This window comes from Artemia franciscana, chromosome 16 (assembly GCF_032884065.1).
Source record: "Artemia franciscana chromosome 16, ASM3288406v1, whole genome shotgun sequence".
Taxonomy (NCBI): Eukaryota; Metazoa; Arthropoda; class Branchiopoda; order Anostraca; family Artemiidae; genus Artemia; species Artemia franciscana.
This window is the reverse complement of record NC_088878.1, coordinates 33,789,039-33,861,127: the sequence shown is the minus strand read 5'-3', so window position 1 is coordinate 33,861,127 and position 72,089 is coordinate 33,789,039. Positions and strand designations below refer to the sequence as shown.

General features: G+C 34.6%; 1 protein-coding gene and 3 non-coding genes across 4 annotated transcripts; all 4 read left to right on the top strand.

Moving 5' to 3' along the window:
- Positions 1-5,311: 5,311 nt before the first annotated feature.
- Positions 5,312-5,505, top strand: LOC136037453 (U2 spliceosomal RNA). Its single transcript, XR_010619953.1, has one exon. It is a non-coding gene; the product is annotated as a U2 spliceosomal RNA (small nuclear RNA).
- Positions 5,506-6,090: 585 nt separating this feature from the next.
- On the top strand, positions 6,091-6,254 carry LOC136037438 (U1 spliceosomal RNA). Its single transcript, XR_010619941.1, has one exon. It is a non-coding gene; the product is annotated as a U1 spliceosomal RNA (small nuclear RNA).
- Positions 6,255-13,208: 6,954 nt separating this feature from the next.
- LOC136037436 (U1 spliceosomal RNA) lies at positions 13,209-13,372 on the top strand. The gene has a single exon (XR_010619939.1). It is a non-coding gene; the product is annotated as a U1 spliceosomal RNA (small nuclear RNA).
- Positions 13,373-43,507: 30,135 nt separating this feature from the next.
- Positions 43,508-60,301, top strand: LOC136036870 (uncharacterized). Its single transcript, XM_065719202.1, has 3 exons — positions 43,508-43,979; positions 53,364-53,570; positions 60,163-60,301. The coding sequence occupies exons 1-3, from the start codon at positions 43,806-43,808 to the stop codon at positions 60,292-60,294; spliced, it is 513 nt and encodes a 170-aa protein (XP_065575274.1). The 5' UTR covers positions 43,508-43,805; the 3' UTR covers positions 60,295-60,301.
- The last annotated feature ends 11,788 nt before the right edge of the window (positions 60,302-72,089 follow it).

Below are 72,089 nucleotides of genomic sequence, written 5' to 3'. Positions count from 1 at the left end.
TATATATATATACATATATATATACAAACATATATATATATATATATACTAGCTGTTGGGGTGGCGCTTCGCGCCACCCCAACACCTAGTTGGTGGGGGCGCTTCGCGCCCCCCCCAAGCCCCCCCGCGCGCGTAAGTCGTTACGCGCCATATTAGTTACGCGCCATTGTAGTTGTCTCCCTATGTCCAACCTGTGTATATATATATATATATATATATATATATATATATATATATATATATATACTAGCTGTTGGGGTGGCGCTTCGCGCCACCCCAACACCTAGTTGGTGGGGGCGCTTCGCGCCCCCCCCAAGCCCCCCCGCGCGCGTAAGTCGTTACGCGCCATAATAGTTACGCGCCATTGTAGTTGTGTCCCTATGTCCCACCTGTGAATATAGATATATATATATATATATGGTTTTAACTACGTAAAACTTGCGAATATACAACATTCTTTGCTGTCCCATTGTCTTTGCATATAAATAGATTGTCAGGTTATCCCCCTGTTTCCCCCGGTGTCCCCGTTGTAGTTGTGTCCCTGTGTCCCGGTCGTCATTTATATTCCCTGTGTCCCGGGTCCCGGTCATCATTTGTATCCCGGTGTCCCGGTCTGTATATACATTCGTTTTTTAGTTTTGTTTTTCTCCTTTATTTTTTTCCTTTTTTTTTCTTTTTTAGCTTATTTAGATTTTTAGATTTTTTAGTTTTTTTTATTAGTTTTTAGTTTTTATTTCTTTTTAGTTTTTTTGTCCCGGTCGTCATTTATATCCCCCTGTTTCCCCCGGTGTCCCCGTTGTAGTTGTGTCCCTGTGTCCCGGTCGTTATTTATATTCCCTGTGTCCCGGTCGTCATTTGTATCCCGGTGTACCGGTCTGTATATACATTCGTTTTTTAGTTTTGTTTTTCTCCTTTATTTTTTTCCTTTTTTTTTCTTTTTTAGTTTATTTAGATTTTTAGATTTTTTAGTTTTTTTATTAGTTTTTAGTTTTTTTTTTCTTTTTAGTTTTTTTGTAGTTTTTACCTTCTTTTTAGTTTTGTTAATTTTTTTTTTTACTTGTGTCCTGGTCGTCATTTATACTCCCTGTGTCCCGGTGCTTTGTTGATTGCTAATCGAACATTCCTTTTGTCCTGGTCGCTTTCTCTTTGAGTGTCGTCATTTATTTTTTTCTTTTTTAGTTCTTTTAGTTTTTACCTTTTTTAGTTTTTTTTTAGTTTTTAGTTTTTTTAGTTTTTTACCTTTTTTTAGTTTTTTTAGTTTTTTAGCTTTTTTATTTTTTTTATTAGTTTTTAGTTTTTTTGTAGTTTTTGCCTTTTTTTTTAGTTTTTTGTCCTGGTCGCTTTCTCTTTGAGTGTCGTCATTTATTAGTTTTTTCCTTTTTTTTTTTAGTTTTTTATTGGTTTTTACCTTTATTTTAGCTTATTTTTCAGTTTTTTCCTTTTTTTTAGTTTTTTTTTATTTTTTATTTTTTTTAGTTTTTTACCTTTTTTTAGTTTTTTTAGTTTTTTTAGTTTTTTAGCTTTTTTACTTTTTTTATTAGTTTTTAGTTTTTTTTTGTAGTTTTTGCCTTTTTTTAGTTTTTTCAGTTTTTTTTTTAGTTTTTTATTGGTTTTTACCTTTATAGTTTTTTTAGTTTTTTAGCTTTTTTATTTTTTTTATTAGTTTTTAGTTTTTTTTGTAGTTTTTGCCTTTTTTTAGTTTTTTCAGTTTTGACGTCACCTAATCCAGTTTTTTCAGGTGACGTCACCTGACACATCCATCCACACATCCCCCTGTGCCCCCCGGCGTCCCCGTTGTATTTGTGTCCCTGTGTCCCCGGTGTCCCGGTCATCATTTGTGTCCCGGTGTCCCGGTCTGTATATACATTCGTTTTTGAATTGGTCTTTTTTGTAGGTTTTAGTTTTTTACCTTTTTTTAGTTTTTTTAGTTATACCTCATGATTCTAATGATTGCCTTTGAGCTTTGTTGATGGTGATTGCTAATCGAACATTCCCTGTGTCCCCGTCGTCATTTATATATCCCCCTGTTCCCCCCGGCGTCCCCGTTGTAGTTGTGTCCCTGTGTCCCGGTCGTCATTTATATTCCCTGTGTCCCGTTCGTCATTTGTATCCCGGTGTCCCGGTTTGTATAGGCTATACATTCGTTTTTGAAATGGTATATGATGAAATAAATTTTTGTATTTTTCCCCTTTTTTTCTTTTTATTTTTTTTTTGGTTTTTACTTTTTTTTAGTTTTTTTAGTTTTTTTTCTTTTTTCTTTTTATTTTTTTTATTTTTATTTTTTTTAGTTTTGTTTTTCTCCTTTATTTTTCATTTTTTTTCCTTTTTTTCTTTTTTTTTCTTTTTTAGTTTTTTTAATTTTTTTATTAGTTTTTAGTTTGTTTTTCTTTTTAGTTTTTTTGTAGTTTTTACCTTTTTTTAGTTTTTTTTTAGCTTTTTTTTACTTATGTCCTGGTCGTCATTTATACTCCCTGTGTCCCGGTCGTCATTTGTGTCCCGGTTCTTTGTTGATGGTGATTGCTAATCGAACATTCCTTGTGTCCCGGTCGCTTTCTCTTTGAGTGTCCCGGTCGTCATTTATATTCCCTATGTGCCGGTGTCCTGGTCGTCATTTGTGTCCCAATGTAATTTCGTAATTTCGTCAGTCGAGAACATGACGTCAGCCGACACAGAAACATGACGTCACCTGATCCACAGATCCACAGACAGACAACTTATTTTTATATATATAGATATATATATATATATCTATATATATATATATATATATATATATATATATATATATATATATATATATATATATATATATATATATATATATATATATACATATATATATATATATATATATATATATTATATATTCTACATATATATATACATATATATATTATATATATATATATTATATATATATATATATATATATATATATATATATATATATATATATATATATATATATATATATATATATATATATATATATATATATATATATATATATCTGCAACATATTTTGGTACTAGGAATGGGTATGGTCAGGACTGACCCTTGTTTCTTTAGTAGGCCTTCCTGCAGAACCGTCCTAAATTTTACAGAAATCTATTTTGTCTCCAGAGGAAGAAGACTTTGTGATGGGCCAATGGGCCGGCACGAAATTGGATGGAAACAATTCTTGTATTTATTTCTTAAGCCCTTAGATGGTGTAAAAGAGAGCCAAGTCCAAGGTACATTTAGTTCTCTTTTGTTTCGTCTTAGAAAGTAACAGTTTCTTGATTTATTATCCGTACAGCATACCCACGTTATTTATTTAGGCTAAAAAGTAAAAGGCAAAGCATTGCACAAGAAATCTGAAAAAAACTAACTCAAATCCATAAACACTATAACTGCATAAGGCGATTGATCTTCTGCCCGTGAAAAATCAAAAGATACCACCATCTTGGAATGCAACTCTCCTCCTTGTACTTTATTTCTACTAAGTCCTTCTAGCTCGAGTCCTTCTTATAGGACTTTTTTTTCATTTTCTTTTGCTTTTCTACAGCGGCGTAATTTCGTCAAAATCCAAACTTGAAGGAGATGCAAGGGCAAAGTTGGAATCCTTTTTCCAAAAACAAGTGAAAAGGCAGTAAAAACTAAAAAGAAGCCATTTGGTACCACAGAGGTACTATTTAGTACTCTAAAAGGACTATAAAGTTACTTCAAAAAAAAGAAGATGTGTTTCTGTAGATGCTTGAATTTATAGGTTTATATTAGTTTAGACAAGATTTTGGAAGAAACTAAATTTCAAAAAGGGGGGGATAAGGTTTGGGGAAGGGGAAAAACAACGTTAGGGAGGGGCAGTTGCCCCTTCCAGCTCCATAACAAATTACGCTCCTAATTTTCTATGGTTCGAACTTTAGAGTTGTTTAATAAGCTTTGATCAAATTCTTCTATAAAACTGGAATTCTACTTCAAGGCAATCTATTTTTCAAGACAGTCTTCTATAGAATTATAGAATTACTCAAGTAAATGACAAATGAAAAGGACAAATACTTATAAAATAAAGCAAGCAATCATTTATCTGATTAAGTCTCAATATTTCGTGTCTGTGTATCTTTCTTAGGTGATTTAAAATTCAGCTTTTGTTTCCATATTTGAAGCAAATTTAATAATGTCTTAATAAAGCTTGCATTGTTACCATGTAGCATATATGGAAAACCAGTGCATATATATGGAAAACCTTTAATTCAGGGAAGGAAATTTTCTCTACAAGATGTTTCTTCTGCATTCCTCCTCTTAGATTCAAAAAAAATCTATAAGTGTTAAATATATGCGACAGTTACCCTGCCCCACAGCCAATATATCTTCTTTGAGTGATAAATAGAAAAATTTAGAGAAGCAAAAAAGCGGCACTCTCCCAAGGGTCCGAAAGTGCTGCCATCTATTGTTTCTACCCATTTCTGTTCGTGATTTCAGCTGAGTTTATCATTCGGTTTTTCGCACTTGGGATTGCGGTAGAGAAATGGTATCAGATGTGCCTCTTAAACTTTAAAAATTCTCTCATTGCTAAAGAAATGAGAGTTTATCCTTTGCTCCTTTCTAAGTGATGACGTTAGAAAGTTGGCCTACGGCAAAAAAGTCAACTTTTGAACTAAGACAGATAGATTTTTTTTTTGACGGCAGTCGATAGCTTTTGATAAGCTGATCAAAGTATATGTCATCCATTTTTTTGTACAAAAATTCCTTCATGAGATATACCAGTTTGAAAGTTTAAAGGGGTTGACAACTTCAGTAGTAAGGTACACACTGAAACCAAAACTAGGCCGATACCAATTGTGAGACATATAGGGGAGTTGCAAGCAACAGTCGGCTGTTAGCTCATAATCATCCTCGGCAATGAGGGGTTCGCAACTCTTACTAGTTAGTGTACCTATTTTTTGTTTCCGTTGTATTTGATGGTAAGACCAATTTGGTTCCAGTGGTAAGACATGTAGGGGACTTGTAAGTAATAATCGGCTGTAAGGCTACAATCATCTTTAGCAATGAGGAGTTTGCAACTTTTGCGAGTTGGTGTACCTAGTATGTATTTTAGCATCCTTACAGATTAACAACTTCAGCGTTTAGTCGCAGCGAGGAAACAAAACCAAAGTGTTGCTCTCGCAACACTTTACTCGGCGAAGCCGAGCAAAGGTTGCCGCAACACCTCACGTTGCCCATGCAGCATAGATCTAGTTGAATGTTATTTGGGTATTGCAACCGAAATGAATTGTGTGACAAACTTTGTTACTCGTATTCTTATAATAACTTTGACAATCCTTGTTGAATTATCGCCTCTCGGCCTTTTGGCTAAGATCAAAGTGTAGTATCTGTTCTTATCAGCTTACTATCTGATACGGCCCCTACATGGGGCCCAGAATATGAAATTGATTTTTAGAATCCGCAGGGATGTTGGGGTTGCTCCTCCACTCCCTTCTCGCGTTAGCCCTGTATCGACGTACACCCAGGATTTGCGCACACCTTTCGAGGGGAAACCAAAGGTCATGAACCTTAATCAATCATATGTATAATACATTATTCAAGGTGAAGAATTATCCTGCCGTTAGTTACTTAGTCCTTGAATATATTGTCAATCATTTTTTTCCTTATGCAAAAAAAGAAGAAACACTGTATAAAATTTACAAACATTAATGGTGAAAAAGCCAATGAGTAGACGCCATAATTAATTTAAAGTGCCCAAGCTGGATCCAAGTCCCCATGCATCTTTATCGAAAATAGTTCGTAATTATAAACTGCTGAAATCTAAATTGAACCAATATTCGATAAAATTGCTGAAGGGATTGTTTTTGGCCTCAGGTGGCTTGGTTCTGCGGTGAGTTGTTGATAGTAGTAATGACTAAAGCCCCCCTATGATTGTTAGAGAGAAAATAATTGGCAAATTCAGTAGAACGGTCACTGGGTTCTCAGTTATTAAAGTTTCGACTTCAGTCAAATTGATAAGAGAGTGATAAACCCCTGATTTTCTTTTCTCAAAAAGGTAAACCTGCATTTAAACGGTCAAGACGCTTGCATATGAAAATGAAATGGCGCATAGATTTTGAACAATTTATACTTACCTGCCTGGAAAAATGCCTTGATCATGAAGGAGGCGCTCCCAGGGTGAGGCCTTTCCATTGCACTTCGGATTGGCTGACCCATGTGATTACTCCAAACGGGGTTAACTCGACGGCGTAAACTTTGGTTGTGGGGGATTAAGTTCGCGCGGACTCCTATCCACAAATTGAAAAGGTTTTTCCTTTGAGCCCGCACTCTGTTGTAATTTTGTTATTTGAAAGAAATAAGTATACAAATTAATAGTGTTAAAACCAAATAAATTTGATCATTGGGCCCTATTGAAGAAATTAATTTCCTGACTAGCTGACATGTTTGAGATAATACGGAGAGAGTTGAGCGTATACTTTATAGAAAATGGTTCTGGAATTTTCTCCAGAACATGTCTTAAATAATCACATTTTGTTTTTCTTAGTCTTGTATTAAAGCTAATGATGGGGTATCAATGACCAGTCGCAATAACTAAATTAAATTGCCTAAACTGATTGAATTCCTGATACATTTTGTTTTTGAAAATACTCCGTAATTATCAAATACTGATTTTTAAATTGAACTAGGAATCGAATCAAATTGCTGAAATTTAAATTAAGTCACAAAGGCTAGTCTTAAAAAGTGAAAAGCCCTTGGTCACCACACATTTTATCAAGTCAATTGCATTGGTAACATATCAAACTAGAAATTCCTACCGCTACCTACCACTATTCCTACCGCTACCGCTAACGCTAAGCTTCTTGGAATATTTTAATAGGGGGGCCTTTGGCTACATTAATTGATCGACCATTCGCTACATTACTATTATTTTTCGGCCTGATTACTGAATATTTATGTTTTTTTCTGCGGATGTAGTTCTAGTAGTATGTCATTAAAGTTGCCCATGAATTGCTGTTCATTGAATATGCTTCCGCATCATCTGATTTTTGGCCCGTATTTACTTGATTTAACATTGAATTTCTTATTGCTTTCGAACCTTATTAAAAAGAATGAAAAGTAAGGAGCGACATTAAAACTTAAAACGAACACAAATTACTCCGTATGTGAAAGGGGCTTTTCCTCCTCAACAAACCGCTCTTTACGCTAGAGTTTTACTGTTTTAAAAAGTAGAGTCAAGAGATAGAGTCAAACTGTAGCGTAAAAAAGTGGGGCGTTGAAGAGGAAAAGTCCCTTTCATATACGGAGTAATTTCTGTTCGGTTTAAGTTTTAATGTCGCTCCTTACTTTCAATTAAAAAAACTTGTTTTTTTTATTTAATGATACCTGAGGTGGTAGATTCAACAAGGTCGAAGTCCCTTCGTAAACTGGCAAGTTTCTTACCTGTACATCTTTTGTATGAGCAAGATTTTTAAAGTTGTGATGTATTAACTATTAAAGTCACATTATTTTATTTTTATTTTACACCACTTTTTCATGTTGTATGGGCATCAATAAATTTGTTAATTAATTATACAATCAAATTTCTTTTTTGAATAAGATTTCTAATAAATTCAAATAATAAGATTTTAAATCCTTGGACTTGTTCAATTGTTAATATTTTATATTATTGAATAGCATGAATTTGAATATGAATTTGAGACGTTTTGTAGAAATTCAGACAATACTTAGCTTTTTACTTTGTTATTCAAATTTGAATATTTACTAATTATCTTATTATTTGCTTTTTAGACGAATATTTACCCTTATTATTATTGAATACACTGAGATCTTATCTTCAAACCTCAAAATTTGTCAGGTGTGAATCATGGATTTTGCTAAATTTCGTTTCACAGCTTTGTGCACAGAACGTTGCATTGATAAATTGAACATATTTTCAATATTTGAATATAGTTTGCAACAATTCTTCTATTGATTTAAGTCAAATAGATTTTAATAAAAACTTGAAAACTGCAGCTAGCAAGCGAAAACTTTCCGCGTTCCAGTACAGAAGTATACTTTGTTGCTGAAATATCGAATTTCACCTTCTAACTAACCCAAATAATGCTTAATAATAAAGAAAAATCTAATCTTTAATTTTTAAGGATATAATGCATATAATGGATATAATGCATATAATGATATATGCATTATCAATATATCAATGGATCAATGGATATATTTTGAATTTTGAATTAATGGATATATTTTGATATATCCATTATATTTAATGGATATATCAATATATCAATGGATATATTTTAAGGATATAATGCATATAATGGATATAATGCATTTTTAAGGAACACTAGGCTTATCTCCTATTCTCCTCCAAGTTATACCTATGGATGCATTTCCAGCCTAAAAAAAATTGTAAAATAGTTAGGCCAACATAATTTTGAAGACTCTCGTTGCTACCCCATCTATTTCTTTGTTGTGTTGACTCATGAAATAAATCAGTCTTTGTAAAAAAAAAAAGTCTTTTTGTATATTTAAAGAAAGCGTTTTCTTTTTACCAAAATAATTAGTTTCCCGATTTCACAAATTACCATTTTAGAAAATTTATATTGGTTGGAGGGGGAAGTGCAACCTGAAGAAACTTTGAATATTCGACAAGAAAAATCCGCTTTTACCCATAGGGGTCCCTACTTTTCACCATTTGGTGTACATCTCCAAACACCACATATGCCGAATTGATCTACCATGTTTAGTATAGTTTCCACCACGCTTGGCATAGCTTCCGTCTTGCTTTACAAACTTTCACCACGCTTGGCACGTGACACCCGGCGTCCATGATTCCTGAAGATGGGTGCTTTTAACTGTTATCCCTTTTTCTCCATAAAACGTTGGCTACCTATTGAAGACCACTATCTTAATCTTGTGTTTGGTTTGGGATTGAACTTTTTCATAACGGAATGATTTCTTTTGACCTACAGATTAAGTTAATAATTTTTTTTTGTTTTGCTTTTTTCAAAGATTGAAAATACATCCTACGCGTGTAATAAAGATACAACCTCACTGAAGGGTATTTTTAAATGTATTTTTAAGTTTTTGTCACTATAGGCCGTAAAGGTAAAATTACGTAGCGGAAAAAACAATTCCACAAACAAGTGGTGTTTGAACTTATTATTCGCTTCGAACGTATTTCCAAGTACAAGCGTGAAAAATATTGACTGCCAACTAAGCCAACGAGCGACATTAAAACAAAACGAACAGAAATTACTCCGTGTTTGAAACAGACTGTTCCCTCCTCAACACCCTGCTCCTTACGCTAAAGCTGTTTACCGTTTTATAAAATAGAATTGAGAAAGAGAATCAAACTTTATAATAAAGAGCGGGGCGTTGAGGGGGGAACAGCCCCTTTCATACAGGGAGTAATTTCTATTCGTTTTAAGTTTTAATGTCGCTCCCTGCTTTCAGTTAATTTGTTTTTTTTTTATTTGATTTATTATAGACCCTAGGAAAGTTTTCACCACTTAGAACTACTATTCTTGTTCCCGGCTCACCTTGCGCTTGCGTAATTAATTCCAGAATATATTAATTACCCTGACTAATTAATTGGTAATGGGCTTCTAAAATTACACAAATAATGTCATTTTATTATTCATTTATTTCGTAAATGTATTAAACATCTTAGAGTATATAGTTTATAAGATACAGGTAAGTTTTCATAAGTAAGAACAAGTATATATATAAAACCCAAGGCTATATCCAGGGAGGGCTAGGAGGCTCGAAACCCTCTACTCCCCAAAATGTTTGGCTGACTCGTATAGAGGAAACAAAAATGGATATAAACAAGCTATTGAGTTTATTTTACGTGTACCCTCCTCGAAAAATCCTTGTATAAGACACCCCTCCCCCCAAAAACAAAAGAATCCTGGATACGGCCCTAATATAACCTAAAAAATCACAATGGAATGAAAATGGGCTTAAGATCTTAAGCAAGGATAGGATTGCAATGGAGACACTATATCTTAATTTGAGATTTACAATGCTAGAAAACTAGAAGAACTCATAAGATAAAAGACGTAACAGACACAATTTCAAGACAGCCCTTATATTACAACTGAATAGCAGCAAGGAAGAGGCTAAATAACAATAATAAACCAACGACTAGGCCCAGCATTGAGACTAGCCTCAGCCACGAGATATTGAGCAGAGGGTTTGATATAGTTAGACATAAAAATGAACAAGACAATGCTTATAATATATCTCTCGTCCACTTTCTTTCAAAATCATAAACTAAGAACCCTCGCTTTGGCTATTATTTAACCCATTAGTTGTTTAAATAAATTTTCTAATCAAACTAAATTTTCACTTGATTTCAAATTTAATTAAACTAAGTTTATTTGAATTAAATTAAGTTTCATTAAGTTAAACTTTTAATTATTTTGTTTACCAAATTTGACGTCTAAAGACTGTTAATTTATTATATAAATTGTTTGCTACTGATAAACAGTTTAAAATGTGCATTAATTAATAATAGACTTTGAGGTTAAGACTATTTTTTCTTTTAGTATTTTTCTCAAGCCAATATAATTTCATACTATATAAAAGGCAAATAACTACCACAACTCAGCAGTTTAAAAAAGCATTTTCATACATTTGAAAAAACCTCTGTAAGGGCCATAACCCCCCCCCCCCGGCCCTCCATAGGTGTCGTGTAAGTTCTAGTCAAATTGTTAATAATCGAATTTTGACGGTCCCTAATTCAAAATTTGAAAAAATATTTGTCGCGTTAATTCGCATCGGCCGAATTACTTAACCTAAGGCCTGCTCCCAATCAAATCCATCTAATGTAGAGATTTAGCCAATCAACATTTTTTTTTTACCTCCCTAACCATAATGATTTCCTTTGTACCAAGCAATTCAATTAAACCAGTTCCAAATACGAAAAAAATTCCAACTCAAGTTACGTCCAATTTATGTCTTTTATAACTTACATTAGACTATATCTCACTATAAAACAATAATATATTTTGTGAGATTTTTTTTTCTTGTTATTTCACGTCAGCAGAAATATTTAATTTAAGGCCCGTTAATAAACAAGATTTATTCAAAGCCCAATTATCCAATGTTAAGGGCGAGATTTGGTTACGCTAATTTAAGAGCTTGTTTATAAATCTTTCGTTATGTAGAAAAGATACTGCATAGGAAAATAAACTTGAAAATTTTATATCGTAAAAATTCTCCATCCTAACTAGTTAAAATTAGCAAATTTTTCAATCGCATTATGAATGTATTCTTTGGCCGAATTATAGATTCCAAGTGCTGGTAAAATTGTATTGAAAACCCTGTAATGGTTCAGAGATCCCTTAAACAGAATTGTTGAGCTTTGTCTTGCTGTCTTACTTTTTTCGGGTCTAAATAATCGTTGAGAATTGTCCCATAAAAAGTGATTCTGCCCATACAGAGAAGCCGTATCCGAATTGCTCAAATCCGCGTTATTATGAGTCTTATACTATTCTAAACTCTTTTACCTGAAAAACATATGAACATGTTGTTCATAATCGAAAAGAATGTATCGCTATTATCAAAAGCTTGACTGGCGCAAAAATCGTTCCATACTTATTTACTTTTGGTCGAAGGTGACAAAACTGCTCACTTGTTAAACATTAAGTGGAAAAGATGAAGCTTCTTAAATTCTGGCGTGAAGTGCCACGATAAGATCTCAACTTCAATGAGTATAGCCTTTGGCACAGACGTAGAGCTAGTTGGGGAGGCTTTTTCCTCCCCCTGCTGAGTATTTTATCAAATGGTAAAGCTGTCACTGTTACCAGATAAAATTTTTACAATCTAACACTGTGGGACTAGATTTCAAAACTGACTTGAGGTTCCAGAGTTCGGCTGTGATGGCCCTACAAGAAGCCAGCGAGGCGTATCTAGTTGGACTTTTTGAAGATACCAACTTGTGTGCCATTCACGCCAAGAGGGTGACCATCATGCCAAAAGATATTCAACTTGCCAGTCGTATCCGTGGCGAGAGAGCTTAAGTACCCTAATTTCTATGCAATTGCATCTTAACCAACGGCCCTTTTAAGGGCCACTAGATGGTTTAAACAAACACGCAAAATAGCGTTAAACAGCCTAGTGTTCCGTGACAAAAAAGGTATGAGTCAAGGGCCTGTTGATCCGAAAGATCTAATGAAAAGGAAACACGTCAAAATGCCAATTTAGGCCAGCCTAATAAATCCAAAAATACCCAAAAAATGAATAGCTCCCAATGGGACCCAACAAGCCTATGAAAATGCTTTTGATGGAATGTCATGAAAAAGACGGAGGCCCCGTTTTCTAATTCTCTTTGACTATTACGTCGATAATATATTACTTTGTATACAACAAGCAAATTGAGCGTTGCCTTTGAAACATGGGACTTTTTTTTTTTTTTTTTTTTCGTATTAGGGTTTAGTATGGGTTCTTGTTTACCTGAAATTTTGCAAATCAAAGCCAGGAACAGTAAAAGCAATTTGAGAGCAGAGCATTTAGAATAAGGTGGTAGCCCTTGAAAGGGCTGTTTGGGAGGGCCCGGCTGATTGGGCGCTAATAGACAGGGAAAACACCTCTTATTTGGAGCTTGTGTATTTTGTTACAGCTTTAGTGCCTTCACTAACAGCATGCTTGGCAAGTTCTCCGGGTAGGAGCAGCCTCACAGCAGTTTGAACCTCTCTGCTAGTGATGGTGGACCTCTTGTTGTAGTGAGCTAGACGAGAGGCTTCCGCAGCAATCCTTTCAAAGATATCGTTGACAAAGCTATTCATGATGCTCATTGCCTTGCTAGAAACACCAGTGTCGGGATGCACTTGCTTGAGAACTTTGTAAATGTAAATGGCGTGGCTTTCCTTCCTCTTTCGTTTCCTTTTCTTATCAGTTTTACTAATGTTTTTCTGCGCCTTACCAACTTTCTTTGCTGCTTTTCCTGAAGTTTTTGGAGCCATTGTTAATAGATTCTTTAACAGAATCCAATAATCAAATGAATAGCGTTTCCAAAACTCGACCCATTTATATACCAACTACAGTTCGCGCGCAATTCCTTTCTCAGAGGAACTCAGTTCGCTGGCTGGAGTATAAATTGTTTGCGCATTCAAAAACGGACATCAATTTCAATTTGTTCGTGTTTAAAGAATCTCAAGGAATTTCGTAACCTAGAAACCATGTCAGGAAGAGGAAAGGGTGGAAAAGTGAAGGGAAAGGCAGATTTCTACCAATTCATACTTACCTGGCTGGGGAGCTGCCTTGATCATGAAGGAGGCGCTCCCAGGGTGAGGCCTTTCCATTGCACTTCGGATTGAATGACCCTTGTGATTACCCCAAATGGGGGTAACTCAACAACGTAACTTTTGGTAGTGGGGGACTGCGTTCGCGCGGACCCCTGTCCACATATTGCAAAGTTTTGTTTTTCCTTTGAGCCCATCGTTTAGGTCACATAGTTGTGAGTTGAAAAAAGAAAGTATACAAGTTGATGTTGTTAAGATTTGAGTAAAATTGATCATTTGGCCCTATTGAAAAAATTAATTTTCTGATAAACTTACATATTTGGAATATTACGGAGAGGGTTGAGTTGAGCGTATACTCTATAGAAGATGGTTCTGGAATTTTCTCCAGAACATGTCTGAAATAAATATATTTTGTTTTTCTTAGTCTTGTGTTAAAGCAAAGGATGGTATCAATGACCAGTCGCCATAATTAAATTAAATTGCCTAAACTCATTGAATTCCTGATGCATTTTGTTTTTAAAAATACTCTGTAATTATTAAATACTGATTTTTAAATTGAACCAGGAATCGAATCCAATTGCTGAAATTTAAATTAAGTCACAAAGGCTAGTCTTAAAAAGTGAAATGCCCTTGGTCACCACACATTTCATCAAGTCAATTGCATTGGCAACATATCAAACTAAAAGTTATCTATGTTTGATAAGTGCCTGATTACTGAATATTTATATTATTTTCTGCGGATGTAGTTTTGAAACCATGTCATTAAAGTTGCCCATGAATTGCTGCTCATTGAATATGTTTTCTCATCATATGATTTTTTGGCCCGTATTTAATTGGTTGAATATTGGATTTTTATTGCTTTCGAACCTTGTTAAAAAAAAAAACATGACACCATCAGATTCAGCGTATCAGAGAACCCTACTGTAGAAGTTTCAAGCTCCTATCTACAAAAATGTGGAATTTTGTATTTTTTGCCAGAAGACAAATCACGGGTGCGTGTTTATTTGTTTGTTTGTTTTTTGTTTTGTTTTTTTTCTTTTCCCCAGGGGTCATCGTATCGACCAAGTCGTCCTAGAATGTCGCTAGAGGGCTCATTCTAACGGAAATGAAAAGTTCTAGTGCCCTTTTTAAGGAGAGTGGGCTATGTTGGAGGATCTTTCCTTGGAGGAATCTGTCATGGGGGAAGAAAAATTCAATGATAAGGGCGCAGGATTCTCTAGCATTACTATAAGAAAACAATGAAAAATAAACATGAAAACGTTTTTTCAAATGAAAGGAAGAAGTAGCATTGAAACTTAAAACGAACAGAGATTATTACGCATATGAGGGGTTCTAAAAATACTTTAGCATAAAGAGCAAGGTATTTAGGAGGAGATAAATACCTTGCTCTTTATGCTAAAGTATTTTTAGTAATTTCAACTATTTATTCTACGGCATTTCTGATTCAGGGGTCATTCTTAAAGAATTGGGACAAAACTTAGGATTTAGTGTAAAGAGCGAGGTATTAACGAGGGTACAAACCCCCTCGTATACATAATAAAAATATAAGGTTATGAAAGTTTGTTACGTAAGTTAATTCTTAAGTTACGTATATTTTTTACTAATAAAAACGTTCGTTAAAAATTAAAAGTTCTAGTTGCCTTTTTAAGTAACCGAAAAATTGGAGGGCAACCAGGCCTCCTTCTCCACCCCTTATTTCTCAATATCGTCTGATCAAAACTAAGAGAAAGCCATTTAGCCAAAAAAAGAATTAATATACAAATTTCATTTTAATAATTTATGTGCGGAGAGCCAAAACCAAATATGCATTAATTCAAAAACGTTCAGAAATTAAATAAAAAAAAAATAATTTTTTTAGCTGAAAGTAAGGAGCGACATTAAAACTTAAAACGAACAGAAATTAATCCGTATATGAAATGAGTTGTCCCCTCCACAATCCCTCGCTCTTTACGCTAAAGTTTGACTCTTTGCCACAATTCTACTTTTTAAAACAATTAAAAGCTTTAGCGGAAAGAGCGAGGGATTGCGGAGGGGACAACTCATTTCATATACGGATTAATTTCTGTTTGTTTTAAGTTTTAATGTCGCTCCTTACTTTCAGCTAAAAAAATTATTTTTTTTTCTACTTTAAGGTGATCTTTTCATTTTGCTAACCAGCTCAAAGGAGTTACATAGGCTGGGACAACTTAGATTAGAGTTGGGGGGGGGCAATTTTTTCAGAGTTTGTAGAAGGGTTGAACCATGTTTGACTGAGGAGTTTTTGCTGGTGTTTTCAGCCCATAGTGCAGCAATGGTGGTCATTCTGCACCGCATTTAGCCTACTCACTGCAGGCTTTATCTGGTACGCATGCGTAAATTTCAAATTGGAAGGTGAGTGTGGAAAATCGAAAAATTCGTAAATTGTGTAAATATTAGAGGGAAATATTTAAAGCTGTAAAAACCTTGAATTTTTCTTGGAGAGGGGTACCCGAATGCCCTTCTGTGAACACATGCTTGGGCCATATCAGCTGCTTCTAAATGTATATCTCTGTTTTTTGCAATGCTCACCTAATTAGTGAGGTTAATTATAATTTAGTCATGCTTCACGATGTATCGGACTTAGCGGAATCCATAATAAGGCTTTATCGATATACGCAATGCTTTTTGCAAAAGTTATTAGGGAATCCTTTTATTGCGGAAGTAGATAGTTTACTTTCTAACTAAAAATGAATTTTTTTCAGAATGCGGATTGTAGAAACATAACAAGAAATTGTAATTATAATAGAAATAAATTGCTCTTCACTTGAAATTTTCTTGAGTGGTCGCTTTGTGGTCAATTCAGAAGTAGAATATTATCAATAATTCATTTCAGTAAAACAGTATTTGCGTCTGGATTTCGAATTAAAAGATGGTTTCGTTATATTCTGTTGTGATTATCCAAGTTGCGGCATGTTCACTGGCGCCAATTCATGAAAATATTGACAGGGCTCTATCCGTCGATGTACGTGACCCCATTGGTTTCTTCCAGGATTTCCTTGAAAACCATTTCATACAGTTTAATTATAGAATTTTCTGTTTCGAACCAAGTTGTCAGATTACATCGGACTAAATAGGCTAAGAAGTATTTTCGAGCCTTACTATGGCTTCTCAGAGCTATTGTGTTCAGTTTATACTATTCATTTGTTCATTTCCCCATTTATCCAGATATTACCTGTTTTCCGCGTACCACTATCCAAGAGAACGACGGAAACACCATTTGATCATGCCCTTTCGAAATGGTTTGAAAGCTTGAAAAACAGAACCTCTTTTTGGGTAAATTAGGTAGAAACTACTTTTTTTTCAAAGGCGGGTAAATAGTGTCAGATTTGCTCTCTGGTCTAATTTCTCTTTTGTGAATAAGGTTAGAGAGGAAAATACATTTAACAGGAAAATATGTCACAATAATCCCAAAAACTTGACAGTGCTGAATTATAAATTTCGTTTACCGAAATTGCAATCAAAAAAAAAAATATAATTTTCAGGGTCAACCAGTCACCGCTGTGCATGTTTGCCCAGAGCTATCACTGAGAATTTGAAGATATCCCAGGATTTACTTAACAAAGCTTCTAAGGCTTGAACAAAAGTCCCAGAATATTAAATAATTATGAAATGTGCCGAAGAGAAAGTTAGGTTAGGTATCTATATCCCCATATACCCCTAATGCGCAAATGTATAACCAAAATTACATCATTATATAAACTAAAATATTATGTTTTCATCATATTTTGGTATATTTCATTAGGATTAACCTAACTTCACTTCTCGAGCGTGTTCTGAATAATAAAGGAGTACCCCTCCCGCTTTACATCCTTCCGAGGAGTTCCCATTTCCCTTAAATCTTTTCCTGCAATGTCCTTCCTCCTCATTTGGGGACGAGCTACTTTTTGTTTGGCCCTAGACGGTTGTCCGACATGGACGATCTTTGGCAATAAGCCTTTTTCTTATTATAACCATATAAAGTGGGATTGGTCCACATTTTTTGCACATCTTATATATTTCAGCCCTGTATTAGCTGTTTTATGGTATTTAGGCCCATAAGAGCATACTATCTCAGTTGTTACTGACATTAACGGGGGCCTTCCAGCAAACTTGTCTCTCAAACTTCACATAGTAGAATAGTGAAAGGCTGTCCTTATCTCACTCCGGCAATCACTCCAAGGTGATGCTTATAATAAAGAACCGTAAGTTTCCAATGTAAAATTATTTTTCCCCTAGCTATTTCGGATTAAAGGTCTCATCCATAAAATAACCCCCCAAAAAGGGCCATTTTTTCTGATTAGCTTCAAACATATTCTTAAGTCGTTTGGCCAGGTTACCGCAATACATAAGAAAAAACGAGATGAAAAATCACTTTCTGATTGTGGCCTGGGCCTCCATAATATTTGGCCCAAAAATTACCTTCACTGGGAATGTGCCTTATTTCGACCAATATTTTGTTTGTCACAGAAAAAGGTATTTTGTTGTGGCAGAATTTCTTTTGCAACTTGAAAAAGCACTAGAATTTCAAAATACGTTTTAAATGAGCCCTACCATGTAATCTAAGACCTTCAATTTAACGCAGTCAGCCCTGTGAAAAAGGAAGATTTTGCTTATATTAAAATGCGATTTTAAATATGGTGTGTTTGTGATAAAACTCTATTTTCGGCTTGTTGACTATACAAAATTGATTCAATTCCTCAGGTTTTACAATCTCAAGCTTTTAACTTCTATTTTGGCTAATAATGATGTCTAGGGTACAAAATATCACTTTTTTGTTTCCCAATTTGAATATTGGTTGAAAATTTCACTAGGAATTTTCATTTCCGCTCATGTGGGCCCTTCTTCAATATTCTGCGACCATCAGTTTAAAGCGATTTTTCCTGGTAAAAATAAAGATACATCACAAACCTGAAAAACATTTTTATTAGACTTTTCAAAAATTTTATTCCTAATACACACCTGCAAATTATTATTTTGGTAAATCTGAATTGCAGTCCTTATTTCAGAATGAGCTTGTGTTGGGAAACGCTTCTCACAGTTCAGTTTCTTAGAATAAGCGTGAACGAATATTCGGTTACTATGTCCGTGGTTCGCTCTTTACTAGGTTGCAGCTGTTGCTACAGCCTTGATTATTTTTGTAACTTATATTTTGCATCTTGTAACTAGTAACCAGTGGCAAAATTAAGTTTAGTTGCTGGTAGTAACTGAGTCCTTAGCCTAATAGTAATGCGAAATGCAGACAAGGGTTTCAGTCTTTTTCTAAATAAATTCTTAGACCTGTCTTTACAATTAAATAAGACATAGTCTAAAAAGGGTTCTAAGTCACGGTATTCGCTGTTTATGCACAATAGAGAGGACTCGTCCATCTTAATGCCAATTTTGTTTTCGGAACCTGTTTCGGACCTGTTGTCCGAAAATCTGAAATATGGCAAGAATTAATAATCACAACAATAGGAAATTTGAATTTCTTGTATGTATATTTTCAAACGCAAGTGTCAGGAGATATATAAAAATTTACAAACCCCATGACTGTGGCGAGGGGGGGGTCTAGTTGCGGGGGCTTGAATATATGGATCAAGCGTTTTAATCCATAGCTGTGGTTTCTTTTGTTGCACACCTCGACTGCGCATATTCACACAGTCTGATGGTTTAATTAGGATTCGTCTTTTTTCAGTCAGAAGGTGGCGAGATATGAAGCTATTACCCCAGGGACTGTAGTTGGGACAGTACGTCTGTAAATTAGTGTTGTGACTGGTAAAAGTGGTAAAGTTTTTATTTACGGCAATTTTACAACGCTACTATAAATAGCATTTTATGATAAGTTCCTTAATATATTTTTATTTGAGACTGCTAGAGACGTGTAATCACGTCATAGGTGAGCTATCCCGGTCCCCCTTAAAAATTGTCTCTCGTAGCCTTAAATATTTGCAGTAGTGCTCTTTTCGCTACGCGCGCAATGTTTTGAGCTAAAGGGATAGGGGGCATTGACGCAATTTCGTCAGAATCCTGGGGGAGGGCAAAATCAGTGCCAGTTTTCCCAAATCAAGGGAAAATGACAGTAAAAACTGAAAAATTAGCCATATAATAAAAAAAGTTAAAGGTATAAAAAAGAAAACTGAACCGTTTCTATGGATGCTTGACTTTTGCAGACCAATATTAGCTTTGACAGGATTTTTGGAGAAACTTGTGACAAACTGGAATCTAGAGGGGGCACCAACCGCGGTTTAAGAGGGGCAGTTGCCCCCTGCCCCGTTGCAAATTACGCCCTGGATTTGGGGTTGTAGAAATACATGTCTTTCCTTGATATTGGACTAGCTAGCTTTAGGTTACAGTAGCTCTTCCTTATGCTTGATACATTGCTCATTTGGGAAAATTCTCACTAAGTCAGACCAATCAAAAACTCGTTCGTGTTATTCTGTTTCGCAAAATGTTCATTACGTTTACCAACTTGGTACATAAACACACCAATATAAGATTGCAGACCCTTTTGTAGCTATCGCTCAGGCTATTGCAAAACATAAGAAAGTAAGGTATCTGGACACGAATTGGGCCCACTCCTGGTGCATTGATTCATCTAAGTGTAATAATTATATATATATATATATATATATATATATATATATATATATATATATATATATATATCTATATATATAAAAATAAGTTGTCTGTGGATGGATGGATGGATGGATGTGTGGATGGATGTGTCAGGTGACGTCACCTGAAAAAACTGGATCAGGTGACGTCAAAACTGAAAAAACTAAAAAAGGCAAAAACTACAAAAAAAACTAAAAACTAATAAAAAAAATAAAAAAGCTAAAAAACTAAAAAAACTATAAAGGTAAAAACCAATAAAAAACTAAAAAGGCAAAAACTACAAAAAAAAACTAAAAACTAATAAAAAAAGTAAAAAAGCTAAAAAACTAAAAAAACTAAAAAAACTAAAAAAAGGTAAAAAACTAAAAAAAATAAAAAATAAAAAAAAACTAAAAAAAAGGAAAAAACTGAAAATAAGCTAAAATAAAGGTAAAAACCAATAAAAAACTAAAAAAAAAAAGGAAAAAACTAATAAATGACGACACTCAAAGAGAAAAAAAAGGCAAAAACTACAAAAAAAACTAAAAACTAATAAAAAAAATAAAAAAGCTAAAAAACTAAAAAAACTAAAAAAAGGCAAAAACTACAAAAAAAACTAAAAACTAATAAAAAAGCTAAAAAACTAAAAAAACTAAAAAAAAGGCAAAAACTACAAAAAAACTAAAAACTAATAAAAAAAATAAAAAAGCTAAAAAACTAAAAAAACTAAAAAAACTAAAAAAAGGTAAAAAACTAAAAAAACTAAAAACTAAAAAAAAACTAAAAAAGGTAAAAACTAAAAGAACTAAAAAAGAAAAAAATAAATGACGACACTCAAAGAGAAAGCGACCAGGACAAAAGGAATGTTCGATTAGCAATCAACAAAGCACCGGGACACAGGGAGTATAAATGACGACCAGGACAAAACTAAAAAATCTAAAAATCTAAATAAACTAAAAAAGAAAAAAAAGGAAAAAAATAAAGGAGAAAAACAAAACTAAAAAACGAATGTATATACAGACCGGTACACCGGGATACAAATGACGACCGGGACACAGGGAATATAAATGACGACCGGGACACAGGGACACAACTACAACGGGGACACCGGGGGAAACAGGGGGATGTAAATGACGACCGGGACACCGGGACAGGGAATGGTCGATTAGCAATCACCATCAACAAAGCTCAAGGGCAATCATTAGAATCATGAGGTATAGATCTGAATACAGATTGTTTTCCCATGGACCATTATATGTTGCATGTTCAAGAGTCGGTAAACCTGACAATCTATTTATATGCAAAGACAATGGGACAGCAAAGAATGTTGTATATTCGCAAGTTTTACGTAGTTAAAACCATATATATATATCTATCTATATTCACAGGTGGGACATAGGGACACAACTACAATGGCGCGTAACTATTATGGCGCGTAACGACTTACGCGCGCGGGGGGGCTTGGGGGGGGCGCGAAGCGCCCCCACCAACTAGGTGTTGGGGTGGCGCGAAGCGCCACCCCAACAGCTAGTATATATATATATATATATATATATATATATATATATATATAGGTAACTTTTCTGTTCTTTATTTTGTTTGCCTTTGCTCTCTTTGTTTTGTTTTATTTTCTTTTGTCTTCATTTGTTGTTTTGTCTTTTGTTGGTGTTGTGTCCTTTTGTGACAGATTTTCAATAAATAAATGAATAAATATCTAATTTAGCCCTGTTCTCTGCTGCTCGTGATTTAATGATTTAATCTATTTGGCTCATATACGAAGTATACAATGGCTTTAGAAGAGGGCATTAGTAGTTTTGAAGTGGCGGGGGCCTAGAATTTAGTAGACTAGCTTAAATGTAAATTTCAACTGAACAATCTTGCCCAAACCAAAGGAAATGATCAACCCAGCCTCTTCCTTTAAATTAGCCACTGCCCTGGAGGGCGACTGTCCTCTCCTGAATTCATTGAATAGTTTCATCTCCTCTAATCTCATTGAATGTTTTTTTTTAGTTAAATTGTAATTATCAAGTTATTGGGTTGAATCAAGAGGTGGCAACCACTATGTCATCTTGTGTACTTATCGGAGTGTCGCTTGTTCTGACATGCATGGCACGCTTTCGCTCCCCCTGGGCTCTGATCCCATCATTAAATATTTCTCATACGCATGGTGCGCCCAAACTGAGGGGGTGCTCACTTTTGGAAATCACGTATCACGGGGTGCGTGCCAAGCGTGGCGGAAACTGTGTCATTATGTGAGGGAAACTATGCCAAGCATGGTCAAACTGTATGGTACGTGTGGTGTTTAATGTGCATACCGGATGACGGGACTATTCCCTCTCCCCCTGACACAACCTTGTCTACGCGATTTCTGAAACTGGACCACCTCTCGCTTTTACAGACATTAACTTGTAGAAATTGTTCTTTACGAAAAAAATGACTTCTGTGATAGATTCCAAATATTAAAACTATCTAGAGTATTTGCTATTCGGAATTTGACGTTCCCAGGGGGGGGGGGAAGTCTTAGTATTTCCCCTTATCTTTTCTATTTATCTTTCCCCTTTATATACCATGATAATTCCCCTGTGCGAGGTATTCTTCGCACCACGAACGAGTTAATTAACGTAGTTCTGATCAAAACAGTGAAATGTGTTTGAATGCTCTGTTATTGCGCCTTCAATCAGCGATATATTTTAAAGGGCTTCAAGTGATTAAGTGGAATATTAGTGTTATACCACTCGCGAAGTGGCGTTTCGAAATTACATCAGGCAAAGTAGTGTCTGGGCTTGCTTAACTTGGGTGTCAGAAATATTGATCTCACTAAACCTCCCTTAAGCTCTAAATGGGTACCTGGAGAAATCTGGGGAAGGTAAACAGGAAGGGTGTGCGAAAGCACAGGATGGCTGGCCCCCAACCCCCTATTGCACTTCCTGGCTGAAGGGCCAAGAAACGGAGATCAGCACCGCCGGTAGGGACTGTAAAGTCTAATGCCGTATTCTTTACCTTTACCTTTAAACCTCCCTTAATCATTCTGTTTCACTATGGCAAGTATAAAAGGATGTGCAATTTTGTTGAAAATGGTAAGAATTCATTTGAAAAAAAAGGAAAAATGAAGAATTAAATTGTTTCTTTCAGTTTTCGCGCTAAGACTATCACGTTATTAGATAATGTTGGAGGCAGGGCTGTGGGGAGAGGTTATTTGCGATAAAACTATCATTTTGGCTTTTTGAATGTCAAATAACAGAAAAGTAGGTATATTATATTTGTGAAGTTTAAAAGAAAGGCTACAAACTGGTATATTCATGGGGGTAGCGGGGCTTTGGGTCCTTATCCCTGAAAAATCTGTTATGAGTATCCCATTGTGTTTCTCGTGGAAATAAAATTCAGAAGACATTCTGATTTCAAGACCTTCTCCCGTGCAAGGCCTTGGTTAGAGGCATGAGATTGTGTAGTGTCTGTCTCAATTTTACGCACGCAACGTTTCCACATTGCAACTCAGGAAATTCTAAAACGTCACTACAGGATACGGTAGGTTCTAGGAAGCTGGTATTTGGAATAGATAATGTAAAACAGTAAATCCACAGCATTAATACGAAATACCCCGACATTAATACGACGTACCCGACTTTTTGTCTCCGAGCCTGTCCCTGCAAGAATCTCTGCACCTCTGATCACACATTATGTGCTTCTTCTATGCACAGATTGAAGGGTTACTGAGTCCAAGTCTTTCCGATGTCCTAAAATTCTTGTGATTGCCTGCTTAATCATGTTATCATGTTGCGGAGCACCCCCCCCATTATTATTTTATTTTATTTTTTGCTTGTTTTTTATGATTATCTGCGATCTATAATTCGATAACAGCAAAAGATAAAAATTCGGTTTTTGTTCTTCTAAAGCGGGATCATGGAACAAATACGGTGAAGTTCCTCTGAAGTTGCAATTTCCCAGTAATTATCTAGAAAAGCGGAAAGCGAAATTTATTGAAAATATGAGAAATTAGTGATCTCAAGAAATTAATCATTAAGATCTCAAGCTTAGGGAATAAAGAAGACGTGGAGATAAGATAAGATAAGATATTTATTTCAAAAAAATCACTATCTCAAGCCCTCAAAGGGCCGAATTCGGACTTCGGAGTCGACTAATAAAACAAACAAAGCAAAAAACACAAAGCTAATAATAATAAATAATCAAATTATGAGTCAAAAAAATAAATAAAAAAATATATAAGTCAGAAAAAAAAGGAAAGGGGACAAAAAAGTATAATAACACAGAAATGAACAAGAAATAAACATATATATCTACAAATTAAAAGGGACACTAAAAAAAAGTCCAAAAACTCACAAAAAAAAGAACGAAGCATAAAACACATGAAAAACACATATGAATTAAAAGGGAAACTAAACCAAAACAGCGGGAGGCAAGCAAATTAGTGTAACGACCTAAAGCACCTCACAAAAAAAGAAGGGGGGGGGAGAAACTAGTTGGCTATTTTATTTATTTTTTCTGTGATGAAGGGGACAAAGGTTTTTTCATATCTGGAAGTACCGCAGCGAATGGGAGACAAAACTGGGATAGGCTCAGAAACAGCTCGAGGCTGTCGTAATCTGGATGGTGAGTGACGTTTGGGGAAAATACTTGCCGTCCGAGGGTTCGTTATTGCATTTTTTGAAAAACGGAGGCACAACGACGACCTCCTTCGCTCAAGGGTTTCCAAACTAGCTTTTTTTAGGACCAGAGAGTAAGGCACCTTGCCTTCTTTGAAAATTATTCGCAAGGCTCTTTTTTGGATTGACTCAATTTTGTCTGATTCTTCACGGGAGATGCCAGGGTGCCAAACTGGACAAGCATATTCAAGATGCGGACGGACAAAAGACGTGTACAACCTTAAGGAGTGAGAAGGGGGGACGCTATATTTATTTAGGAGCTTAAGGAGGGCGATAGACGCATTAGCTTTATGGATGATATCTTTAACGTGGATATCCCACTTTAAATTTGAAGAAATTGTGACTCCAAGTAATTTAACCGAGGATGTATAAATTTCAGGAGGGATAGGATTAAGAAAACAGGGCGAGGATTTGAGGAAACAAATCGGCATTATCATGGACTTAGAGGGGTTTACGGTCATATCTAGGTCCAAAGCCTCACTTCCAATTTCATTGAGAATACTCATAGGGTCACTTAGTAAATTTCTGAAGCAACTTTCAACAATCGTTAGGTCATCAACAAATTTCCAACGGTCTGGAACTTCCTTCGCAAGGCTGTTAACCATGACTGAAAAAAGGAGGGGGCCTAGGAGAGTTCCTTGGGGTATGCAATTGTAGATAGGGAGAGGATTTGAGTAATGGTTCTGGTATTTAACCACCTGTGATCTATTTGTTAAAAAGGAGGCAACCAATTTTACCAGTAAGGGTTCGATATTGAACTCGCTTTCTAGTTTCTCAATTAAAATATTGTGGTTAACAAGGTCAAAGGCTTTCTGAAGGTCAATAGAAATTAAGTTTAGCCAGGAATTAGGTTTTTCGAGGATTTTCCCGATGTGGTCAATAAGAGAAACGAGGTAGTGGGAAGTAGAAGTTGATTTTAGGTTTCCAAATTGTTTCAGGTCAGTAAGAGGTAGGATTTTTTCCTTTAGCAAATCTGCAAGGAATCCTTCATACAATTTTGAAAAAATAGGAGTAAGCGTAATAGGTCGAACACCATCAAAGCCAGGCTTTCCGTTTTTCTTTTTCAAAGGGGTAATAAAACCCTGTTTCCAAATTGTTGGAATTTGCCCAGACTTAGTAATTTCGTTAAACAGGACAGACAAGGGCTTAGACAGGAAATCACCGAAGGCTCTAATAAGAGGAAATGGGATATCCAAAGGACAAACACTTGTCTTTCTTAGTTTATCAATTCTTCTTTCAATCCCAGACGGGGAAACAGTCGGGAAAAGAGGGGATGGGGCTCCTGTTGATAATTGGATTGGCAATGCTGGAAGGCTCTGGACAATGGAAGCGAGAAATTTATTTAGACTATTTGCAGTAACATCAGGGGGCTCTGGTAAGTTGAAATTAAGCTGGTCAAGACTCCTGCCAAATAGCTTTTTAACCTCGGAATACCAGTTTTTTGGCTTATTAGTGAACAATTCTTCGATCTTATTTTTGTAGTATGATCGTGCCAATTTACGAATTTCTCTTTTAATTGATTTTCTTAATATATTGGCTTGATCGAGTTTACCATTCTTAAACAGCTTCAATTTGGTTCTAATTAGTGTTTTTATTGTTTGATTAATAAAGGGTTTGTCACTTGAGCACCTTTTAAACCTTTTTTCTGGGAAACAAATTTGATATTTATCAATTAGCTTTTTATGATACATGGCTGTTTTCTCATCAAGGTTTTTTAAGCTATAAATGTCGGACCAATCTTCAGTACTCAGCCACATACCAAAAGAAAGAAGACCAGAATTTTGAAGGGGGCGGTAAGTGCTATAAGTCTTTGAGAAAGTATGCTTAAAAGTTGAGGAGGGGGACAAAAGAATGGAAAGATGATAACTCCCACCTAATGGGGGCAAAGTTGAGGGAGGGGTGTAAAAATTATACATATTAGTTAAAATAACATAAAGAGAGGTATATCCCCGAGTCGTCGGTGTTTTAACAATTTGCTTTACTTTAAGTGAAGCACAAAAGGAATCCGTTTTAAGGTCGTTGGCATCGCCAACTAAAAAAAGGCCAGCATTGGGGTACTTAAAAATAACAAAATCAGCACTTGCCTGTAATTGCTGGATAAAATTACGTTTTGACTCGATATTTTGATTTGGGGAGTAATAGAAAACAGCTATTACAATAATACTAAATGGACGAGGGAGTACTTTTGGTCTAACACTTAGCCAGAGGATTTCATCATACTCGGATAAGTTAGGGACTAGAATAACCTTTGGGTAAAGGTGACTCTTAGTAAAAAACAGAACTCCGCCACCTTTTTTCCCGAGTGGGTGGTCTGAAGGACGGAGTTTAATAAACTCTGAATAATTTGTCAGGTGTAGGGACCCTGGGTAGCACGCTGTACGTGCCTGGAGTTGACTATGAAGTCGTGAACTCAAAGCGCTTTTTTTCCAATTACGGATGATCTCCATAGGGGATGCTAGCTGCCTAGACCCCCTACATGAAATCCTTATTTTTTTTTGATCCTTTGTAACAATCGCGTCCCCGTAGATGCAACAAAATAAAAAGACAATTTTTTTCAACTAAAAGTAGCCTAAATAGCAACACCTTAAACTGAGGACGAACTGGAACTATTATGTTAGGGGATTGCTCCCTCCTCTATAACTCACCCTTTACGCTAAAGTCTTTTCTACAACTTGTAAAAAAAGCTTATTGTTCTAATTAAACGAACCTTGTGGTTCAGGAGTCGTTCTTAAAGAATTGGAACACAAAGTCAAGCTTCAGCGTAAAAACTAGGTAATGAGGCGAGGGCAATCCCCTCATATACGTAATAATTTCTATTCGTTTTAAGTTTTAGTGTTGCTCCTTACTTTTAGTTGAAAAAACTTGTTTTTCGTAAAATTTCTTGCGGATGATTCTGATTGAAATTTTTTTTCATAGCGCTCTTTCATTTGAAAAAGACTTTAATTTCTTATCCCTCCTCCGTAGAATAGTTCTCCCACAAATACTTAATGAATCTTACTTATTTGGCATCAGCGTAAGCCAATTCTTTTGATAAATCTATTGATATCGAAATTCCGTTTTTAGAGTTCCGTTTACTATTGAGCCACGTCGCTCCTTACTTACAGTTCGTTCCCTCGAACTGATCCATCAGCGGAAAAAAAATCAAGAAAAAATTATTTTTATCACTTTGAACTTATCAGATGATGCTACTTGTTTTTGGCCAGACCATGAATAGTGCTACACTATTATTTAATATGAGTCACCCCCCTCTCCACAAACAGCGCTATTAACTACGCTTATATTCCTAATTCACATACTGTGTTACATATTTAAAAAAAATGTCTTAAAATGTTTACACGAAAAAAAAGAGAAAAAAAAGACTCTGTCATTGATCGAGATGAGTTCTGTGCAAACAACGGGTTGTTTGCTAATATATGGCCTATGCAAAATGTCTGTTCACACGCGTGTGTTTGCTTTGCAAACATCCTTTGACTTAAAAAACAAATAATGTCTAGTGGCTTTTAATGCCCTACTGCAAACAGTGGATCGAACGCTCTTGAGTTTCAAGTACTGTTTAGGTCTGATTATCGTCAATATAGAACTTGTTTATGTTACTCCTCAATTAGGCTGTATTTTGGAATTGTGTTTTTTTGCGTATATTGTTAGTTTTCAGGAATATTCTAGAATATAGAGAATGGCTATGCGCACAAGGTTTGAGAGGGTAGAGACCTAGTTCCCCAAATTTTTTTTTTTTCACTGGAGAAATTCACTGGCTTGTTTTGTTTTGAAAAAGTTTCGTCAAACTAAATTCCTGTTGCGATTTAGAATCATATTTGAAGCCTTATTCAAAGGTGCTTTGGTCCAAAACTTGGAGGAGGGGCAATGTGACAAGTGTGTCAATAATTGACCAAATTGACAAGTTTATTAAAAAAAGGAAAATGGAATGAAAAAAATATGGAGGGAAGTGTCCCCTGGATCCACCCCTGATCTATAATTGTGTTTCTGTGAATTATCATAGTGGCCTTTCTCCTAGTTGGACCCCTCCCCCTCGAAACACGCTAAATCAAGATTTTGGTGACCTTCTTTTCCTGCGTAAGAAAGTCCAGAATAAAAATACGCAAAATCTGTAATAACTTCACCGATAATTTTATTTTGAGAATAAGCATAGGCTTCTTATTTATTATAAGATAAACAATGATATTCATATATAAAGCTGAAATTTATAAATTATCTTATGATAAAAGAGGGAAATTTGCCAATTAATCCCTTCCCCAAAAAGACTCCTTTCTAATTGTAAAAAGCCTGTATTTATGCAAGAACTAATGAAGAAAACATTTTACATAAGAGAACTTTTCAAAGGGAGTAAAGAACTATAATAAAATTAAAGACGGGCAGAAATAAGGTCAAATAATAATTCAAACTGGAAATGATCAAAAATACTATCAACGGACAAAAAAAAATCCGAAAATGACAAGAATGAAAATGGATAATCAAAAATAACAGATACCACTACATGGTGAAATCAGACATATAGGGCGTGAGAATACCCCTTAAGGATTTACTGCTATTTTCAACTTGAATTTTTCTTTCAAGAATTTTTTAAGTTTTTAAAAAGACTGGCTTTTAAAGAGACAGAGGGAAAAGTTCTTCTATTTGTTTATGTGTTTTCAAAGTGTAGGGGAAATGGTGCAAAAAAATTATATCGTGTGTGGGGTAATTTGTGTTCGTTGTAAGGTCGACTTAAGCATTCGTTTTAGTTTCTGCTTGTTGTATGATTCATTTATTCGTCTATTGCTGCGTTCATTTGTGTGGGATTTTGACAAATTCAAAAATTTTGTTATTATTTTCAATTCGAAATACTTTCAAAATATTCTTTAGGATTGCTAGGAAAGCATGGAAGGGTAACTGAAATGAAAATTCGATACTGAATGACTTTTCAAACTTTCATTTTATATAAAGCTTTTTTAAAGGCTTACTAGCAAGACCATGTCCAGGGGGTGGTAAAAGTTTCCCCCCTGCTCCAAAATTTTCGTGTGACACGTAAAAAGGTAACAAAAAAGAATATAAACACGTTTTTAATGCGCTAAAAAAAAGTACCCCCGCTCTCTCCGGAAAATATTCTTCCGTAAAACACTTCCCGAAAAAAAAAATCCTGGATGCGGCCCTGTTTTTTGCTTTTTTCGAATTTAGTGTGGACTTTTATCTGTATTTTTTATTAGTTTATTTTGCGAGTGGAGATGGTCGATTGGTGGTCTCGACTGAAATATTTGTCTATTTTTCACTGGCTATTATTATCTTCATTTTCTCCTCTTTATTATTATTTTTTTTTTGGTTTGGCAAAATACACTATCTAAAGAGGCAATTTAAAAACCTACGAAGACGAAATATTTCATTAAAATCTAAAATTTGAAATTAAAAATTCTAATAAATGAAAATTTAATTAATTTAGATTAATTACAATTTTATAACAAAGTAAATTCGTATTCAGAGTTTTCTTTGTTCATGCTTATTACCGGATCCAGGAATGGTGAGCAACGCCCAGGGTGAAGCGTAGCACGTGTGGTATGAAAAGGCGAGGAGTGGTGTAAGTGTGTTTCGAGTGGTGGAGCAAATTTTGCTCCAAGATATGTGCCGCGTGTTGGAGAATCAGGAATTGTGATTTATATGCTTTTACTGTATAATGTATCTAATTGTGTCTTCCAAAATCAAGCAAAATGGAAAACAACTTAGAAAAGATATCATGTTCTCAGGGAGGAGGAAATGACCATTTGCTTTTGAAATTTCACTTTACTCTCTGAATTTCGTGGGAGAGGGAGGAAATTTGTGTTTGTATAGGGTAAAAAAAGAATAAGTAAATTAAACCGAAAAAATTAACGGTTGTAGGAACAGCCCTAAAAATTACAGGAGCGCGGCTCTTATGCCTCCCACCCCCAACGTACATGCTCAAATCGACTGCTATTCTAAGAAAGCAGGATTCAGATGAAACTGAAGTTTAAAAATTTTAATTACTCAGTTTTTTCTAAGGCAAGATTTGTATATACGTAGTAATTTGTTTCTTGGTTGGTCATGACCTGTTTGGAGGGAACGGGGACAACTTCGAATAAACGCAAAATTTGGTGATATACTTGGAAAGCATTAAAAAAAAGAAAGGAGCAATTTAAAAATGAAGACAGATGTTGAGGTTTCGGAAGAGGGAACAAAGATTCAAATTTTTCCCGGCTTGTGTGTCCTGGCTTAAGGGGCATAATGGTGAAAGTAAAATAGTATGAAAAAGAAGTGTTGCTGAATTGTATGTTTAAATTGGCCATATCGGTACAGCTGAGATTGCATGGTAGTATAATCAATTTTCACAAGAGATGTTTGCGTGTTTTCAAAGAATCAACACAATTAACTTTTTCCTATTTAGTATTCACAAGAAGTGATTTCCGATTTTGTCATTAAGATTGTTCCTAATTTTAATATTCTACACACGCAATGAGCACAAAGCAAGCTAGTGCTGTAATCACAGTTCATTCACATCTTAATACGACACCATTTGGTAAGCTAACAGAAATGCTTGGCATAGAAAAAAGTAAAGTGTCCTCTTTCGTAAAAAGTAAACTTTTTCAAAGATTTGATTGTAATTTTTATGATTTGTAACGTTTCTACTCTGTGTAAAGGTTATAAAAATCAAGGCGCTATGGCCACTGGCCATGATTAATGACAATCACGACGAACATTTTGGCTATATGAGACTAGGCGTCTTCAGCGTTAAGAAGAGAAAAAACCTGAAACATAGCAATTTAAAAAAAGGATAAAATCTAAACTAAAAAGAACAAAAATAAAAATACCAAATTCAACGTGTATACTGATTTTATTTCATGATGAACAAGGGTGTGTTCTTCCGAGGGGGGGGGGGGCGGGGAAACTTAAAAAATTTCATCAAAATTTATTTATATGAATCTTGTTGCGTCTGTACGAGTTGAACGAAATTTCAGGAGGGGTTCAAACCCCGTACCCCCTGGAAACAGCCTTGATGATAAAATCGAAACTGCCTTGATGAACACAGCGAGGACAATATACAATTAGCAAAATGCTTCTATGAACCAGTGGTGGATTCAGGGGATTGGGGACCTTCCCTCCAAGATTAAAATCGAGTACTATGAAGTGACAAAATAATGTCGGAAGACTATTCAACTTTAGCAAAGAAGATTGATGCTGTCCCATCCTTCTCAAACCTTCTAACGGGTTGTAATTTACATTGATTGAACACAGAATTTAATTCAGACGGCGATGTTCTGTTTGCTGAAACGAAACATATGAAAACATATAAAAAAACACGAAACACGAAAACATATGAAAACAAAATCACCATAACAACTAAGATTTCTTGTAGGAACTAATGAAGTCGAATTTTTTAATATATAAAGATGCTAATACTGGAAAGTCTTGGTAACAGTTTTTTTCGATGTTCTAGTTATAAAATAATTCTTTTTAAATAATCCTCCCTTATCTTTTCTTGCCCCTTGATCTTTCCAGGAAATCTGCTGAACGTAGACAGGTCCGTTGGTCTGAAATGTAGGCATACTATACTAAATGTTGACATACTAAATTTCTGTAATCTGTATATAAACAAAATTCTGTGTTCTGGTACACGTTTCTGACATCTTACGAATGGCTGAAGCCGAGCAAACCTCGCTGGTTGCAATCTTGTGTGTCTTTGGTCGTGTACAGGATTTTTTTCGGGGGGGGGAGGTTGCAAAAGGAATTTTTCGGGGTATGAGAGGGTTACAAAAAAAAACTTTAAAAAACGTGTCAAAATTATTTATGTTCTTTTTTTATTACGTTTTTACAATTTGGTTAAACATTTTTTTTGGGGGGGGGGGGGGTCAAACCTCTTAACCCCGCGGATACGGCCTTGTGTGTGTGTATGTGTGTGTGCTTAGTTTTTGCAAAACTTCTATATTGTTCTAAATGAACAACGAAACATCTGAGTCATAAAGAAGGAAACAGTAATTATAAGCTATTATTTGAAGACACAATTTGTCACCATCGAAAACAAAGCCTTATTTTAGATCAATTAGTTCTACTACGTGGTATTCAATTTATGGTGAAAGAAGCCTTAACTGTTAATGCCCTGTCTGTGGTTTTCTCGTTGTCACATATTCTATGAACACGATTTCTGCTTCCGTTCAATCTCGAATTTCATATTAGGGAATCCGGAACGAGAATTGGTAGCTCAGTGCAAGGCCGTACCAAGGATTTTTTTTCCGGTGGGGGGCAAAAGAATATTTTTTACTTGTTTACAATATGGTACACACCCGAAGTTAAATTAGGTTAGCCCCAATGAAATATACCAAAATATGATGAGAATACAATTCCTAGGTAACAAAATTCTGAAAAACTAAAACTAAGAATTAACGTGAGGGGGCCACGAAGAATGAATCTTACTACCTAAGATAACCTAACCAAACCAAAACTATGTCTATATATTGAATATTTAGTAAAAAATATACCTACAACGGAGATTTCAACTGAGCCTAAGCTAGTTTTCTTCAAATACTGACACGTATAGGCTAGACCGGTTATTGTCTGATCTGAAGATCCAAATTCTCGAGTGCGTACCATATGCAAAAGTAGCCTACCGGATTTTTTCCAACGGGGGTTTTCCAAAAAAAAAATTAACGCGTAAATTTTTTTTGTATTCATTTTGTTACGTTTTTACAAATCGTGCAGACATTCTGAGGAGGAGGGTTACAACTCCCTCCTTCCTGAACACGGCCTTAACTCTGTCATCATTCCTAACCAGGTTTCTGATGACAAGATCTGGATAGCCCCACAAGTGATTACTAGAGGCTCCAAAAGTATTACTACAGCTACTACCACTAGCCACTTTTTTCTGCACCAAACCACCCCATAATAAAATAGGTGCGCGTGCTTCTCCTCAGCCAACATCCGTTCAAAGCTTAACTCTTTATCTCCCAGCAATGCAATTCTGTTTTTCTTGAAAGAATCTCTTGTCACCTCTTTCCACTGTATTTAAAAAGTACGATTCTCGTATACGAAAATCGTGAAACATAAGTAATGCCATTCGCACAACTCGGCCTGGCCATTTTTAAATTTCTTTCGTACAGCTTATTATTTGATTTAAGGTTCTCACTAGGACCTAAAACAACCCTTAGACGATTCCTCTGTATCAAGGCTGTTTCCAGGGGGGAGGAGTCTAGAGAGTTCGAACCCTCTCCTCCAGAAATTTTGTCTGACTCGTACACAAATTATGCATGTATATTTTGAAGTTTGTTCTGTACACTCCCCCCACCCGAAAATAACCTACCAAACAAAATCCTTGATATGCCTTTGCTTTGGATCTAATTAATTGATCCAATTAATCCATCATTAATTGATCCATCGTGTATTAATTAAAAAACTCTGCTTACGAGAAGTTTTTCGAACGAAAGGAAAGAGCAATATTAAAACCTAAGGCAATCAGAAATGAGGTCGGTACTTGTGTGATATACCCCTACCGCTCAAGCTGTTCATGCATCAACGAATAGTAAACTAGTTTCTTTTGCTAGTTTCTTACGAATTAGCATGAGAAAAGACAAATAAAAGTGACAGAATAGATGGGAAATGTATAAATTGGGCTATATATTTGCACATTAAGGGGCTTTTGGTAAAGTATATGGATATTGTGAAGCCAGAAATAATTCTTACTTCACAATATCGAAATAATAGTAGCTAACTCATTTTGCGCGCAGACCCGCTATACTTTACAGCGACGAGTCTTTCTAACAGAAACTGGAATATCATCAGTCAAATAGATATTAGAAAATTTCATCACAATTTTTCTATATAATTTTTTAGCGTTTTTCAGCAATGCCAATCGAATCCCTGCATTATGTATCTCAACTTTATTTTTTCCTTTCCATTTGGCTTTTCCTAGCCAAAACCGAAATTTGCAACTTCAGACTTGACACTTCATCTTCTACGGCAGAAACTCGCGGCTTTAATTCAGATATTTCCTTATTTGAATCCATCACTGATTTTTCTACTTACGTTAATCAGGTTTCTACTGCTTTCATACTAACTGCTAGACCTTGTAAAGCAGTTGAGTAGCTCTTTACTGTTGCTAAAATCATAGCTATGCTGTCAGCTAACGATTTTATTGACAATTTTTCAACTGATTAAATAAAAAAAAGTTTTTTCAACTGAAAGTAAGGTGCGACATTAAAACTTAAAACGAACAGAAATTACTGTGTATGAAAAGGGCTGCTTCCTCTTCAACGCCCCACTCTTTACGCTAAAGTTTGACTCTTTCTCTCAACCCATCTTTTTAAAACAGTAAAAATTGTGGGGGTGTTTCCCCCTATTTTCTAAAATAACGCAAATTTTCTCAGGCTCGTAACTTTTGATGGGTAAGACTAAACTTGATTAAACTTATATATTTAAAATCAGCATTAAAATTCGATTCTTTTGATGTAGCTATTGGTATCAAAATTCCATTTTTTTAGAGTTTTGGTTACTATTGAGGCGGGTCGCTCCTTACTACAGTTCGTTGCCACGAACTGTTTGATGTGCCTGCCGAGACATTTGAAATGTTAGAACTGTCAATCTCTTGCTGCTTCTTTTGTTGTTTCGTCATTCCAAATGAACCTCTTCGATAAATTTAGAATAAATAATAAAAACAATACGCTCACTTAGAAAGCTCCTCTTTTACCCACATGGAGGGGAACATGCAATTTGCTTAATAGGGCTCTAATTGAGCTACTGCCAGCAACTAATACCCTGGAAGCCTCAACTTAGCACCTTTAGCCTTTCCAGGGATTTTGCAGATTCGCCCTTTGGATAAGCTAGATGCACATAGTGTCTTTCGGCTTACTTCAGTATCCCCCTGTACATTTTTCTGAAAAATTCCACTATATTACACCAGTCTCCCCCCTCCCCTTTCCATTTTAAAATATATGGGTACTTAGCATTATACGAGAAACACTCGAGAAGTGAAGCTTGGTTAATGCTAATGAAATATACCCAAGTAAGATAAAAAATAATAATTTAGAAACAAATTTGGGATATATATATATTCCAATTAGGAGGGGGAGAGAGGTAAAGCATAGCATATATTAAATACGTAACCTAAACAAACCTATTCTAAACTAACCTAACAAAACCAAAGTGCCGACTAAATATTTAATTAAAATATAGCTATCCATAGTCAGACACCATATTCTATCGCTATTCATTGCCAACTAACCGGGATGAAAACCGGGTAATGTCTTGAATATCTCTTGTATCAAACAGTTCTTGGTAACAAACTGTAGTAAGGAGCGACCCAGCTCAATAGTAACCGAAACTCTAAAAAATGGAATTTTGATACCAATAATTACATCAAAAGAATCTCATTTTAATGCTGATTTTAAATATATAAGTTTCATCAAGATCAGTTATGCCTAAAGTTACGAGCCTGAGAAAATTTGCCTCATTTAAGAAAATAGGGGGAAACACCCCCTAAAAGTCATACAGTCTTAACAAAAATCACACCATCAGAGTCAGTGTATCAGAGAACTTTATTGTAGAATTTTCAAGCTCCTATCTACAAAAATGTGGAACTTCGCCTTTTTTGCCAGAAGACAGATCACGGATGCGTGTTTTTTTTTTTTTTTTTTTTGTTTTTTTTTTTTTTTTTTTTTTCCCAGGGGTGATCTTATTGACTGAGTAGTCCTAGAATGTCGCGAAAGGAATAATTCTAACAGAAATTAAAAGTTCTAGTGGCCTTTTTAAGTGACCAAAGAAATTGGAGGGTACCTCGGCCCCCTCCCGAACTCATTTTTTCCCAATAGTCACTGGATCAAAATTCTGAGATAACCATTTTATTCACCATAGTCGAAAAACCTATTAACTATGTCTTTAGGGACGACTTACTCCCCTGCAGTCCCCATGGGAGGGGCTGCAAGTTACAAACTTTGACCTGCGTTTACATATAGTAATGATTACTGGGATGTGTACAGACTTCCTAATGATTACAGGGGATTTTTTTTGTTTGGGGGGGAGAGTTGAGGGGGGGGTTTATGTGGGAGGATATTTTCATGGAGAAACTTCTCATGGGGGAAGAGAATTTCAATGAAGGGGACGCAGGATTTTTTAGCATTATTCGAAAAAATAAGGAACAAAATATGAAAATTTTTTTCTACTGAAAGTAAGGAGCAACATTAAAACTTAAAACGAACAAAAATTATGACGCATATGAGGCGTTTACCTCCTCGTTGTACCTCACTCTTTACGCTAAAGTATTTTTAGTAATTTAAACTATTTATTCTACGACCTATGTGATTCAGAGGTCATTCTTAAGGAATTGGGACAATATTTCAGCTTTAATGTAAAGAGCGAGGTATCAGCGACGGTTGAACCCCATCATTAAGGCAATAAAAGCATACGAATATAGAAGTTCGTTACGTAAGTTAATTCGTAAGTTACGTATATTTTTTACCAATGAAAACGTTTGTAAAAAATTAAAAGTTCTAGCTGCTTTTTTAAGTAATCCTAAAATTGGAGGGCAACTAGGCCTCCTCCCTCGTTCCTATTTCTCAAATCTTCCGATTATTTGCAATTAATTAATATGCAAATTTCGTTTTAATTATTTATGTGCGGAGGGCCAAGATCAAAACATACATTAATTCTAAAACGTCCAGAAATTGAATAAAAAAAGTTTTTTTTAATGAAAGTAAGGAGCAACATTAAAACTTAAAACGATTAGAAATTACTCCGTATATGAAAGGGGCTTTTCCTCCTCAACACCCCGCTCTTTACGCTAAAGTTTCTTACTGTTTTAAAAATAGAGTTAAGAGAAAGAGTCAAACTTTAGCGTAAAGAGCGGGGCGTTGAGGAGGAAAAGCCCCTCTCATATACGGAGTAATTACTGTTTGTTTTAAGTTTTAATGTTGCTCCTTACTTTCATTTAAAAAACTAGTTTTTTTATTTAATAATACTTAAGTACCAATATATGCTAGAACAACTCCCGTTTCATATTATTTACGGCTCTTGTCTGACGGGCCTGGGGGCATCATGTCATCCCTGGGGGCATTGTATCGTTCCTTTTGACTATCTTGAACAAAATTGTCTGTATCAAAATGTTGATCACATGTCTTTAGAAATTACTCTGGGATTAGATAGGAGAAGGGGTGACGGAAGGTGTCTGGCAGCTCTCCAATCACTTTTAGCTTTAAAAAAAAACAATATAACCTTCTATTTCCAATTGACTGTACCCCCTTCGAAGTTTCTACGTTCACTCCTTGCATAAAAAGTTGCTCTGAGCAAAATAAAACTAATGATATCATGCATTGAACATTTATGGCTCTTTACTAGGCAATTCGAGAGCGTTGCCTCTAATATAATCCTTACCTCACCGTAGCTCATGCAATCAAAGCCACTTACCTGCAGAGAAAAGGGGAGAGGTTCGTCGCTACATTTTTTTAATGTTAAATACAGTATTTTCATCTTCCCCTCAAATTTTTGAGTTCCTCTCTCTTTTGCTCCAGTTTTTTTTATAGCTATTTGGATCTTCCATCTTTTCTAATGCAATATTGTTCGTTTCTAATATTTTGGGAATTAACTGTAAATTTTAATTTCAGTATTCTGATTTTTTTTTTCAAGTGACAAGTGACTTTTCAAGGGCCATGGGTATCAATATCCAATGTAATTTATAGCCTGTGTCCTAGGCCATGTCTAGGGAAAGATACGGGTTTCGAACCCTTACCTCTGGAAATGAGAGAATTATAGAAAAATTCAACTTTTGGTTCTATTTAAATTGCCGAAAACATATTTTCTATTGTCAGACCCCCCCCCCCCCCACCCCACTCTCGGAGTAGGTTACACTCTCTAAATCAAAATCCTGTATTTAAATCTTGTCCTTTTTTGAAGGTGTATATTCAAACACTGAATACAAAGGGAGTAACAGTTAAAATGTGCCACGGAATTCATTTCTTTTTTCATGAAGAAAATTGGCAATTTTAGCATAAATACTGATGTCAATCTTGTGAATTGAAAAACCTCAAATGTGACTCTGGTGAAATAAGAAGGGGCTAGGAGGGGCTCATTCTTCTATAATTTAAACTCTAAATAGGCTGCATAATAGTGGCTTCAATTCACTGATATGTAAGGGGGGGGGTATATTTTACTTTTTTAGTAAAGTTTTATTTTTTCAGTAAAAAAATGGCACTTTTCAATAAAAATGCCTCAAAAGGTATTTTTTTTCAATCTTGGGGAGGAAAAAAAAACTAGGTGGCAAATTTATCATCACCCCTTTCAACGGATGTCCCTTTTGCATAAGCTCTAAATATAAAGTTGTTGAAATCGTTAGCATTCCAAAGAGCTATTTCTGCTTCTTCTATATCTTGGTTAATAGGATTCACTGACCTTACTGAATCTTCTCGTGTCATGGCTTCGTCTAACTGCAAGTTTTGGATGCGGTAGAGGCTTCCGAAATAACGTTTTAGCTTATTTTTTTTAATACTCTGGAGTGAGGATAAGGAAGAAAAGAGTAACGTTAAATCTACCGTTTATATTTCAAGACTCTGAGCTTAAGCGTATTTTTTGTAATGTTTAGTGAACGTTTTAAAACTATATTTGTGCATGTATCGACGCCATGTTTAGTTAAAAAAAATTATATAGGGTAGGCTATAGTTGGTTTTCTTGAAATGATAAGATTTTTATATTTCAGTTTTTTAAGTGGCTAAAAATCAACAGCGTGTTGGACTTTGGACTCCCCTCAAAATACCGCTTTAGCTTTTCCTCTCTTTTTTTGGTAACCCCGAGTGATGACAGGGACGAAAAAAATAACGTCAAATCTCCCAATGTCTACATTATTAAGTCAGTAGTTGAAAACTAAGTGCATAGACAAGGGACATACTCAGCGGAGGGATCTTAGGGGCCTGCAGTCCCTCGAAATCTTAAATTTCCAAAATTTCCTGGCACTTTTCATTTAAATTATCAAATGAAATTATTTTCTCGTTTCCCCCATGAACAAAATAGTGTAGTAAATGTAAATAGGCCAAAGATGGCCTGTAGATTATCTTTTGTCATATATATTTTGTTTTAAATAATGATCTGCTGCTCTTATATTTAAACTACCTCTAGATTATTATTCTTTAATCGTTTGAATGTTTAGTGGGTTTCACTAAGTTGCCACTGGAAGTCTGTCAGATTTTATTCCATTCACTTTGACTAATCAAAAGGATTAAGGTTAAAAGCATAGGCCCTATCTTGTCATATTTAAGTATTCCACATTGTAATATTGGGATACCCCACATTATAAAGTTATATTTTTTAACATTACCAATGTTTTTTTTTAAGTTGCTTGATCTCATATTTTTCGATGTTAGTAGTGCCAACTAACCCTGTGATACCATATCCTGTGACCCTGTGATAGTGAATTCATACTCTGGTTGGCAATACGGGGCCCAGGGAAAGATCCCTGCTGCCGCAAGGCTGGCTGGCAGACTTGCTACGTTCCCCCGTAAAAAAGACTCAGCAATTGAAAACGTCGTATCTACACCCTATGCACCAGCTTTGTGTCTTGAGGATCTTTACCCTTCTTTTTACCTGGTACCCAGCACCCAGCTGAGACAAAAAGTAAAACTACTTATAAAGGAGACCCCAGAAGCAGAAATGGTACTACTGAGTATGCTAAGTTGCTATCAGTATTTAAAAAAAAAGAAGAAAATACAGCTTTGTGATTCTGCTAAGCAATGCTAGATGGCGTTGTTTTTTTTTTGCAGAAGACATGCTTTATCTTATCATGTTCATTATTTTCTTATTTATCTTTATAGGGTGTTGTTGTAATTTGCTTGATATTTATTCTTATTAGTCACCTTCTTGTTTGCCTTTGGCCCTCGGTTCTCGGACGTCCTAACGTTTCGACAATTTCAGTTTTAAGAAATTAGTGAAGGTTGGGTTAGCCGTGGCAACACTGTCCAACTAGCAGTTCTGTATCGTGTTTGTAGAAACCCTAGTTTCAGCCACTGTCGACTTCATGCTCCTGATGTACTAAACTTTTGTTTCTTTTGCCTGAAAGTTTAGTTTTCCAGAAGTGCAATATCTTTTCTGAGCTCATTCAGTATTCATTTAACTTAAGTTTCTTAATCAATTTTTATTATCTATATACTCAGTAATATGTTGTAATCTCCAACTTGTTTTTTATTCCTTTGTTGACACTGGTAATTTGTAAGAGATTAGAGGTGTCACCATAGGTTAACCTTGGGACACTGCATTATTTTGTCAGATTTTATATGGTTCTTCTTTAGATTCAGGTTCTTCTTCAGACTACTTTTATTAAGAACCCTAATGGTTTTACTCTTATATTTATGATTTTACTCTCATTATCTTATGATTTTACTCTTTATGGAAAAAAGTGGCAGCACCCTAGATAACCCTTCCTTGTTACTATAATTACTATATGACAATCATGAGAGCCATTTGCATACTGGTGTTGTTAATTTAGCAAAGGCTAATGGTGTCCATATATTAACATTGTCCCCATACTCCACTAATAAACTTCAACCATTAGATGTGGCACTTTATAAACTTCTCCAGACAATTCATGCTGCCGTAGTGGATTCAGAGATGAGTCTGAACCCTGGTAAAACTTTCAATATTTATAATATTGCTGCTTGTATTGGATCTGCATATGCTTGAGCCATGACTCAAACTTACAAATTATCAGCATTTCGATCAACTGGAATATGTCCTTTTGACCGCCATATTTTTACAGGTGAAGGCTTTCTGCCATCATCTCTTACATATCGTCCTGCACCTCATTGTTCTTCCACCAATAATGACACAGCTTTGCCTTCAACGTCTGCACAGTTTTCCAACCATGCTTCTACTGGATATGTCATTACTCCACCCGTAACATCTTCCCGTCGTTTCAGGAAGTAATTCCAACACTCCTTTAATTGCTCCTATAACTCCAGGTAACGAAGTTACCAGTTGTGCAAGTGGTAGCGCTTACCACAGTCCTGAAGAAGTATTTGGTTATCCAAAAGCAGGGCCATAAAAAGATCAATCGAAAAGGGCAAGAAAAGGGTTGCAGCCTCATAGCTACTGACACCCCTGAAAAAATTAGACTGGAAGAAAATGTAGATAAGAGACTATTAAGGAGTGTTAAGAAGAATGGGACAAACTGTACTGAGCCAGAAAAAAGGTCAGAAAAGATGGTAGGTTCAAAAATGTTGAACTTTCAAAAATGTTCAAAAATCTTAGATTGACAGCAACGAAGACTCAGATGACCCATTTTTTCCATATTGATGCTGGTTAATTAGTGCATGTTGTCTTTTGTTAGTTTGAATTTTGTTTTTCTTCGCTGTTTATCGTATTTGTTTTTGTTTATTTATAATACTCCGTACTTTGCGTTTTTTATACTTTTCGGGTAATAAAGTTAATTCATTCATTCATTCATTGCCTGATAAAATAAATGATTAACAGAGTTTTTCTGATCGCGAATCAGATGAAAGTTATCAATGATTTTTCAACAAATGCCCAGAATCTCTAATCTGGGACATTCGTCCTCCGCTGATTCAGTGTGAAAAACACCACCTTCTTTTACATCGGTAACATAGTTGAAAGACTCAGTGGTAAAGAAGATGGTGACTATGAAGCTTCCTGCTTGAGGAAATCTCTAACATGAGGGAAAATCTATTTATCCTTCTGTGCCTGATATAGAAATGGTGAAATATAACGAAATAATTCCTTTTCTCCCTTCTCTAACTGTTACCAAGGGAGGAACTTCCAGGCAAAAAAACCTTTTGTCTTTTAATTTCAAGGTTAGAGATGACATTCGTTGAGTGCAAAACAACTTCTTGCTATCTATGTATTTAGAATTTAGTATGCATTTTCAATAAATTTGTTTAAAACAAGAGATTGGTTATAATTTATACAATGTCCCAATCTGGGCTTATAGCCTGCCCAGGTTGGGACACTATTTGATTTTTTTTTAAATGTTGATTCACTGAAAAAAACTTCTCATTCTGAAGAATGAAAGTATGTGCCAGTACAATTATGTTGAGCTAAAGATATTAAGAAAAGTTTAATTAATAGTGAAGTAATTGATTTTTGGATTTTGGTGTCCCAACGTGGGCTGGTTTCCCCTATGCTTGACAATCATGTAGGGATATACTTTCAGTTAAAAAAATCTTTTGTTGTACAAAAAAAAGAGCATGGGAAGATGTCTCTTTCTTAACTTTCATTTTTCCCATGTAAACCATACTTATAATTTGTATTTCTTATGAGGTAAGCCAAATTCTGAAATTGCAAGGTTATTTGGCCTTGGACGTAATGGGCTACTAAGAGACATCCCCTAATTTTATTTATTCGTTTTATAATTTTTTCTTATGTCTTTGTATATATATTTTCTTATTTACTCTATGTGTGAGGCCTACGAATAATTCTGAATTCTGAAACTGCAAGCCTCGCCAAATTTTGTGCATATCTTTTATAATCCTGAAATTTATTTCTTTGGGCAATTCTTTCTCTTATTGCTCATTTTATTTGCTTATTAGGCCTGTTTATAAATGCTCGTATGTCGGATTTTGATAATCCCCTTCTAGTGAGCCAATCGGAACTCGGAATCAAAAGCTTAGGCCGTTTGCCTAATGGAATTTTCAAGACCTCATCAAATCTTATTAATTTGTTTTGTAATCCTTTTCTCCTTTTATTTTTTTTACCCTTAGCCTTTGAATGGATGTTAACATGCCGACATTTGGGTAATCATCTTCTAATGAGGAAATCAGAATTCTGAAATTGCAAGCTTAATAAACCCTTTAGCTGCTGGACATTCAAAAACCTCACAAAATCATTTGTTTTTCTTTTATAGTTCTCTTTCTTATTTCTTTGTATAATTCTTTATATTTTGGACTATGACAGTCACCTTTTATTATGGAAATCACAGTTGTGAAACTGCAAGCTTAATACCTCATGGACTTCTAAAAGCCTGACTAATCTTGTGCACTTCGCTTATATTTCTTTTTATTATTTCTTTATAAAATTATTTTATCCCACTTCTCATTTTATACTACGACAGTGTATGAATATTTATGTATCGGTATTTCGGTGACCAACATCCAACGGGTAAATCAGGAATTTTTTAAGTCTCTTTCTTATTTTTTTGAGTAATTATTTTTTATATTTTTATACTGTATAATTAATTGTTATATTTCTATAATTATTATCAATTAATTATATAGTTTAATTATGTAATTAATTTATAAATTTTTATTTGTTGGATTCTGACCACTGCCTTAGGAATTCTGTAATTGCAAACCTACTACAATTGACTATAGACCTCATCTAATTGTGCTTATTATTTTTTTTTTAGAATAAAAGCAGTAGTTCCTTTAGTTGATTGCACACTATGGTGATTAGTGTGCTACTTAGTGCTATGGCCATAGTGTTATATGCTGATACCGGTCACGGAGTCCCAGTGAAAGAAGTCGCGGTAAATTCAAACAGTCACAAAGGAAATGGTGTTGAGCACAGTTTGAAGTATTCAAGACGAAAACGGAAAACCGGAATAGATGATCATATTGTAAGTTTTTTCCCCAAATTAGTCTGTAACAAGGTTGTATCTGGAGTCACGAGGCTTGAACGTCCTCCCTCTCCGAAATTTTTGTCTGACTCGTAAAAACAAAACAAAGATGCATATGAAAAATTTCTAATATGTGTTTTAAGGTTTTATTTTTATATTATATTCCCGCACCCCGAACAAAATCCTGAATGCGCCCTTGATCTGTAGTCCGGTTTATTCGAGCCCGCATTTTGGAAGGTGGAGAGGGAAATAGTTCGAATCGCAAAAACGCTATAATATGAGGGAAATATAAGAAATTATCGTATATGATGTAAAAAATACCAAAATTGTTTTCTTTCGTGTGGGTGGGAATGGGGAAGGGGACGAAAGCCCCTCTCTTCCGATAGCCTTGCCCAACTGTATTCTTCCCCCCCCCCATTATTTATTATGTCTACATATACCTGTGCATAGACTGAGATTGAGACCAAGAAGATTAAGAATAATGCGAAAGAACTCATGTTTTTGTATTTGGACCCAACCAAGTAAAAACCTGATGGTAGCACAGGTATACATAGGGTAGAGAAACGGGATTGAAGGGGGAAGAGAAAATTCGGAAACGTAAAAAGGGATATAATTTGAAAAATATTAGAAATTATCGAAGATGTTATAAAAAATTTTCGTTAAAAAAACGAGAATTTTCCTGATGTGAAAGTTTTTTTGCATTAAAAATTAAATTCATGATTTGCCCTAGATTTTTAATTTTTCTCTTACCCAATTAAATTTCACTGTCCTTGGTACTTTAAACTGATTTGTGCTATGTTTTTATAGCTGTGTCCAGGGGATTAGGTGTGTAACCCCCATCCCTGAAATGTTGGTCTGACTCGTAAAAACTTATCAATATATATATATATATATATATATATATATATATATATATATATATATATATATATATATATATATATATATATATATATATATATATATATACAAATTGTTTATTCTTTTTTAGTTTACTCTCCCTGAAAAAAATTCCTGGTACTAAATTCTGGATACGGTTCTGATTTTTTTTTTTAAGCTTTGTAATTGTTGATTTTTTTGCCACGTTTCTTTATTATTATTTTTTTTTGATTTGCCGCCAACCACTACTCAAAACTGCATATGGAGGGCCTTTTCATGTAAAACTTTATTCCTAACTTTTAAAAATATATTAATGGTTGAATATGTTTCCACTTAACCAATTCATCAGTAATGTGTCATCTCCACTGTCCTTGGGGCTTTAGATTTGTGCGCCCTATTAATATGTTTTTGCTAGCTACCATTTTTTTAAAGTTAACAATTCTGTTTTGACGATCTAACAGAAAATTGCTAGTAACATTTGCTATGGTAGAAAAGGACATTAGATTGCATTAGTAATCGATTGTACCTATTTATGACGGCCGTTAAGTACTGAAATGTAAAGATCTTTTAATACTTTGAACCAATATACATCCCAGTGGTTGTCTGAGATAGTTTATAAAAAGTATTTGCTAAGCTGTTCTCAAAGGTAAGGTCTGTAGGGCCTTGTCAGAAGGGTATCTACATTTTTCTGCGTTTGAGAACAATTTTTGGCGAAAATTCTCTCAGAAGTTTTAATTATCAGATTCGAGTTTTTGGCATAACTGCCACTTTACTGTGTCTTTATTCGGCACTTGTATGATATATTGACCACAGCAATAATCCATGTTAAGAAAACAATACTTACCTTGTAGCATACATAATAATCATAGTTAACAAATTTTTTATGCATCCTCGCTATACTTTATCCCCAACCGCCCAAATGTGCAAATATATAGCCTAGCCAAAATTATATATTTCCTATCTAGTCATCTCAGTTGTTTCAACTCGTTTACCTGTGAATTGAATCAACTGTAACACAACAGAAACTGAGAAAACAAGCTACAATGCACTAAAAATATATAATTTGGTCTATATATTTGCAAAGGGTGGGGGTTGGGGTTTAAAGTATCGCAAGACTACATGCAAAGTGTGTTAACTATGATTATTCTGCATACTATGAAGTAAGAATTGTTTTCTTGAAACGGTTACTTGCTGTGGACGATATATCATACGAGTACCTTTTTTTTTCTTTTTTTATTTTTTCACTTTGGTTGCTAATCAGATGTGTTGCTGTGCATGTTTATAGATTTCAATTTTTTTAATTTTTAAGCAAACACTGTGAATCATCATGTATGGTCACCGAGATAGTTTTGCATGTGCATTACGATTTACCAGCCATAAACGCTGCAATGAAACTGAATTTGATATCCACAAAACTCATCAAATGAGGAATTAAAATATCAACTAACTCTGTAGAGATAAATAACACTAATGAGATAGAATTTAGTCTGAAAGTATTTATTAAGAAAGAAATAATTTATGTATCATTCTCACGTTTTGGACACTCAGCAATTAAAATTTAGTGCTAAATAAAACTGCGCCGTTTTGTGTTGATTTTATTTCAAGGATGGGGGGAAATCAAAACATTGAATTCTGATTGAGTATGCATTGCCCTGTTGTTTATCTGTGCAACATCATTTCATACTTCAAAATAAGCATAAAAATGCACTACATTTATGCACTAATCTAAAATATGAAAATCGGATACTGATATATGAAAGGGACTGCACGGTATATGAAAGGGGCTGTCCCCTCCTCAACGTCCCGCTCTTTACGCTAAAGTTTGACTCTTTCTCACAACTCAACTTCTTAAAACAATAAAAATTTAGCGAAAAGAGCGGGGCGTTGAGGAGGGAACAGCCCCTTTCATATACGGAATAATTTCTCTTCGTTTCAAGTTTTAATGTCGCTCCTTACTTGCAGTTGAAAAAACTGGAAATTTTGTTTAATTTGCATACAGACGAAAGATCCGCGTTGTTTCATTCTTTCATCTTTTCTCTCTACTGGTCGCAGCCTCGTTTGTTGTCTCTTCATTGGGTTTTACCTCTCTTTGTTTATATATATATATATATATATATATATATATATATATATATATATATATATATATATATATATATATATATATATATATATATATATATATTTATATTTTTATATATATATTTATAATATATATATAAATAATTATATATATTATAATTATATATATTATATATATTATAATTATTATATATATAATTATTATTAATAATAATTAATATAATTATTATATAATAATTATATATATTATAATTATATATAAATATATATATATATTTATATTTTTATTTATATATATATATTTTATATATATATATATATATATATATATATATATATATATATATATATATATATATATATATATATATATATATATATATATATATATATATATATATATATATATATTACTATTATTATTAATAGTAAACTGCAGCACCAAGCCGCCTGAGACCAATACTTGCTCCTCCTCCATCCCAATCTCTTTAAAGCATCCCTCTTTACACCTTCCCTGGATAATTCCCATTTTCCTTAAATCTTTCCTTACGAAATTTTGGCACGACCTGGTTTTCGCTTGGGCCTAGACGGTTGATCGACAAGGACAATCGTTGACAATGTGTCATCCTTCAGCCGCAAAACTTGCCCTAGCCATATCATCCTTTCTCTCACTATAACCCTAGAAAGCGGGATTGTACCACATCTGTCTTACAAATTACTGTTTTAGATACGGTCAGTCAGTCGGGTACCCAAAACAATCCGTAGGCAATTTCTCTGGAAAATATCTAGCAAATGCTCCTCCATTTTTTGGAGTGCCCACACTTTAGAGCCAGACTTGAGCACCGTCACCACTGCGGCTTCTAATATTCCTGTAATTGTTTCTTCTTCTTCCATCTGGTCATAGACCCCTTATCTTCTCAAAATTTCTTCGTTTGTCTTGTTAATACTAGGCTTCACCTCAGAAGGTATACCGAATAGAAAAATTTTGACTGTGCCATTGGACTGGCCATGTCAAGATGAATGGAGCAATCCCTAACTCAAAATTGAATTTAGTGCGGAAACTAGGTTTTTGGTAGAGGGTAGACGAAAAAGCCTACTGTTTGAAATTAATAGCTTTGAATAATAGGATAATATATCAGCAGACTCCCTGACTAGTTATGATCCTCATTAGCTTAATCAACTGATGTGATATCTATAAATGACTTATTTCGACTAACAAAAAAAGAAAGGAAAGATACAACTGAGGGGGCACCAACGCTCTGAAATCAAGTAGACCTAGTGGCACTTTCCGAACCTGGCGGAAATATACAATGCGTTGCGAGGACTGAGCCACGTATGGCGCTCCAATATGCACATCAGGGGACGGAAAGCAAGTGGTCCTTCTAATGCAACAAATTTAGCCTTCACCAACTAGTTAGTCAAGCATTTGCGCAAACGTTTTTTTAGCGTGACCCATTAGATGGCGCTCGAGTAGAGGAGGGTGTTCCCATTTTTTACTTTAGCACTTCTCGGTTGTTCAAAACATATTCAAGAATTACGCAGTGTAATATCCGACAATTACTGGTTTGCCTGTCTGGAATTGGTTGTAATGTGCTTCTTTTGGTCGAGAAATACTACGACGTAGCTATATTTTAACTAAATATTTAATATATAGAGGTGGTTTGGGGTTAGATAAGGTTCGGTTAGGTTTCCGTAATTATTTTTTCTAAAATGTTATTTTATCTTCATGTTTTGTTGTATTTCATTAGGATTAACCTAACTTCACTTCTTAGGTGTGTTTCAAATAACCGACAAGTGCCTTTATTTTTCATCTATTATTTTATGATTTGTCTTCTTTGTTTTTTCCGATTTGTCCCACCCTAAAACGAAAGCACATTTACTTGTAGGCAAGTAAGCTATTTGGGATTTTATTTGGGAGACAATGAACCACAACAAAGAAAACAAGTTTTGTATTTTTTTAAAATTATGTTATTTTAAAGACTGAGGTTTAGTGGAGGAGGAATAAGACTATAACTTAAGAATAAAAACGCAACGAAGATGTCAATGTTATAGCGAATAGGTCTAACCTAGGAAAGGTTGATCAGAACGTTTTTGATGGGTGGGGGGGGAGTGAGGTCAAACACGACATCAGAGAATTTTTGAACCACTGACTAGCCTGTGTGATGGGATCCCTCTGACTAATATTGGGTTAAATAGCCTACTTTTTTTTTTGTGCACACGAATATGTGGTATGATTATTTAGCGCGCTGCTGTTGCTAAAAAAAAGCCGATGCCGTAACAAAAAATTTTGTTTAAGGGTAATATAGTTTTCTTTAATTTTCACAGACATACGAGAAAATCCTAACTTTATTCTGGAGACCTAGAAATAGAGGTCCAAGACACAGTAGATCAAATTGAAAAGAAATATAATTCCTCACTTCAGGTCCCTCCCCCTAATGGTGTCAATTCACTGAGATTAGGGGGGGGGGGGCTATATATGTATTTTCAGATTTTAGGCGAAGGAAATTTTGGGTTTTCCCGTTTTTTCAATGAAAATACCAAATAGTCATTTTCCATGAAAATACCAAGAAAAGTTAATTATCTGAACAATTTTTTTTCTTTTTTTTTGGGGGGGGGGAGGCTGCAAACCGATCTCGGGGATGCCCCAGCCCCCCTCTCTAATTGTAGTTTTTGAGCTTCGAGGACTAATTGGAAATACAACCTATCATCAGCAAAACTCTCAAATAGTCTTCATGTCAAATATTGAATGAATTGTTTTGATTTGAAGTTTTCTTTTTTGTTCTCTTCTTAATTTATTTGACAAAACTGGGATATAAGGCAAAGCTATGTAATTTGTTTGTTGAGTTGACCCATCTTCTTCTGATATCACAGGTTCCATTAACTTTTTTTTCTTATTTAATTATTTTTGAAGTCATATTTTCAGGAAATCCATTACCTATTAGAGCCAACTCCATAAAACAGGTCGGGAAAAATAAACGAAGAGTATATCGTTTGTTTTGGTTACCCCCCCCCCCTGCTATTGTGTTTTAAGAGGCTATGATGAATTTGTTAAAGTGTAATTCAGAATACAGCTCCAAATAAACACACTAAAATTGACGATGTTTTTTGACCAACTTGGCCAGTCGTTTTGGCCATCTTGGCCAGTTTTTTTCGGCCATCTTTCTTGGAAGACCAAACATTCGAGTATCAATGGAGTGTATCAAGGTCTAAATTAAAAAAAAAGAAGATGGATTTATAGGTGAATGGAAAAACAAATGAAGTTTGATTTTTTTGGCCACTGAATGACTCAAATATAGCAAGGGAAAATATTTTGGTGTGATAGCGAAAGATATATATGTCAGTTGATATGGTTGTCGGGCAATTTTTTTGCTGAGGGCAAAGGTTCAACAAGGATTGCCTTTTGGCCAGTAGTGTCATTTTTTCTAGATACTGTTAGATGTTTTTTATATATGATCTTTTACGCTCCTACTAGACTCCCCTGTGCACCCTTGAGTAAAGGTGTCATTTAATGGACATAATTGTTTGTTAGTAATTCTATATATTCCTCCCAATTGAGACCTGCTTTTCATTTTCTATTAAGTATATCACAGATTAGTTTCATATATATATATATATATATATATATATATATATATATATATATATATATATATCTATATATATATCGATCGATCGATCGATGCTCAGTCGATTGCTTTAACCCACACTCCTACAGCCAATGTTATTTGATTCCCGAATGAGTTACCAATTGTTGCAAAATCTTATATTTACGATTTCCTCAAATGCAGGTTTTATTGGATGTTGGAGGTTTTGATTTCAGTATTTATTGATCATATATTGAAGACTAGGCTAAAGGCTTCGCTTTACAAGCAACTATCCGTTAACTACTACCAAAATACTACGTTTTTTTCTGCTCTTCTTAAAATGCATGTCCAATTTACTATTTTCTGGATTATAGCAACCAAGGTGCTTGGAGATCGCAAAAAAAGTTTTTAGCATTCTAAGGTATTTACATCTACCCCAGCCATTTGGGGAGTTGGGTATTATTTATCCCTATCTTTTCTTGACCATTTAATCGAAAAATTCCTTTCTTGAAATTTTCATTGAAAATTTTTCAACAAACATTAACATTGTCATCTCCCCCTGTATTTTGAAAGATATATGTTGCTCTTCTCCGAAGTAATATGAATGAACTGTCAATCATATATTTTAAATGACACAAATTGTGAAAAATCGTGTAGTTTACCAGAATTAAAAATTTTAATTGATATCTATTGAATAACAGTATGTTTTGTAATCTTTCAGTCAGAGTATCTGAATTTTTGAATCTTAGGGCATTGCGTTTCAGTCATTGTTGGGCTCTCCCCTACCTCGTATCAATTAAATATGAGACCATTAGATGCCCTCTTGGTGAAATAATCAGTCTGGGAAATATTCATGCCTTTAAAACTAATTTGAAAAATGGGGACTTTTTGGGTCTGACATAAAGGTGCATCTAACACAAAGTAATTTATATGAAAATAATTTTTTTCTGTTGTTGACTATTTGTATTATCATGTGCAAATTCATGGTTTCTTGCTTCGTGCACTACTTTTTGTTGACTCATTGAATCACCAGATCAATCTTTTGGGTTTCTGGTTACTACTGTCTTCTCCTTTCTAACCTTTATTTACTGCCTTTTATTGACTCTTTGAAACACCAGATACAACGTTTTGGTTTCTACTCTTTAAGTTTCTACTGGCTTTCGCCTCCTACTCTTTATACACTGTGTGTTATCTAATCTCTGAGTTACCAGATGCAACATTTCGGTCTCTATTCTTCTGATTTCTACTGGTTTCAACTTCGTACTCTTCTCGTACGTCTTGGTTTCTACTGGCTTCTGCTTCCTACTTTTTAAGGACTATCTGTAATTGATTCCTTGAATCACTAGATGCAACTTTTGGGTTACTACTCTTCTGATTTCTACTTGCTTCTGCTTTGTTCTCTCTATGGACCTTTTTTTGGCTCTTTGAATCGCCAGGTACAGCGTCTTGCTTTTGACTCCTCCGGTTGCTAATGGCTTCTGCTTCCTACTTTTTAAGGACTACCTGTTATTGATTCTTTGAATCACTAGATGCAACTTTTTGGTTACTACTCTTCTGTTTTCTACTGGCTTCTGCTTTCTACTCTTTGTGCACTACCTTTTGTCGACTCTTCGAATCATCAAATACAACGTCTTGGTTTCTACTCTTTTGGTTTTTACTGGCTTTTGCCTCTTACTCTTTATGTATTGTCTGTTATTGAATCTCTGAATCACCAGATGCAATATTTTGGTCTCTACTCTTTTGATCTCTACTGGCTTCTACTTCGTACTCTTTTCGTACGTCTAGATTTCTACTTTTCTGGTTTCTACTAGATTCTGCTTCCTACTTTTTATGGACTACCTGTAATCGATTCTTTGAATCACTAGATTTAACTTTTAGGTTACTAATTTTCTGGTTTCTACTGCCTTCTTTTTTCTTCTCTTTATGCACTAGTTTTTTGTAAGCTCTTTGAATCACCATGTGCAACTTAAATATAATAAGTCACACTGTATGGAAATGATGGAAGCAAAGAAGGATAGATTTTCTATTTCTCGAATGATTTTTTTTTTGTAGATGATCATACCATTCAATGTGTATTTTAATTTTCTTTCCAAATCCATTAATTGATAGTCTAGTATATTATATTTTTCAACCCCAGAGGAGCCCTAAAAATTGCACAGTTTTGACTGACCTTACCTCAAGCTCTACGAAAAGTTTTGTTCTATTCGACTTTCTAAGGCTGTATTGGCGAGAAGTTTGAATTGGCTAGGGACACATTTTGTCGGTGAAAGGACGAGAGATTGCCCAAAGGCCAAACTAAAAAAATGTGGTCCCAGAATGGGGTGGGAATAAGTTACCCGGAAGAATTTAAAGGAAATCGAAACTTTTTGAATGAGAGGAAGTGGGAAGCTTTGAAAAGATTGGGACGAAGGGTCCAGCTCTAAATCAGTACCTAGAAAATCTAGGGTTATAATCATTGGTTGACAGTGGCATAGCATGATTTTTATTTAGTAAAATGAACCCTGAAAAAGCTTTATCAACATTCGTCTAATGAGTAAACTTGGACTTTCTGTAACTCGGTACTGTTATCTGTATAATATATCCATATAAAGTCAGTCAACTGAACGAAAGCATTAATATTTTCCTTAGTTGAAGGCCAGAGCTTCAGATTACGACTAAAAACCTGTGAAGCACGTTATTAGCCTGGAAATAAAAATGAGACCATTGTTCACGGTATTTTATTTGAATTGTCTTACTAATAGTCTAAAGGTCTTTTCTGCACCCCTCTCCTCTGTTGGTAATTTTGCCCTTCGTATTGAGAAAGTAAATAATATTTGATTTAAATATAAATGGATTTCAGAATCTGAGAGTGGGTCCAGATTATGACTTCAAGGAGCGAGTGTTTCGTAACCCTTCGCTCTCGTTAGGAGCGCTGAGTGATTTCTTCATAGAACACAAGTGGACACCTTCAGACTCGGCAGTAAATGTTACATTCTACTGGTTGGATCCAGGTGGCGCAATCGCTTTACACGAAATTTTGCTCGTCAAAGCGAATTCAACAGAAAAGGTAAATATTTTAATTCAAGCTGTATGTACAATTTCCACTATATTATTTTTGCTATAGTACTGGGTTTTCTTCCTTGGTCCTTCCCTGGGTCCTTCCTGTGTAAAATTTCCAACATGTACATGGGACACCACTACCCAGTATAGAGTGCGTTTTATGCTTTTACGAGTTAAAAAATGTTCAACATTTTGATCAGTTTTGAAAGATACAAACGATTATGTGTTTTTTTTTCAGTTTGTCGCTGAGTTTTGAGAGTTCAATTATTTATCGGATAAATATAATTTTTGTGATTTATAATTTTTCTGTGAACTCATTCCTTCCTTGTTCCTCTTCTCTATGAGAATCTGTTTTCTTTTTTTTTGTTTAAGTAATTAAGACAGACAGAAAAATTTAGCAAGAGAAAAAATTTAGATCACGAGTTTATAAAAATTGATTAAAATTCTTGCTTTTGAAAAAAGAAGATTCACAAGAGAGACGTCATATTTATATATCAGTATTGTAATGACATCGTGTACTAATATAAAAGACTGCATTCATGTTACATCCTTAAATAACATCATATTTCTCTCTCTTTTGCTCCGTCTCGTTCAAAATTTTGTATTTTTGTATGTCTTTGTTGTGACCTTATATCGTGTAGTAGTTTTAAATTCTGTTACTAATTTGTGGCTTATTTTCGTGCTTATAATTCCTTTTTGCTGAAGTTGAACCACCCCTGGTCACTGGTATTGGCCCAGTAGTTAAGGTTTTTTTTTCAACTGCTTGTCTTTGCGCTCAGTGTGTATTTCTTCTTTTCTTTCTTTTTTTCTTTCGTTTATGGCTCCGTCTTTTGCTTTTTTTTTGTATGAAGGGTTTTCCAATAAATAATAATGATAATAATAATTACCAATTTTATCAGAGCAGAATTACCAATGTATCTTGAGAAGCTCTCTAAAGAGTGTTCTCTAAGGAGAATTATCAATCTAGCTTGAGAAACTCTCTAGGGAATTTTATAACGTATAAGAAGATATGAGAAGAGGACGACAAAAAAAAAACAACCAAATTTATAATTATTATAAACTGTAAAAATTTATGTTTCTAATTTCTAATTCTATGAAAATTTCTATGTAGAAATTTTGTTTCTAATCTACCGAGGAAAATCCTTAATTTCGGCCTCACCACAACGGAGAAGTGGAAGCGGCATCAATATTAAGTGCTAGGCAAACATATAGAAAGCGCCAGCAAGCTAGTTACATGCTGGTGAAGTAAATATGCACACAATATCTGTGATTATGCCAAACATCAGTATTCCAAGCAATGTTACGGCGTATCTCTAGGTATATCCAAGAGTAGCTTGAATAAAGTTTAGAGGGTGGAAGACTAATCTTAAGTCATCTCTGCCTACGCCCCTGCCTTAAATGTAACGGATGAAGCGAATTCTACGTTTTATAATGACCTGAAATGGCCTCTGACGCAAGTTCCGTCCCGAGAATTTTCGTTCTTGCTGGATATTGGAATGCCAGAGTTGAACGAAAGGATGACTTCATTTGATTTGTAGCTAGCGCTTTCGGCCAAGGAAACCGTTGCGACACAGGTAAAAGGCTCATTGGTGTCGCTCTAGATAGGAATTTGGTCGTCTGCAATGCAATGTTCCAGCACAAGAAAAGTCATTTGATCACGTGATGCTCCAACGATGGAGTTACCAGCCCAGACAAACTATGTACTGGTCAAGTCTATATTCAAAAGTTCTGTGCTGGATTCCCACTCATGTGTTGGTGCTAACACAGACTCCAAGTCCAGTTCTGATGAAAAGCTGATAATCATTAGAATTCAGCTTCGGATATCTACCAAGCGTAGAAGCCGTATACACCTTCAGAAATATGTCGCGGGTTGGGATAACCGTCGAACCAAGGCTAAGTTCCGCCTGCCCTTGTCAAACAGGTTCAGCTCCTTGTCGTCTGTCAATAATGAAGGAAACGTTTTGGAGCTTCTTGATAGTTCTGTTGAGTGAAAGTGGAAGCAGTTTGTAGCAACAATGTAAGAGCCATTGAAAAGAAGTGTTTGGTACGTAAAAACCAAAAGGAAATGCTGGACCAGCCAAGAAACCATTAAGGTACCCGACAAGTGTTGATCGTCTTGCTCTGAAACAGAACGTCAGAAACGAAGAGCAAAAGTTAAGAAATTTTCCGGAAAAAATAATCAAAATTAGTGGGTAGAAATGACAGATTCCACGGAGGCTGCATCTAAGGCACATAAGCTCTATCAATGCTGAAACAAGCCACTGGGAGGAAGCAACAAGTCTCTCAGAGGATTTGCCTGAAGGACGGGCAGATGATAATGGACCTGTCCGCGACTCTCGTTGATATTGCGGCAAAGCTGTCTGACATTCTTCTTCTCAATAGTTTCAAATAGACCCAAGAAGAGGGAATGAGGAAAGAACCAGCTGGCCTTTGTACCGAGCAAATTTTCATCCTTAGGATGCTGTTAGATTAGCCTAAAGATAAAAATTTTAAGAATAAAACTTTTCATTATAACACACACACTTACACACAAAAAAATAATGACTAAGCCGGTTTTGCTGCCCAGTCTTCAAGAAATTAAGCTCTGACGAATAAGTAGGTTTTTGGAGTAAAAATAAGGAATACCCATTTGGTTGTATCTGTGGTCCATTCCTTCCCCAGCTTAGCATCGAGCATAACAGTACAAGCTGGCGATTGTTTAACAGAGACTTGGTGAGATTCCGATTGTGAAGTTTTGCCGGTACGGTTTTCTTTAGGTTCTAAGAATATAGTCTAGAAGGAGTAATAAGTATCGTTAATTTTTTCTCGTTTATCGTTCATTTTCTCGTTTATCGTATCATTTGTCTCGTTAATCGTTTATCGTTAAGTTGAGAGACGATTTAAATAACTTGAAGGAGTAATTAGTATAGTTAATTTTTTCTCGTTTTTCGTTCATTCTCGTTTATCTTATCATTTTCTCGTTAATCGTTTATCGTTAAGTTGAGAGACGATTTAAATAACAATTGAATGTGTAAACATCGTAGATTGGTTCTTAATCTAAAAAATATTTAACAACGTTTCTTAGCTAAGAATAAAGAAATAGCCAGTAAACCGTCAACGGCTGTTACAGCTGCGGACGTTCCTCCTCTGCCTGAATCTTTTCAAAGCCCCTCTCTTTACTCCCTCTCATCAAATTCCAATGTCCTTCAAATCCTTTCGTGTGATTCCTTCCTGGTCTTTTTGGAGACGACATGCTTTTTGTTTTAACATAGATGGCTGGCCAAACCGAAAGATTTTTGAATAAATCAATTTTTGAAATGTCGAACATGTTGATTTTTTAAACGATATTTAACTTTGTTTTGAACGATTATCATCCTTCGTGAACTTCATGAACTTGTTTTGCGTCTAGAGAGGCAGGTTTGGAGGAGTAGCGTGCTCATTGGGACATATCCTCATTTGCTGTGCTTCCAGTTTACATTCGGTTGCTTTTCACAAACATTTGTGTACACGTCTGGTGCAGTGACGGTTTCAGGCCTCGTAAACTGGGGGGGGGGGCAAGGTAAACACAAATTACAATTTTGGCAATTTTTTAGTTAATCAAGAACCTTAATAGGAGCGTAAAACCATACAATGAAAGGAGCTTAATGTCAGACGTTAAAAAAACTGGTGGGGGTTAGCCTCACCCCCCCCCCCCGCCGAGGCCTAGAATCGCCATGATATTTAGAGCCAAAAATCCAATTTTCTTTTTTTTTCAGTTTTTCCAGTTTTGCAGTTTTCTAAATCCAGTTTTGCATAAAACATCTTACAACTTTTGTTTTAGCCAAAAATCCTACAGATGTACATATCTGTAGTGCCTAAAATCCTATATCTTTTTATTTTTACCGAAAATGATAATTGAGCTTAGAGCAATTGTACAATTGTTTTTCCTGTCTAAAATACCCATTCAAAGATGGAAAGTCACAAGTTGTAAGTTCGAGCCGCCATCCCACGGGTCTTGTAAAAAAAAAGATCAATAAAGATAACGATAATCAATAAAGATAATGATAATACGTGATGTTAGCAAAACTGATAAGTAATCTAAATCCTAGCCATCTGTTTTTGGCTAGGAATGTTTTTAACTATATGGAAACTCATTTACTCATCTACTTATTTACTAGACTCCCCGGTTTGCTTTTGCTCTTTTCTTATTATTTAACCCGAGGGGTTCAAATCTGTCCCTTGTTTTCAGTACTCTTGGTTTTATAGTCACGAATCGAGTCGTTGTGATTGACTTTGGATAGACTGGATTAAAGAAAAGAAGAAGACACTTACCTGGAAGTATGCTAGGCACTGTTCCTCAATCTTAATTCTCAAATAAAATATTACCTTTTGTTGTGTTTGTTATTCATGTTTTTACAAATGTGTATGTCGGACCATCAGTGAGGGAAGGTGAAATTTGAGAAAATAACGTCACCTGACATAGGACCTTTAATAGCTTTTGTTACTTTTTCTAGAAATATTAGCTTGGGACTTGCGTATCGGTGCCACCGTAACTACAGATTTGGCGGTTTTTTAATTAATGCCAATCTGTGTCTAAAATTTTTGCGACAAGTAATACAACAAAACACCTTGTTTAGATAGAATATTCTTGTCATTAAATGAAACTCTCTCCGCCCAACTCAACCCTCTTTTAACCCAATCCCTTGCATCTTGACCCTCTTTAATTCAATCACAGACTAAGTCCCAAGTAAGCTCAACCGATTTTTTATAGGGGGGGGATTGGGTTACGTGGGAAGATCTTTTTCATGGGGGAAGATATATCCCAACATTATTTAGAAAACGATCAGAAATTAAATTAAAAAAACAAGTTTTTTCAACTGAAAGTAAGGAGTAACATTAAAACTTAAAACAAACAGAAATTTTTTCGTGTATGAGGGGGTTCGTCCCCTCTTCAATACCTCGACGTCTACGCTAAAGTATTTTTAGTAATTTCAAAAGAGCTATTTATTCTAGTTAAATGGCCTTTATGATTCAGTGGTCTTTCTTAAAGAATTATAACAAAGCTCGAACTTTTGCGTAAAGACTGAGGCATTGACAAGGGGGTGAACTTCCTCATATTACGTATACGAGGAAGTTCACCCCCTCGTCAATACCTCGCTCTTTACATTAAAGTTCGAATTGTGTAAAATAAACGCCAAAATAAGCAATAATTTGTTTGTGTTATTTTCCGGCTAATCTTAGCATTTAATTTTACCTTAAGCAGCTTCATTACTATAATTTTTGTGATAATAAACCAAGGATATTGTATGTGTTCGGCTTGAGGTTGTTATTAAATTAAAAAAAAAAGTTTTTTTCCAACTGAAAGTAAAAATAACTTTAAAACTTAAAATGAACATAAATTATTACGTATATCTTTTAAAGATCTTTTCTTTCATTCATTTCAGTAATTTGAGAATTGCTCAACTTGTGACTCTCATTTTCATAAAAATAGTTTCGACCTCTTTAGCCGTTTTGTTACTATGCCTTACAAAATTAGTTCCGCAAATATCGCTAATTTAAGTAACGCGGGAGAAATTTCTCGTGGGGGAAGGAAATTTTTCATGGAGACGGAGCTGGATTTCCCGACATTATTTAAAAAACGATCCCCATTAAAGAAAAAACAAGTTTTTCAACTGAAAGTAAGAAGCAACATTAAAACTGAAAACGAACAGAAATATACGTATTTGAGATGAACTGTCTCTCCTTAGTAGCTCGCTCTTGCGCTAAAGTTTCTTTTTCAACTTAAAAAAAAAAGGTTATTATTCTAATTAAATAGCCTTTGCGATTCAGTAGTCAATCTTAAACAATTGAAACAAAAATCAAACTTGGGTTATTATAAGGCTATTATCAATTTAGAAACTAAAATTAATATGCAAATTTCGTTTTAATTATTCATGTACGGTGAGCCAAATTAAAAACCTGCATTAATTCAAAAACATTCAGAAATTAAATTAAAAAAACAAGTTCTTTAATTGAAGGTAAGGAGCGACATTAAAACTTAAAACAAACTGAAATTATTCTGTGTATGAAAGGGGCTGTCCCCTTTTCAACGCCCAGCTCTTTACGCTAGCGTTTGACTCTTTGTCGCAACTCTACTTTTCAAAACAATACAAACTTTAGCGTAAAGAGCGGACCGTAGAGGAGGGGACAATCCCTTTCATATACAGAATAAAACCCTTACTTTCAGTTAAAAAGAAACTTCTTTTTATTTGTCTTAAGAAATTTGGAAAACTCGAATACAGAGCTAGGTATTGACGAGGGGGCGAACCTCATAATAAACGTAATAATTGCTGTTCGTTTTAAGTTTTAATATTGCTCCTTATTTTCAGTTGAAAAACCTGTTTTTTTCATTTAATTACCTTCAAATGTGTACTTTTCGGATGCTCAATTCAGAGCATCCAAAAATACAAAAAATATGTATTTTCCTTATTAGGCCTTCAATCTTCCGTGGGAAATAGGTTCAATGTGATATTATGGAGAGTTTCCTTTATGATGGAATGTAACATTATTTATAGGTTTTATTTTTTATTTTTGCTGATGGTGTTTAATTATAAACATAGATTTTCTATCCAAGGAATTAATATTATTTTTTGTCTTTTAAGGTCCTTTGGACAAAGAAAAAGTTCAGTGAAGATTTGGAAACGGGTTCGTGGACCTTATTAGCCTCGGTTGATAATACTTTGCTTGGTTATATTGATTTCCCAGTTTTTTCCGATCTAAGCCTTCAAAGATAAATTTTTGGTAACGTTTTTTTTTTTTTTTTTTTTTTTTTTTTTTTTTTTTTTTTTTTTACGTGAATGATCAAGCTAAAAATATAATTCGAAATATTTTGATAAATATAGTTTGTTTCTAATTTTAAGCAAAAGTTGAATAAGCACTTTTTGGAGTCAATAGGATCGGTAGAACGAAGGGGGATAGTCAGTGAAGATGTGAATGCAGGTAATTTTTTACGTAGCCAAAATGTGGCTAGCACATTTTGGCATCAGGAAATTCAATTCTTGGCTATTTTTTGAGTGAGACGTAAGGCGATTAGGTAAAACCTAAAAAAAAAATTTGGGCCTTTACTACTTACTTCTTATAGAATTTGAACTTGTATCAGCTTTAGTTTGAACAAAAATCTGAAATTTACTACAAAAATTTAGTATATGTTGGGATTTATGGTAAAATTCTAGTTAATTGACTTCTTGCTATCTCAAAAAAGGTTTATGTTAGGAAAATGAAACTTTCAGGGATGAATCTACAGACTAAAGTATGTCCCGGGAAGGTATTTTGAAGCAACTACCTCCACTCCTTTTCCCTCTAGAGGGCCCTGACCTTTGATGACCTTTAAAAATATGTGTGTTATAAAAGTGAAACCTTGCAAAATAGATCTTCTGCTTGAATGAAGTACAACAAAATTGTATTCAGCTTCATAACTTTGCTCAATTCCATTTTATAAGGTTTTAAAGATATGCAAATACATTTCCTAAACTTTGAAAAAAAACAATGGTATGGCTCAAAATTCTACTCAAATAACAGGAAGTACATTTTCAGAACTAAAGGCAGAGAAAAAGCAACTAGTAACTGAAAATTAAGGTAAAATGTTGTTTTGTCAAAATTTCAATAGGTATTGACCTGTCATGTAGGCAAATTTCAGGGCCCTCTAGAGGGAGAAGGAGTGGAGATAGGTACTTTAAAATACTTTCCCGGGACATACCTTAGCTTTTAGACCCATCCCTGAAAGTTTCATTTTCCTAACCTAAACCCTTTCTGAAATAGCAAGAAGTCTATTTAACTAGAATTATTTTATTTAATTATTAAACTCTAATTTAATTAGAGTTAATATAATCTAATCTAATTTAATTATTTAACTCTAATTAACTAGAATTTTACCGGATTTATAATTCCAAGGCTTCTAGTAGGGAAAATCATCCAGACTGAAAGAAATTATTGTTCTAAACATGAACCTTGAGTTAAGTTGTCTCTCGGATGCTGACGCTCCCTAGTTTCTTTTTAACTCATTTTTTGCTTTTTACTCATGCCACAAACTCCTTGATCAAGACAAACTTGTCTTAATCTGGATACCTGGCCTGGTTCTTCCTTACGCTATGATCCGGCACATGATCAAGTGTTGCGCTACTTCGTCTCAGTTCATGGTCCCAGATCTCGGTCTCAGTGCTCTTCAACCGTTGTTTATCTCGTTTTTGTCTGTGGTTTCGGCAGCCCCCAAAGATTCTAGGTCTTTCTTAGGTATAGTCTGACCGAGATATACTTTTAAATGTGCTACTAAAGTGTTGGGGAAAAATTAAGACAACACTGCCAAATGAGAAATTTCTCAAGACAGCATTTAATCCATCATAGAAGTTTAGCTGAGATAGCTGAAATCAGTATCTTTTTCTAATTAAAATACTGAAATACAAATGACATTAAAATACTGAGTTTATTGTCAAGTTCAGTCATCCATTTCATTTCATTCAATAATTCATTCAATTCACTTCATTCAACTGATCATTGGTTGAAATACTATATTTTATTGGCATATGCTATTGAAAATGAACGAGTTAAGCCCCCATTTAACTGAACTCAAGTTTAGGCAAATCATCCTAATGGGTGGATTCTCAAGGGAGTTGATTGGAATGAGTATCAAATCAAATGAGGCTTGAATTACGGGGGGATTTAGGTGTAGGGGGGGGGGGTGTATAACAGAGATTGAGTTGCATGGGGTTCAGTTAAACAAGTATTCAGCTGTACGGGAGCCAAGCCAAAAGCTGCAGGAATTTATCAACTCATGGGGAAAATGAGCTAAGTGCTTCCTTTGTGCAAGAACGAGCTAACCTCATGATGCCAACTGACTCTATGCAAAACGAACTAAGTTTTGCCTCACTGCGCCTAGAACATGCGCGTAGCTGGCAGAGAAGATATTAATTTCGTTTTAATCCCTGGGAATAAAAAAAAATTGTTAATTGGAACCAAAAATAGACTGAATACTTTTATCTTATATAACAAGTTGAAAAAGGACAAAACTAGAAAAAAACAGAAAAGAAAAGAAAAAGGAGGATGATTGCAGTTAATAAAAAGGAAAACATAATATAGACCTCCGGTCTACCATCCTCAGTACAAAAAAAAAAGATCGTAAAAAATAACCGCTAAAATGAATAATGAATAAAAGACTGAAAACTAGTACATAGAATAAATATGATAAACAAATCAGTATTATTTATGAAACAAATAACAAATAAAAGGCTGAAAACCGGTAAGTAGAAAGGCTCTGCTTTTATTTAAGTGTGGGTTTTCTTACGGTTTCTTATTTTTAGAGATATTTTTTTATGGTCTCGTTTTTTCTTTATTTTTGCGCTGAGGAGAGTTATGTGGAGGTCTCAGTGGAAATATTTTCGTTGTGTTTTCATTTTGTATTGTCTTTTTTCGAGTTTTTTTCTCATCCTGTCATGCTTTGCTAGTATGGTCTCAGAAATTATTTACGTTAAAAAATAAACTTCTTACAATTCACATCTGCTTATGCAAATAATGCTTATGCATTATTGGAATGCTTATGTATTATTATGATTATTGGAATCTGCTTATGCAAGTAAATTAGAAACGCACCGCTCTGCAAAGGAAGAAAATTATAAGCAACTTAAAAATGTGATTTAGACAATAATTAATTTTATTAAGAGGGTCTCTTAAACCTGATTTATTTATGAAAAGATTTTACTGATCACATTATCAGGTTTACTTCCACTTTTATCCCCTTTTCAAAATCATTTCAATGGTATTTTGGTAAATTACGTACTCAATTATGCACGGTGATAAATTATTGACTTTGAACATAATCGGTCTGATCTAAGAGCTAGGTAAAATTTATTTATGACTAGGTTATATGACTTTTAAGGAATGGCCTCCACTTCCACCCTCCTCGAGATCACTACATCGTGTATTTATCGTGAATAATATAGCCAGTATGATATGCTCTGCTAAGCGGAAATATTCTTCAGACAAGCACTCTAATATCTATGGTATATTTCGGGTCGAAAAGACCAAAACCGCATCAATAGTCTTCGTGGATAACCCTAAAGGTATACAAGCTCTAAGTGATTCGCTTAGAATATTCGCATAGAAAATAGAATATTTGGCAATTGATAATTTGTCCCACTTGACACCTCAGATTTGTCCCACTTGACACCTCAGAGCGGTGGACCTCTATTTTTATAATGATAGCCTGCCTCTAAAGAAATAGAATCGTGTGATTTCTTCTCAACTTCCCAACTCGAAGGTGCCAGCATGTTCAGCGTTTTTAATGTTTATTTCACCGCCAATTATAAGTGTATTCAAAGAGAAAAATTTTTTGCAGAGGAATGCAGTTGCCTTCTTAAACTTTTGCTTCGTTCAGGTATTACCCGTCACGTAATCTGTGGAGATTTCCAATGCGACCTAACTAAGAATGAAAACCTTTCTGAAATCGTGCATTCATGTCTGACGAGTGATGCGGTGGTTGTGGAAAAATGATGTCTGTATATATTTACATAACTCAGGTAGCACTTCGGATATACACCATGATTTTTCTAACTTTACTCTTGCTTCAAATGTTGCTGTGGATTCTGAGCACACATTAAGTGATCACCTCGGCTTGTCACTTTAAACAAGTTATTTTCTGATTTCTAGGACGAATACCCCGCAGTATTACAATAAGAAAGGGGGGAAAGGTTGATAAGATTATCCACCAAGATAGACTAGATGAGATACTAACGAAAATGTAAGTGCTGTTCCAGCTTTTACTTCATGGTGTAAGTGATAGCATTAGTTTTGACATAGATGCTGTTGAAATTGTTCATGCTACGAAGTGTGTGGAGGCAGCCTCCATCCCAGTAGCTAAAGTGAAGAGGGGTATCCTAAAGTTCGGTTGTCGTCATGATCCCAGTTTAAGTGCAGCTAAAAGACGTTCAAAAATGTGGTATTACATTTTGTGTGACTCTGATAGCCCTAAGATCTGGTCTTCTGTTAAAGCTTTTCAGAGAGCCAAAAAAGCAATATACTGAGTGTGTCAGTAATCTTAAAGCTATGGAAGCTAGGTGTGCCTCTGCTGAGGCTCTCAAAAATCCAAACGGGACGTGGAAAAAATATACAAACATTCAGTAATCCGTAGTCCGGCTTTTGAGTCGTCGTATAGCTCCTGGTTTAAATGGTATCCCACCCCACCACCCTCAAAATGCAAGTGCACTACTGATTGAGTATCTGACGCTTTTATTTCAAATATGTATTGATACAGGTCAAGTACCTAATTCATTTGGTTCTGGTGCAATAACGAACATTTAAAGAAAAAGAAAAAATGCTAATTTTTTAGTAGTTATCATCCTATTACTGTTCTAGTGTTTTAAGCAAGGTTCTAGAAAGTCTTATCCTGTCTGAAATGATACGTAAATGCGTACTAGATTATAATCAGTTTGGTTTTCGTTAGCATCTGAATGATGCGGTTTTCTCATCACCTACTGAAGAGTATCCGTGCTAATGCTGAGAATTTGGAAAGTCCTGTATGTTTTTGTAGTGTGCATATACTAGCAGTATTCAATTCTGTAGTCCAATCAAAAGTATTTTTGACTTTGATTGATTTTGGAGTTACGCGCCATATTGTTGCGCTGCTTTCATATTAGTATAGCCATAGTTATGTTAGGGTTAAACTTGAAAAATGTCTTTTAACTGGGCCTGTTCGTCTTATTAGAGGACTCAGGCAAGGTTCTATTTAAGACCCTACTATGTTTAACATTATTATGACCACTCTAGCTAGGACTCCTTTACGATGGATTTGGGCTCCTTTACGACGGTGAAATTTATAGTGACTTTTGTGATGTTAGCTTGATTCGCTACGCAGATGATGTCCTGCTTATCAGTTTGGGTCGTTTTACTTTACAGGCAAACCTCGATTCTTTGATTTCTGGTTATAACCTCCTAGATATTAATTTTAATGCTCTTAAGACTGAATTTCCTACTCATAATGCCCGAGGTAACGTTTTATCTTCTTTGTCTGTTATTGTTGCAAGTAAATCTGTTATAGAGTATATAAACAAGATCTTGGTCTTGTTTATGGTCCAGATAAGCATAGTACTCATATTCTTACCATTGAACATGCCATATTAGGTTTCCGCGCCAGCTATGCTAAACTTGCTGCACTGAAGTGTAGTTATAGTAATTCTCAACTCTTAAAAAGCTATAGCTGTTGAGTGTATAAAGGGTGTTTTAAAGGCGAGGTACGCTTGCACTCGAGATAAAGGGTTACTCGCGACAATCGCTATTATGGAGTATTAATGTTTAGTTTTAAGGTTAAAAATTCATTACAAGATTTGGTCAAGACTGAAATGATTCATGTAAAAATATACCAAAAATAGACAATATATATAATAATTAAAATATTTGAAACAATTAGAGTATGATAATATTTAAATATATAACAATTAAAAAATAATCTTTTATGTTTTTAGATCCTAATAAACTAAAAATTAGAAGGAAATTCGTTCTTCATACACCCAAAAAATTTAATTTTCTAAGTCAAAAATAGGTAGTTATAAAATATGTTAGGACCAGTTACACTTTCATTTTATTTTTCAGGCCGGAATAAAAAAAAAAAAAACAAAAAAAAACACACACACTCATAAAAACTAGACAAAAACATTAACAGGGTCAAACGTTGCAGATTCTATAAACATATCGCCCTCAGATATACATTAAGTAACGTCAGTAAAACTAAAAACAAAATTACTTTTGGAGGCATTTGACCGTTTTGATTAAAATGAATTCCCTTTGGTATTTTAAAAACGAAAAGAATTTGTGGTCAACTAAGCCATCTCCTATTGTCTTTCTATTTTTCCGTCTACATGATAAATCCCCGAAACATGTGCAAGTTAATTTCTACTATACCATTTTCTAGGTAATTCAGGCATATTCTTAATTTGGATGAACACCATGTGCCTAGAATAGCTCTACTAGTTTCGTCAGCTAACTAATTAGAAAGCTTTGACGAGGATAGGATTGAAGAAGAAAAGGGTTTACCCCTGTGTTTGCATGTGAACGTTTATCGTTGCGGAGAATCGATAGTAGTCGTAGGATCGTTGATTCTGACAAAAAAAGAATCTATTTTCTTATTACGTGAACCAGGTATGCACTCTTTTTGTAAGGGAGGGGGGGGGGGGTAGCAAAAATCGGATGAGTTTAATGAGAACTTTATATGCCTCATCAAAACTACAATGCGCAGTAATACTAACAATTACACCCAATCAAAATACCTCTAATCAAAGTGTTCTCTTTCTGAGGATTATTTTTTCTCTCTTACGCAGAGTAAATACACATAATTATGATCGTAACGTTTCATTGGCTATTCGAAGACCATTGATTATAGGGTAAAGAATATGGCATTGGACTTTACGGTCCTTACCGGTGTTTCTGATCTCCGTTTCATGGCCCTTCAGCCAGGAAGTACAATGGGGGGGGGGAGGACAGCCATCCTGTGCTTTCGTTCACCCTTCCTGTTTACCTTTCCCAGATTTTTTCAGGTACCCATTTAGAGCTGGGTCAACTCTAGCTGAGCTTACGCAGTCACTCCACTGATCCCTAACCCCAGACAAATAACCAGCAACACCGGCGATATTCTCTATTTAGATTATCTAATAAAAACGAATACATACATAATTTTAAAATTTCACAAAATTTTCATTTTTCCTTGTAAAAAGTATAGTATACACTTGGCTATTAAGTACCCATTATAGGACTGTACTTCTGATCCTACCATTGATCTTTTGAATTTTGTCCTCAATAACCTATAGATTGGAAAATGGACAACTTTCTGGAAGAATCAGAAGCTTGTCGGTTCATTTTTTTTTGTATTCAAATTGTTGTTGTTTTTATTATACAATCCTTTATATTTCTTCAAAGAAGTAAAATAATTTGATACTTTTAAGCATTTATCTGTAGAACCCTACACAAGTTCCCGTTGCAGAAGTTAAGTTTTCGTGTCTTCTAATTGGAATAGTCCCTTGAGATAGACAAAAGGAAATAAAAAAAAGAATGAAAATGACAGATTTAGATATATCAGAACATTTAGTTTTCAATCCTCGTGTAGTGGCATCTTCAAAATTTGTCGTCTTTCTAATACAATACAGATGAGCTCCTCTGAAATTTAGAATTAGTTACGTTTCTAAAACCAGGATTTTACTTATTATCAAATATAAAAAAAAGCTGAAAAAGACGTTTTTCAAAGTTAGTAGTCATATTTAAACTTCAGACAAGCAGGAATCACTACAAACAGGAGTTTGGCTACTTACCGCCATCCCCCCAACTGTTTATGATTAATATATATTAATATCAATTCCTAGAAATCTCAACAATTCTAGGATTTTACTTTTACAGTTTTTTTTTTCAGTGTCATGGTTATAAACTTTATGTTTAGTATAGTGAAAAATTGTTTCCACCAAGGCGAAATGAAACCATATATTTTAGAAGGTTTTGGTTGGGGAGGGGGTTGGTAGTAGCCAAACTCTCGTTTGTTGTAATTTTTGTTCGTTTTTAGTTTAACTTGAGTATTTTTTCAATATTTGCTCATTTTAGGATTTAGTTTTTCATCTACATTAGTACCTGTTACCTTTGTGATTGATGTGATTTTTTTTATGTAGGTTCGGTTTGTGTTTCAATTGTTCTTTTCAATAAGTTTTTTTTTTCATTATAAGTTTGAATTATTATTGGTCTTTGTTTGAAGAACTTCTTTTTAGGATTTTTTTTTTTAATTAATTTCTGTTCGTTTTGGTTGCTAAATTTTTTATTATTGGCTCACATAACGAATATTTATTAAGTTTTTCAGGATTTTGCCTTAAGAATTAATATATTATACTTATTATCAGTTATAGCCCCTTAGCCTATTGAGCATATTTTTCCGGTAAATTCACCAGTGGTATGCTAAAAACTTGGAACAAAACAGTGCAGAGGTGAATTTTTTATTTCTTACTATGCATTCTCGTAAGTTAATATAATACTATTTTTAATAAGACTATGGTAGAATCTGGATTGATTTCTTTGCCTAGAATCTCAAACTGCATGGGTGAACATTTATTTTCATATTTTGAGATAATCAGGGAACAGAGCGTAACTTTATTTCTGTTCATCTTGCTTCGATGTAAAAAGAACAGAGGAATGAGCTTTTTATTATTTTTTTTTATTATATAAATGGTAAGAAACAATAGAGTTTTGGTAGCATTCTGGATGAGGGGATTTTTGCTGTCTTGGAAAATCTTTGCATTGGGTGATTGAAACTTACAGGAGTGAATTTAGAGCCTTTACTTCCAGAGGGATGTTTTTTTTTTCTCTTCTCTCCACTCCTTCCTATTTGTATTGCTTCAAAAATTGCATATATAATTTATCTATATGCCTGTCTTAACTTAGGAAAGAATTTTGTTTTCAGTCCCCTTCTCTTTGACTCTAGGTGTAGAGATTATAATATTAAGGATTTGACTAAGAATTGTAGTCCTCTTTGGATGTGTTTCAAATTTATAAGCTTATTGCGTTTGATTTGTTGTAATTTTTAGCCCTCAATAAGTAGTTGCAATTATAAAATCTTACTCGATAGTGCTTCTCGAAACCTATTAAACTAATTATATCCTTATTTTGCAACAGAGTTCAATGTGCTATAATTTGTACTTTTCTGTAAAGAAAATTTTAGGGGTATTTATCTATCAAGATAAATAAAAAATCTTCTTGTTGGAACCTTTTTTAATAGCTGCTGTGGAGCTGCAAGATTTTAAATTCATATATAGATTTTTTCATTTGAGTTATAATTTTTGGTACCTGAAATACGACACAGGCGCATAGAGAAGGAAAGCTAGGCCACTAGACTTCACCATTTCTTACAATTTCGAAGTTACTCGCATAAATTTACTTTAGTTGTCCAACCAGAATTCAGAAGAGAATAGCATCTGCACTTACTCATTACCTAATTGCAATTAATAAAAAAAAAAGGTTTTGGTTTAGCACTGTATTGGGGCTAAACAATTTATTTGGGGCTGTTGTTTGCTGCTGATCTGTGTCTGGAATTTTAATTTTTGTAGTGGAAAGTTGGTGCAAGCTACAACAAGGTATGCATGTAATAGACTGAGTTTGTGAAGGCTAATTTGCCTTTTTATTTTTATATGCTATATATTCGGCAGGCTATATGTTCTGCCGAGCAGTGACATATGACCCTATATTGCCAATTGCCATAGCAATGCGGCAATTAAGGTCATGATAGTGTTTTTTTTCTATTAAAGGTAACTTAAATCAAATTGAATTCTACCTTGTTATTAATTTGAGCAATCAAATGAGCGGAGATTTGAAAACTTAGAAAAATTTATTGGTTTATTAGAAACCGTTTTGGATTATGTTATGCTGTAGCCTGAAATCAGAGTAACCATCAATCAAAGCTTCCTTGCTTTTCAAACATAATTAACAGAAATTTGTTTAGGTTTAATTTAAAAAGCTGAAAGGATACTTTAGAACCATTCTGAAATATGAATTTTCTAGAAATAATATGATGTTTAAAATTCTTCATTTTCAAAAACTATTTTTAGCTACAGTTTTTGATTAAAATATTATTTATAAAATATTTGTCATAATACAATTTTTCAAACATCGACTTCAAATATAGCTGAGAATGATATGAAACATATATTCTGCAAATAAATCAGTTGAAACAGAGAGTCAAAACACAGATAATATCGCTAGATATTTAATATCAAGAGGTTTCTACGCAGTTTTTCCTATTTTTAAATGTGGTCTGTTTAGATATTTTGATCAGTTTGACTGAAATACATAAAAGTAAGTTTGACATCCATAAACATAAGAAGCTAATTTTTCATACAGAAAAAAATATTGGATTAATGTTAAACAGTGCACGTACTCAGTGCACGTTACGTGCTCAGTGCTCAGTGCAGTGCATTCATACCTTATTGTAACTTGTACTAATGATTTTTAAAAATATGCATTTTCAAAAAGTTAAAAAAAAGTCTTTGATTAAATTATTATTTATAAGATATTGGACATAACACAGTTTTCAAAAATCTACCTCAAATATAGCTGAAAATGATATGAAACATGTATTCTGTAAATACATTAGTCGAACAGAGAGTCGAAACAAAGACAATGTGACTAAATAGATATTTAATATCAAGAAGTTTCTACGCAGTTTTTCCTATTTTTAAATGTGGTCAGTATATATATTTTGATCAGTTTGACTGAAATACATAAAAGTAATTTTGATGTCCATAAACATAAAAAGTTGATTTTTCATACAGAAAAAAAATATTTGATTAATATTAGATACACAGAGGTTAATTTAAGTAAGGATAGATCATAAGATTAGAGAAGGGCACCTTCTTGGTTAAAGGGTTAGAAATTTTCGGAAATTCGAATTCCAAGAAACATGAGAGAGTTTGACTTACTAGTGTACCTTTCTAATATTTTTACCAGCATCTATATATAGTGTTCTAATGTTAATAAAGGCTACCGATAGCTTTATAGTAACGACCTGGTTCGATAAGTTAATACTGGAAGCATAAGTACTCTTGGTACTTGTCAATTATATCGACCACACCCAAGAAGTGAAGCTATGTATCCTAATGAAATATACAAAATTTTGATGAAAGTTTAATGCTTTAATAGCAAAATTACGGCGACTACAACAGAGAACAATGGAAAGCAGGCTGCTAAGAACGTATTATATTAAATACCCAACCTAACCAATTCTATATATTAAGGATTTAACTAAAATATACACACATAGTAGTTTATCTCACTGAGATTAAGTTAATTATCTTCAAATGTAGAGAGAGAAACCGGTTTAAAAAAATCAAATAGAAGAAGCTTTTTAGTGTGGTCGATATAATTGACAAGACTTTCATTTACTTCCATGCAATACATCTTATAAAATATTTTGAGTGGCTAAAAATTTCATTTATAATTGTATTTCATTTATAATTACAAACGTCGAAAGAAAGAATCATAGGCAGAGCAAAAGCGCTTCTTAAGTAAAGAGCAATGTGAGCAAAATGTATTACTGGTTTATTATTTTTTTGACCAAGCCACTTCGTTTAAGAGGAGCCGTCGCAGAAACAGTTGGAAATTTTAACTTGTGGTGCTCTTTTTAAGAGTTAGAAGAGTTTGTTGGGGAACCAGCCCCCCCCCCCCCCTCTACAAGCCGATCATTTCTCCAAACACATCAAATAAAAATTTTGAAATTGCCAATTTTGTTGAGCATAGTTGAAAAGTCAAGTAATAGTATCTTTTGGGCGGACAATCCCTCGACCCAACATAACTCAGGGAAAGGGATATAAGTGAAACTATTGGGTCATTATTAACAGATAGGGTTTCCATGGAAGGGTTGGCCGCATGAACATCAGAGGGGGCTTATTTGAATTGAAATATTTGAAGAATGATATCCGGAAACAAAGTTTTCTTGAGAAAAGTAAGGTCATACTAACGTTAAGATCAGAAGAAATAGAAATCTATAACGACTCAAACTCAAAACAACCAATAATTACTATTA

Bases quoted from the DNA above. Each gene is read 5' to 3' on its own strand.
- LOC136036870 (XM_065719202.1), top strand. From the start codon at position 43,806: ATGGTGATTAGTGTGCTACTTAGTGCTATGGCCATAGTGTTATATGCT. The intron at 43,980-53,363 runs GTAAGTTTTTTC...AATGGATTTCAG, and splicing joins CCGGAATAGATGATCATATT to AATCTGAGAGTGGGTCCAGA. The intron at 53,571-60,162 runs GTAAATATTTTA...TTGTCTTTTAAG, and splicing joins AAGCGAATTCAACAGAAAAG to GTCCTTTGGACAAAGAAAAA.